Genomic DNA, 72,089 nt, shown 5'->3' with positions numbered 1-72,089 from the left:
TCATTATGGGCATGGATTGGTTGGCTTCTTGTTATGCCAATGTTGATTGTAGAATGAAAATGGTTCGCTTCCAGTTTCCGGGAGAACCAGTCTTAGAATGGAAAGGGACTACAGCGTCACCAAAAAGTAGGTTTATTTCCTATCTAAAGGCAAGGAAGATGATCGCGAAAGGATGTATTTATCATCTAGTGCGAGTCAAGATGTAGAAGCTGAGTCGTCGACTCTTCAGTCAGTTCCAGTGGTGAATGAATTTCCGGAAGAGCTCCCAGGCCTTCCTCCCGAGTGGGAGATTGATTTTGCTATTGATGTGTTGCCAGGCACTAAACCCATATCTATTCCTCCTTATAGGTTGGCTCCCGCAGAATTGAAAGAGTTGAAAGAGCAATTGAAAGACTTGCTTGATAATAGATTCATTAGGCCTAGTTCATCCCCGTGGGGAGCGCCCGTATTGTTTGTCCTAAAGAAGGATGACTCTTTCAGAATCTGCATTGATTATCGGCAATTGAATAAGGTGACGATTAAGAATAAATATCCTCTCCCGAGGATTGATGACTTGTTTGATCAATTGCAAGGTGCTAAATGGTTTTCGAAGATTGATTTTAGGTCCGGGTATCATCAAGTGAGAGTTAGGGAGAAAGATATCCCTAAGACAGCCTTCAGAACAAGATATGGTCATTTTGAGTTCCGAGTAATGTCGTTTGGGGGAACTAACGCGCCGGCGTTATTCATGGATTTGATGAATAATGTGTTCAGGCCCTTCCTGGATTTATTTGTTATAGTATTTATTGATGACATCTTGGTGTATTCTAGATCCGAGGCAGAACATGCGGATCATTTGCGTATTGTCCTTGGAGTTCATCGAACCCGAGAATTATTTGCAATGTTTTCCAAATGCGAGTTTTGGTTGAACTCGGTGGCATTTTTAGGGCACATTGTTGCAGCCGATTGTATTCGAGTGGATAGCCAAAAGATTGAGGCCGTGAAGACTTGGCCAAGGCCCACAACTCCTACAGAGGTTCGTAGCTTTCTGGGCTTAGCAGGTTATTGCAGGAGTTTCGTTGAAGGTTTTTCCTCTATTTCTGCACCACTCACAAAGTTGACATTGAAATCGGCAAAGTTTCAATGGACAGATGCTTACGAGCATAGTTTCCAAGAGTTAAAGGGGCGATTGACTTCTGCCCCAGTCTTGACACTTCCAGAGGGATTGGAGGGGTATGTCGTTTATTGTGATGCTTCAGGTGTTGGGCTAGGCTGTGTATTGATGCAGCACGATAAGGTGATTGCGTATGCTTCAAGGCAGTTATAGAAACATGAGCGGAATTATCCAACACATGATTTAGAATTGGCTGCGGTGGTCCATCATTAAAGATATGGAGACATTATTTATATGGTGTCCATGTGGATATTTATACAGATCATAAGAGTCTCCAGTATATTTTCAAGCAGAAAGAGTTGAATCTGCGGCAACGACGATGGTTGGAGTTGCTAAAAGATTATGATGTTGATATCTTGTATCACCCCGGAAAGGCCAACGTTGTGGCTAATGCTCTTAGCCGCAGATCCATGGGAAGTCTATGTGAAGTGCGACAAGAGAAGAGAGAAATGACCAGTGAGCTCCAACAGCTAGCTAGCCTAGGAGTCCGAGTGATGGACTCAGGTAGCCGGGGGACCACTATTCAGAATTCAGCAGTTTCGTCGCTAGTAAATGAAGTGAAAGCGCGACAATATGAGGATGCTATGCTAGTGCAGTTCAGAGATACACTCCCTTAGAAAGAGGAGTCATCATTTGATGTTTCAGGAGACGGAGTCCTTCGATGTCGAGGCAGATTATGTGTTCCCGATGTGGCAGGTCTACGCCACCAAATATTGAGAGAAGCTCATTGCTCCCGTTATTCTATCCACCCCGGAGCGACGAAAATGTATCATGATCTTAAGTCTATGTATTGGTGGAATGGAATGAAGAAAGATGTAGCAGAATTCGTAGCCCAATGCCCCAACTGTCAACAAGTGAAAATAGAGCACCAAAAGCCAGGCGGACTGTTGCAAGCTATAGAAATCCCAACTTGGAAGTGGGAAGTGATTAATATGGACTTCATTACAGGGTTACCCCGTTCTCGACGTAAACATGATTCTATATGGGTGATTGTGGATAGACTCACCAAGTCAGCCCATTTCCTACCGGTCAGGACGACCTATGTGGCATAAGACTATGCCAAGTTTTACCTTAAGGAGATAGTGAGACTCCATGGTATTCCAGTATCTATCATCTCCGATAGAGGGACTCAGTTTACAGCTAAATTTTGGGAGTCTTTCCAAGAGGGTTTAGGGACCTGAGTTAGCCTTAGCACGGCATTTCATCCACAGACTGATGGGCAAGCTGAACGCACCATCCAGACTCTCGAAGATATGTTACGGGCATGTATGATAGATTTTGGAGGAAGTTGGGATGATCATTTGCCACTCATTGAATTTGCTTACAATAATAGTTATCATTCTAGCATTCAAATGGCACCGTATGAGGCTTTATATGGGCGAAAATGTAGATCCCCAATTGGGTGGTTTGAAACTGGAGAAGCTAAATTGATAGGGCCAGACTTGGTCCAACAGGCCATAGAGAAAGTCAAGATCATACAAGATCGGTTGTTAGCGGCTCAAAGTCGTCAAAAGTCCTATGCGGATAACCGTCGAAGAGACTTAGAGTTCGAGGTGAAAGATTGGGTATTCTTGAAAGTGTCGCCAATGAAGGGCGTCATGAGGTTTGGCAAAAAGGGGAAGCTTAGTCCCCGGTATATTGGGCCATATGAAATTGTGCGCAAAATAGGCAAAGTGGCCTATGAGTTAGATCTACCTCCCGAGCTGGAGTCAGTCCATCCAGTATTTCACGTCTCGATGCTTCGGAAATGTATTGGAGATCCTACTAGGATCGTCCCAGTAAATGATGTGCAAGTGACAGAGAAATTGACCTATGAAGAGGTACCAATTTCCATGTTAGATAGGCAAGTACGGAGGCTTAGAAACAAAGAAGTAGCCTCAGTTAAGGTTTTGTGGAGAACTAACGATCGAGAGGAAATGACATGGGAAGCAGAAGAAAATATGCGATCCAAATACCCACATTTATTTCATCCTTTGGACGAGGGCCAAGATGAGACGTCAAAATCATAAGGTATGCATGATTTCCTTTTTATGCTTTTGGGTCGTGTGTGGCCAAATTTTAAATGCTATTGTGTTGTGGCCCTATGAAGCATAGATATTATGGGTTGTTGTGACAGGTTGGTAGTGCCATATTATAGGGGAAACTCTCGCAAAATTTCTATAGAATCCCCGAGTGCTTAACATTCGAGGACGAATGTTCTTAAGGGGGGGAAGAATGTTACACCTCGGAAAATCTTCCGTTGGTACGCAAGTGAATGAACTAGTGAAATACGAGTATCGGGTTAATGATGACTTAAAGGCATTTTGGGAAAGAGTTATAACGTCCCTTAGATTGGTATTGAAGTGTTGAACAAGTGTTAAGAAGGTTCCTCCAGGATCGGAGATCAAACGAAGTGATGAGAATAAGTTCAGTGAACTGATGAGTTTTACGGCTCATTATACGGACCGTAGAATGTTTTACGGACCGTATAATGGATCGTAAAACCATCACAGTAGAGTTTGGTTGCTAGTGGAATTTTTACGGTCAGTTATACGGACCGTATAAATTTATACGGACCGTATAACGATCCGTCAAATGGTCACAGTGAAGGGGGAGCAGGCAGACCCATTTCACGGTCTATTATACGGACCGTATAACCATTATACGGACCGTATAATGGAACCCGACAGATCAGTGGAATGTTATTAAATAAAGGACCAAGTTCATGAAATCATTTCAACATTTCATCCCTCTCTCTAAAATATCTCTCTACATTTATTATACAAGTTTTCAAGGATTATAAGCCATCAACAACATTAAATAAGTGAATCAAGAGTAAGAACCCATCAAGGATCATCTAAAGTCAAGAAATCCAAATGGAGAAAAACTAGGGTTTTGCTCAAAGTGGAATATTATCAACTAAAGCTTGTTCCTACAGCATATAAGGTAAGATTCATGATATTATATGTTGTTTAAGGTATTTGAGAGTTAAAATGCTTGGTCATTAGAAGAGAATAGCAAAATGGGTTATGAATGATGAATAGTGACGTTTTTGAGACATAGTTTGAATTGAATCATGATTGTTGTTGTGTTGTGATATGAATGTGTTATAAATGACGTTAAGATCATGAAATAGACATTGTATATGAATGGACGAAGTTGGGTGTTGTGACCATAAATAGGGATAAATGGAAGTGAATTAAGAATGTGGATGATGTAGATGACTAAAGGCTAATATTATGATGTTGTGAATGTATTGTTGACGTTTGGAAGTTGAATTACGATATGGAGGAATGTCGTATAAATAAAGGAAATGCTGTCCGATTTTCTCTAGTTTTATCCATGTGTGCTAATTGTCGATTCTAATGATGGTACGACTTTAATAAAGGTAGAAACGTGAGCATCCAAGGAGTACGTGCAAGTGTAGAATAGTTCGACGAAAAGGTATGTAAGGCTAACCCTTCTTTCATAACGCATGGTTCTTTGGCCAAAAGTCTAAATCCTCTATAAGTCTACGATTCCTTCAAATGATTGACCTTCTGAGCTAGTAAGCCTATGACCAAGATGCAACGATAACGATGAGGATAGAAATGATGCTAGAGATGCTTATGAGCTATTATATGTTCGTGTGCCTATGAAGGGCTATAATATGACCCCGAGCTTATGATGCCGGGTAAGAATATATGTATATGAATATGTATAAAGTATGTATATGATTACGTAACGCGCGCACACTTCTGCAGATGGTACGGATAACCCTGATGCCTTGGTAGGGCCAGGTATGTATGACCTTGAGCCATGGTTGACCAAGCATATATGAAACACCGAACCTTCATGGTCGGGCAAGCTATGTATATGTATGTATATATGTGAATATGTTATTTATATATGAGATGTAAATGATTATGAGAGTAATTAAGTACGGATGTGGATGTATGTATACGGGTACGCAATAGAAACAGAATGCCCTTATGGAAAGCAAGTAAGTGCCATGATGATGATATTGTTGTCTCCCCTCCTATGTTACTGCCTAAGTTGTCTATTATGTTTCTATATTGATGTTGATCATGATTTACATACTCAGTACATTCTTCGTACTGACGTCCTTTTGTTTGTGGACGCTGCGTCATGCCCGCAGGTGCACAGGGAGACAGACTGGACTCATAGTTGCTTATTCAGAGAGTGCATAGCAGAGCTCCATCTCATTCGAAGCCATAGCTTTTGGGTAGTTATTCTTTTGTGTACATAATTATGGGCATAGCGGGGTCCTGTCCCGCTCATGTGATATGCTATGCTCTTAGAGGCTCGTAGTCACGTGTATGTGGTTAGTTATGTCTGGCCTTGTCGGCCTATATTTTGTGTATCATTTTGTTGGCCTCGTCGGCCCATGTACATTGTTGTGGCATAGCTGCCTATGATGATTAAAGATTTTGTCATCCAATGGGAGTAGTATGATTGATGCTTAGAAATGTATGATTGATGATGTGGCTCATCTAGATGCGAGTGTGAGTGTAAGCTAAGGGGTGCCCGGGTGGGCTAGCACTGGGTGCTCGTTGCGGCCCCCTAGTCGGGTCGTGACACTGAACGTCCTTGACATCAGGAATAATGGCCAAAGCTAAACTACTTTGTTCTATATCAGCAACTTTCTTAGGATAATAGCCAACCAACTGCAAGTTACAATTAGAATTGTGTACCTCCTCATTAGAAATCTCCTCATGTAATTCTTTATGAGGAGAAGGTTTCTTCAGTTTAGATACTACATTATAATTATCCTTCAGAATTAAAGCTTGAGCAGAAACTTCATGATCCATGGAACCAGTCTTACTTAGAAAGCAACTAATAACCCTTTTATCATCATTCTCCAGACAAATCGAGTACTTTCCAATCTCACCTTGAACCTTCTGATTAGAAACTTCTGTCTCATAGAGATACTCAAATAGTAGTCTATCTAGCTATTTGTACCCTCCATATAATGTCACTTATCCCGTTCTTCGATACCCAGAGATCACTTATAGCGTCATCTTTCCCTTTTCTTCCCATCTCAAGTCATTCCTCTCTTTCCTATAATCAACTTATAGTAACCGTAAATGCATTTTCCCATAAACCCGCCATTTTTATTTTCAAGGATCTAAGTCTCATGCGCCACTACTACTCCTTATGCCTCATACTCTTGTACTCTTGTATTGCACTCAGAATTGATTTCAAAACCAATCATAATCATGTCGTATTTGTCGTTGATGATAGCCTTACTTTATCGCTTTATCATCGTACGGTAAACTCATAATTCATGGCCACATTTTTCCCTCCAACTTATTCCGTTATATACTTTACTCGTTTTGTCTTAATGTAGGATATTCCTAGGAGATGCATCTGTTACACCTCGGAACTTTGGGTTGCTGAGCGGTGAATGGACTAACGTAAGATAAGGTGTACATGATGTCCCTACAAGTAAGAAGGGATGCTTAATGATTCTACTTAAGATTCCAAAGACATTTGAGGCAAGGGAGGAAAGTTCGTCAAATGAAACTTCACTGCAATTCTGCGAAAGAGGGGTTCGACGGTCGTTCTTTGTACCGTCGGAGGGTTCGATGCTTTGTCGATTGCATCGTAGAATTGAGTTAGCGCGAAGACCATTCGACGGAGCAGATCGACGCTTCGTCGATCAGTTCGACGCTTCATCGATCAGTTCGACGGACCGTCCTTCTCACCGTAGAATGAAAGGAAACGAAAGTCTGCTGACTGGAAATTTCACAACTTCGACGGTCAGATCGACGCTCCGTCGATCTGATCAAAGCTCCGTCGATCTGATCAAAGCTTCGTCGATCGTACCGTATAATCCTCGTCAGGCAGCTTTTGATTTTTACAAAAAGAGACCCCAAGTCCTCATTTTTCATTTCACTCATTCTCCAACTTTCTCCAAACCTCTAGAACCTTCTCCATACCATTTCAACACATATCCAAGGGAAATCAAGGAGTAAACACCAAGAATTAGTAGAATCAAGTGCAAGAAACTCACTAGGGTTCACCTAAGGCAAGAAAATTTCATGGGAAGTGAACTAGGGTTTTGGTGAAAGAGAAATATTTCAAGGCTTATTCGTACACTATCTAAGGTGATTTTATGGTATTTACATGTTATTTAAGGTATTGAAAAGTTGAAACACTTGGATTGTAGAAGGAGGTAGAAAATTGGTCAAGAATGTGTAAATAGTGTCATTGTTGAGTAGTAGTTTGGGGTGAGTTATGAATATTGGTATGTTGTGGTTGTACGTATGTTGTGAATAAAATTTAGAACATGGAATAAGTATTATATACGAGAAAATGCAATAATGAACTATGACCATGATAATGGAGAAATTGGAGAAAAATTGTGAAATGTGGATAATATATATGGGTGATGATTGTTGTTTGCGATATTATGAATGTTGTTATTAATGTTTGGGAGTTGATATAGAACATGGGGAAAGTTGTATTAACAAAGTAAATGCTGCCCAATTTTCCCTAGAAATAGTAACACATTCTTATAGTCGATTAGCTAATGTTAATGCGAATTCTCTTGAAGGTAGAAACGTGGGCATCGAAGGAGAACAAGCAAATGATAGATTAGTTAAACGTAAAAGGTATGTGAGGCTAGTCCTTTATTTCTATGGCATGAATCCTATAGCATGACTTTTCCTTCCTCTTCATGATTCTCCTACATTCTGGAAAACGATGAGTCTATGTTCATGAATAGCTATATGAGATAAGAGATATGTTATGAGCCTAACAATAATGAAGATGATGATCTTGAGTCTAAAGATTCTAGATGTTCATGATATGATATTCCTATAAAGTTAATGATGTCGTTTATTGTATACACTCACCTTACTTACTATTTCTTTCAAGGTGAGGCAGAATGTTTATAAGTGTTCCATAATGGAGTCGAGGGTTCACGACCTTATGTCACCACGATAAAGTATAGCTATCTTTGAGTTTCTATGCATGCATTATGATGAGTACATGTTGATGATATTACACCGCGCCTATATGGCCGGGCAGCACCACTAAGGCGGGCGGCTTATAGATGATTACACCGTGTCTATATGGCACGGTCAGCACCACTACTGGGCGGCATGAGATGGTACCCCGGATGAGGGAGGCCTAGACGTAGGCTAATGATTATCACACCGTACCTATATGGACGGGCAGTTTATACATTTATGCATATATGATATGATGACGAATATGAAGTAAGTCAGTATGTGTTATTTTCTTTATAGGTGACAGTCATATACAGTTACTCCTTATTGATGCTTCCTTTATCTCATTGATGTATTTTCATTACTTATGCCTCTAATACTCAGTACAATCTTCGTACTGACGTCCATTTTCTTTGGACGCTGTGTTCATGCCCACAGGTAGATAGGGAAGTGATCTTGATCCAGACTCGTAGGAGCCAGTAGCTGATTTGAGAGCACCCCATTATTCTGGAGGTGCCTTTGATTATTCTTTTGTGTACATATGTATATTTTGGGCACAATCGGGTCATGTCCCGTCCTTATGTCTAGTACTCTAGTAGAGGCTCGTAGATACGCAGTGTGGGTTATATGGTCTCACGAGGTTATTACTATATATATATATATATATATATATATATATATATATATATATATATATATATATTATCATTTTTATTGCCGAAAGGCTTATGTATATAAAACTATTTATGTTCTCAAATGAAAATGATTTTCTTATGATTATGTGTATATGAATGAAAAAGAAGGCTTAATGAGTATGACGAGTAGTAGGACAAGTGGTGCTAGGTGGTTAGCCCCTGGTACCCATCACGGCCCCTAGCCGGGTCGTGACAGCATCTTCCTTTTCTCATAATACAACTACTTCTTAAGCACGCGTACTTCGTATATTTCCTTTTCTTTCTATACCCGTACTTATTCCTTTACATTCTTTCCTCCTCAATTTATCTTGTTACCTATCTTGTTATAATCAATCCTTTATTCCTCGCACAATGAATCTTATTCTTAACTCAGTACCGCTTTGTCCTTTAGAATATATTACCTCTATACAATCCATTCTTCGCTTCCAAAATTTATTCTGTTCAATTCTGATAATCCCCTCTCATCTTTATTATGCTAATCCTTCTCCTAAAATTCATTCTATTTCATTATTCATCTTTCCATAGTCTTGGTCTTTTACATCCATCCAAAGATATCACTCGTGATCTCGATTATACAAATCACCAACTGTTACTACTTTGCATATCACTGTTCTCTGATTTCTTTTTCAAGTTGACTTCCTTTTTTTTTTTTTTTTTTTTGCTTTCTATCATTTGTGTCATTGAGGAACCTCTATGCTGGACTTTCCCCTAACAAGGTCGTCTAAGCTTTCTCATCTACTGCCTCATGGCTCGCTAGTTGATTTCACACTTGCATTCACTCTTTATTCATATAGAACGTGTCACATCTTTAGTAGTTTCCTCGCTATAGTTTCTATTACTGCTCTTGTTACGTTCTCATTATACCCTGATCCTAATCAACTCTATAGAGTGCCACTTCTTGATCTCATTTGCAAGCCCGCTTATAAAATAGAATAAACCTCGTGAAGTAAGCATACTTAACCTGTTACTCTTTCAGATCAGCCCTATTACACATACCACATAAGTTATCTTACCAATGTATTCACATTCATTATAACCCTTCATATTCGTACCTCTGTCTCCGTGATGCTGTTACTTTATTTTGCTAATAGACTTTTCGTATTTTACTTGTACTTATCCATCCAATCAATACTTCAGTATCACACTCTATTGGAGTAACCCTTTCTCTTCTATGTCATGTTTTAGTACTACAGGTCTCCTTAATTTACTCTGGTATTTCTCTTTACCATATCAATGTCGATCTTATAATTACCGTTACTATTAATTCAACAACATTTAACTCATCTCCTTTAAATTCTAGGAAAATTTCGACAGGGTTTCCTCTATATTTCTTACTATCCAAAACCTACACGCAGCAAATACCAACAATGCTTCACCAGGCTAATATATACATATGACATACCTCAGCCACACAGGGCTCCCAATTTCAAATGAGAGTAAAAAGATGTCGAAACTCACCTAATATATCAAACCTCGAGGTGTACCTGATCCTTTAGTGATCTGCCTTGTTATCCATTCCTATTCACTTTCCCTTTCGTTCTTCAGCTTTACATCTCAATCACACCTCAATATTGCTACCTTACCCGACATACAGCTTTCGTACCGATGCCTACCTTTGTACTAATTCATTCAATTTGTTTAGTTCACAAACTTATAACTGAATTTATCATTAAGAGATACATTTAAGCAATTCCTCTGTTGTACTCTCACTGACTTACCTCATGACAACCAATCCATTATCATATAAATACATATTCTGATAACGTAGCCTCAATGAAGTGACTTACCTCTGTCACTTCCAATATCATCACTCACTTCCTTACGTCGATACTGTTCTTCTACTGAAATCAAGGGTTAGTAAAAGGAATCTCATTTCCTATGACTTAGCTCTATCGCACGATCATAGATATGAAAGAAGAGTAACCATCCTAAATGCCCTGTAGCATCTTGTTTATAGATGTGGCGCGCAACACACCCATAAACAAGACTCTACTGGACACGGCTCGTAGACACACCCTAGGACGGAACTGCTCTAATACAACTTTTGTCACGACCCAACCGGAGGGCCGCGACGGGCACCCGATGCTAACCCACCCGGGCACCTCGCATCAAACTTTCACATTTACATCTAGGTGAGCCACATAGCTAAATCATACTTACCCTCCATTATTCATACTAATTCCATTGGGCAACAATACATATATAGCATCATCAATAACAATGCCCATATAGGTGTACATAAGCCGACGAGGCTAGGAAAACGATATCCAAAATATCGGCTGACAAGGCCAAATACATCTAACCACATACACATGTCTACGAGCCTCTAAAGAGAGTATGTCATATCATATAGGCGGGGCAGGACCCCGCCATGCCCATAAATATGTACACAAAATAATAAATACCCAAAGCTGTAGCTCCAAATGAAATGAAGCTCCGCTATGTAGTCCCTGAGTAATAAAGCTACGGATCATGCCTGTCTCCCTGGCCACCTGCGGGCATGATACAGCCTCCACAAACAAAAGGACGACATTACGAAGAATGTACTGAGTATGTAAAGCATGATCAACATCATTATAGAAGCATAATAAGCAACATAAGAAATAGCATAAGATGGGAGGTAGTAGATCCAACGTCATAGACACTTACTTGCTTTTCTTAGGGACATTCCATTTCTATTGCGTGATTGTGTACATACATCCATATTCGTATCCGTACTCGTATCCATACTCATTTGCATTTCGTATCCGTAATCATATTCATATTCATATACATATCATTTACATAACATACCCGACCACGAAGGTTCGGTGTTTCGCGTACCCGACCATGGCTAGTCTCGGTGATTATACATACCTAGCCCTACCAAGGCTCAGGGTTACACATACCTGGCCCTACCAAGGCTCAGGGTTATCTGTACCCAATTACAGTGGTGCGCGCGCAATATATATTCTACCCGACCATATAAGGTCGAGGTTTCATAATAGTCATACATAGACACATATACCTAAAAGCTCATAAGCATCTTTAGCATCATTAGTATCGTCGTTCATTTCATCTATCCTTAGAGGATTATTCATCATAGGAGGAATTTAGTACAATCGTATCATATCGAGAATCATAAGCTTAGTACCTCTTAAAGATAGAATCACTTGGAGGACATCATAGGCTCATAGAAGATTAGATATTTGGCCAAGGAACCAAGCCTTATGAAAGAAGGGTTAGCCTTACATACCTTTTCATTCAACTATTTTATCGCTTGAACGTTCTCCTTCAATGCTCACGTTTCTACCTTCATTAGAGTATATACTAACATTAGAAAATCGATAGCTTTGCATACCAAACTAAAACTAGAGAAAATTGGGCAGCATTCCCTTCGTTTATACAACTTCCTCCATATCATATATCAACTCCTAAACATCTATAATAACATTTACAACATCATAACAACAGTCTTCATTCTCCTACATTATCCATATTCCTCAATTCACTTCAAGTCATCCATACCCATGGTCATGGCACACTATTACATTCACTCATATACAATGTCTATCCCATGTTCTTAATGTCATTCATAACATGATTATAATCATAACAAATCAAGAATCATGTCTTAACCCAAGCTACTACTCACAAACATCACTATTCTTACATTCAAGACCCATTTTCTATATTCTTCTAGAATCCGAGGCTTTCAATGTCTCAATACCTTAAACAACATGAAAATACCATAAAACGTACCTTAGATGGTGTAGGAATGAACCTTGAGTGGAAATACTTCACTTGAATCAAAACCCTAGTTTACCTCCAATGGAATCTTTTGTAGTCCTCTAACCCTTGGAAGCTTTCTAACACATAAACACTGGATTCTAGTCTTTGATCTTTGTGTTATCTTGGGCTTGAGTGGAATGTGCTTAGAGAAAGGGTTTTGAGTTCTCAATACTTGTAGAAGATGAAAAAAGAAGTAAAAGAACCCAAGGCATCTATTTATACAAAAACTAAAAATCAGCCCGTCGGGTACAATACAGACACTTATACGGTCCGTATAGTATTGTACGGCCCGTATAAGTGGCCGTGGTTCACCAACCAGAAAATCATCTCCCTGCTGGGAGTTATACGGACCGTATAAGTGGTCGTATAACTCCATTTCTCTTAAATGGATTCCGTCATTTCGTTCGATCTCCAATCCTTATGGAACCTTCTTGACACTTGTTTAGCACCTCATTAACAATCTAAGGGACGTTATAACTTTTCTCCAAAACATCGTTACGTCATCATTAATTCGGTACTCGTAAATCCTTTTCGATACATAACGTATTCTTTGCCTTTTCTCGGCAACTTTCTTCTCTTACCTTGAATGTCTTTGAAATCTCAATTAGGATCATCAAATGCTAGTTCTCACTTATTGAAACATCGCATAATTCGTGCCCTTCGTTAGTCTATTTACTGTGCATTAACGGAAAAAAATTCTGAGGTGTAACAAGAAGCCTCCTATTTCATGCACAATTGTTTTTAAAGGCACAAGATCGCACAATTGGGGTGCACCAATAGAGTTGTCTAAAAAGAAATCCTGGAGACATTGGGGAGCTTTGGAGTGTACGCACAAAGCCCAAATCTATTGCCACTATGCGCTCCTTCTGTGGTTTACAGAAAGTGTATCTGCCACCGAAGTCAGTCAGACTATACAACCAATGTGTTTGTAGCATTAGAAGGAAAGCTTATCCAATGGTTTTATCAAGGGAGAATTAGCCAACTGTGGGGGCCCCACTCTTTCCTAACTCATGACCAAAGAAGAAATCATCCAGAAAAGATATCGAAGGTTAGGTTCTGGAGGAGCGACTTCTCTAAGTTTGAGGAGTCATATGCCAGGATCCATTCCCTACTATGCAGTGTGAAGAAGGTAAGAGCAGTGCCGCAAACCTATCAGGGTTGCCCTGGATCTCCAAGAGAAAGGGTTTGCGTGTATCACCATGGCCGCCCTGGCCACGACATTGGAGAATGTGTGGATTTCAAGCATGAACTAGAACGCCTCGTGAATGAAGGCCATGTTTGGATTGTCTCGGGAAGACAAGGATAGAAGATGAAGATAAAGAAGACAACGAAGACCTGCATAGTATGGTTGGGTAGAAAAACATGAGTATCCCTTTACTGCTTTCAATAAGATAGTGCACCCCTTTCCCTTTTTATGTAAACGGAACCACACCGACCAGATATCCCATTAAGGATAGGTGGGAAGCCTACTTAAGGCCTGGTTAGGGTAGAAAAACTAATTTTCGGGTTGCATAGGAAAAACCCATTTCTGTGTATGCCTGAACTGCGGATGGACCTGATTTCCCTTTGGTGGGATATGTAGGCAGTCTATTTAAGACTCGATCGTTTTATAATAAAAATTTAAATCCCCCTTAGTACAGGATGGGTAGAAGCAAAATAACCAGACAAACCACTTACCAAAAAATCAATACTCTCAAAAATACAAAAAGACAAAAATGCCCTTGGAATGTGAATCAGTCAAGAGATGAAATAAAATATATGACTCTATGTGCTATAAACTGCAAACAACGTGATATCTTGTGTTTCTTGCTTAAATATAATGCTAACTTGGGAGCTTTTGAGTTGTTTTCTCTTATAGACAGGGGTCGATTCGCTGACACCGATCACTCTATCAATAGTCACTGCAGCGTCCTTAAACCATCATGAAGAAAACATGCCTGAAACTCCCCCACCGAACATAACTGCTTTAGTCGAAGGTACCCCAACAACTGGCCTAGCTGGAATGCCTTAGAAGAGGCTGTTAGCCTGCTGATGAGGAAATTGGCTAAAGCTAGAGAGGAAGCGGACCAAAACTAGGGCTACTTTTTAAAATCCACTACGCCGAAATACCACCAATGTGGGGAATTCCTCCCACCAAACCCCAACTTTTCAAACACTTGCTCACGCTACAAACGCAAATGCTCATCAAGCCCCTCGGGCAACAGGAGTTCCAGTGATCTATCCCATACAACCAAATGTCACTTTTCAAGACTATGTCACCCATATTGACTCTTCTCTAGAACTGGAGAACATGGAAATGTTCTTTGAAGCAAGAATAGACAAGATCGAGAAGGAAATGGGGAAGAAAATTACTGAACTTGAACTTGGCTCTAAAAAGAAAGAGGGGTTATGATACTCTGATTTGTGCATACATCCAGACCTGGGCCTGCAAGATGGCTTCAAAATTCCCAAGTTTGATCAATTCAATAGGTCGGGCAATTCCAGAGCCCACTTGGAGGCTTACTGCGACCAGTTGGTTGGAAATGGCAAACATGAAGCTTTGCTCATGAGGTTGTTTAGTCGAAGTCTGTCAGGAACAGCTATGGAATGGTTTATCTCTCAAGACATTAGCTTCTGGAAAACATGGGAAGAAATGGAAAGTTCGTCCAGGGAAAGATTCCGCTTCAATGTGAAAAATGTGCCTGGTCCCTTCTCATTGGAGAAAATTCGTCAGAAATCGACTGAAACCTACCGAGAATATGCTAGTTGCTGGAGAGACAAAGCGACGCATATGCAACCACCTATGACTGAAGCTGAGCTAGTAGCCACATTCATACGGTACCAACAAGCTGATTGCTTTGACAAAATAATAACTATGAAAGGGAGTTCCTTTGCAGATTTAGTCGCTGTTGGGGAAGATATCGAAGACGGCCTCAAGACCGGTAGGATTGTTAGTGTACTAAATAGAGCAGGTGCGTCTGGTGCCGTAGGTGGCAAAAAGAAAAGAGAAGATATATCCTATGTTTCTAGAAGTACTAGCCCAAAAAGCCGAGGAAAAGAGATTACCCAAAAAAATCCAGATAACTACCAATTACCTCCACCAACTAACTAACTAACTAACCAAGTTGGCCAAGCCATTGAATATTGCATAAACCTAAGGCACAAACTACAAGATATAATTGATAATCATGAGCTTATCCTAGAACCCACACCTCCGAATGTGGACACAAATCCCTCCTAAAGCATGGAGGGAATCAAATTCACATGGTAGAAAAAGGTGATGAATGGGAAGAGAGCCCTGCGATAAGTCGTCCAAATATTGAAGGTTAGAAAGCACCGTTGCCTCGTTGTCTTTACAAGAGTGAAAAGAAGCGTTAAGCCCTCTGACAAACAAAATATGAGAACTATTATAGCCAAAAGAGAGCCTTTCGTGCTCAAATATCCCTAAACAGTTGCTCGAATTCATAACAAGTCATTCATACTCAAAACATCAGGACCAGTTGAGCATGCACCCTTTGTGGTCAAAACGCCGCACCAGATGATGATCAATAAAGAAAAAGAGACAGCTGCTATGGTTTAGGGTATGACTAGGTCAGGAGGTGTTATGCCCCAGAAGAACCTGTGCTCGAAGCGCCATGTCACGAAAACCCTCAGAAAAGAACAATCACCGAAGGCGAAGCTGAAAACTTCTAGAGGCAAATGCCGGTCAAGGATTATTCGATTGTTGAGCATCTGCATAAGACTCCTGCCAGGATATCAGTGATGTCATAGCTACTCAGTTCGTCTCAACATCGCTTAGCTTTAATGAAAGTTTTGGATGAAGTTCAAGTCCCCGCCGGCACTACAAGGGAAACATTGGCTGAGATCGTGGGGTATGTCGTACGAGCGCATAGGCTATCATTTTCTGATGATGAATTACCAATGGAAGGGAAGTCCCATAATAAAGCCCTGCACATAACAGTCAAATGCCATGACAAGATTATTCCCAAGTACTAATTGATAGAGAATCTAGGTTGAATGTATGCCCTTTGACAACTCTGAAACAACTCGGGTATGATGTTGGCAAGATCCGTCAGAGTTAAACTAATGTGAAAGCTTATGATGGCGCAGCCAGTGACCCAATTGGAGAGATAGATCTGTACATACAAATGGGCCCCGCGGAGTTCCTAGTGGAGTTCGTCATCATGGACATCAAAACAAGCTATAACCTACTGTTAGGCCGACCATGGTTGCACGCTACCGGAGTTATAGCATCATTCTTAAACCAGTCTCTCAAATTCATATGGGATGATCAAGAAGTCATGATTCACGGTAAAGGAAGTGTCCACGGCTATCCGAACAACTCTATACCAGTCATAGAGAAGTCACCAGTTGGCGCTGATTTTCACATCATTGAACTAGCCATGATAGCTCGTAGGGGAGATGATGAAGATACCCCTATCCCACTGGTCTATAAAATGGTTTCTATAACTATGATAATGAGTGGGTTAGAGCCCGAGAAAGGTCTGGGAAAGAACTTACAAGGGATCAAAGAACCAGTGAGCATAAAAAACGAGAAGTATTGATTTAGGGTTAGATATGAGCCATGTGAGGCAGAAGAAGAAGAAGCAGAATACGGACCAAGAGGCCCCGTTGAAATGAGAAAGTCGTTCCCTCATCTATACCGGTCATTCACAGCAGGCCTATTGAGTTACAACAACGAAGATCCAGAAGTGGGTTTAAGGACATTGTTTTAGGAAGAAGAATGCGCAGCTATCATTGAAAAATGCTTTGAAGAATTAGAGATTCGCCATGCTGAACTAAGAGAAACAACAAGAGGATGGACTTCTACCCCATTGTTCACCCTGCGGTTGAAAGAATGCTCTTTTTCAAACAAACAAAAAAATGCGGTGAAAGTCGACTTTGTGGCCCGGCTTGTCACCTTTTCATGTTTTTATTTACGTGTTGTTTAATAACAGAAATGGCTCAATGTTCTATTCCGAGTCAGGACCACAGTTTTATCACTCTTTTTAAATTTTAATGAAAACGCCTCAAAGTTTATAATAAAGACAAAATCGTTTTACTATACCTATATATATATATATATGATTATATATAAATACGCAGTTAAAATTCCTTTTACATGATTAATAATCGTGTTATTTTGTTTTACTGTAATAGTACAAAGGCCACAAATAATGTCATGACATGTTAAGAAGCAAGTAAAAACGATGATCAACAAAATGATGACCAAGAAGAAGAGATAACTGCAGAAGGGTTTATAGATGTTGAAGAAGAATACGAGCACAGACCAACGCCAAACCTAGAGGAGACAGAGGCAGTTAATCTAGGAAATGAAGAGTTGGTTCGGGAAACTAGAATAAGTGTGCAATTGACAGAATCTGAGAAAGAAGGGTATCGGAGTTTGTTGAAAGAATATGAAGATGTTTGCGCTTTGTCATATGCCGATCTGCCAGGTTTGAGTACAAACATTGTTGCCCATAGGTTGCCAATCCTTGAAGGATTTGCTCCGGTAAAATAGAAAATTAGGCAGCCAAAGCCTGACGTCAGCATCCGAATTAAAGAAGAAGTAGAAAAACATATTCAGTCGGGAGTTGTTGAGGTGACACCATACCTGACCTGATTAGCAAACATAGTCCCAGTACAAAAGAATGATAGGAAAATAAGGATTTGTGTGGACTACCATGATCTCAACCGTGCTATCCTAAAGGATAATTTCCCACTACCAAACATTCACATACTAATTGATAATTGCGCCAAGCACGAGGTGCAATCTTTTGTAGATTGTTACGCAGGCTATCATTATATATTGATGGATGAAGAAGATGCTCAAAAGATGGCATTCATCATACCATAGGTAGTGTATCATTACCGGGTAATGCCTTTTGGGCTCATGAATGGCGGCACTACTTACATGAGGGCGATGACCGCCATCTTTCATGACATGATGCATAGAGAGATTGAGGTATATGTGGATGACGTCGTCATCAAATCCCGAGTGGGTGAGGACTATCTCAAACATTTAAGAAGATTCTTTGACAGATCCGCAAGTACGATTTGAAGTTGAATCTTGCAAAATGCGCATTTGGAGTGCCTGCTGGAAAACTACAAGGGTTCGTAGTCAGTCGTCATGGCATTGAGTTAGATCCCACTAAGATCAAAGCAATCCAAGACCTACCACCGCCAAGAACGAGGAAAGAGGTCATGAGTTTCTTAGGAAGGTTGAATTACATTGGACACTTCATCGCCCAGTCCACAGTGATCATAGAGTCAATCCTCAAACTCAACATGCTCCAACTAAACGGATAGAGGATTGTCAGAAAGCCTTTGACACGATTAAAGATACCTATCAAACCCACCCGTCTTGGTCCCACCAAGGCCGGAAAGCCCTTTGTTGTTGTATATGTCAGTATCAGAAAATGCTTTTGGGTGCATGTTGGCACAAAATGATGAAACAGGCAAGAAAGAGAGAGTTGTCAATTACATCAGCAAGAAGTTCACACCCTGCGAATCCAGATATTCCTTGGTGGAAAAGACGTGTTTCGCTCTAACCTGGGTATCTCCGAAGTTGAGACATTATATGGCTGCATACACAACCTATTTGATCTCAAGAATGGATCCATTAAGATACATCTTTTGTCAGCCTTTGCCCATAGGGAAGTTGGCCAAATGGAAAATGCTATTAAGTGAGTTTGACGTTCAATACGTCACACAGAAAGCAGTTAAATGGTAAGCACTGGCAGATTTAATGGCGGGAAGTCCAGTAGATGACAATACTGTACCCTTGTGGACTTACTTCCCAGATGAAGAAATAATGACAATTGAAGGCGAAGAAAGTGAAAACGAGTCAGGATGGAAAGTATAATTTGATGGAGGGATCAACTTAAAGGATTAGGAATCAAAGTCGTCTTGGTTTCAGACTCGGGCCAATATTATCCGGCGGCAGCCAAGTTGAGCTTAAGTTTCACCAATAACATGGTTGAGTACGAAACATGTATTTTGGGTCTACATTTAGCCCTAAACATGGATGTGAAAGATCTTTAGGTAATCGGCGACTAAGATTTGCTAATCCATCAGGTTCGAGGAGAGTGGGCTATCAAAAATGAAAAGATCATGCCATATGCTGGACTTGTGCAAAGATTGACAGATTGGTTCCAAGAAGTCAAGTTCAAACACATACCAAGAACCTAGAATGATTTTCCTGATGCATTGGCAACAATAGCATCCATGATTCAGCATCCCAACAGTAGATACATTGATCCTGTCAAAATTGAGATCAGAGATCAACCAGCCCACTGTGCTTTTGTAGAGGCAGAGACTGATGGAAAACCTTGGTACGTTGACATTAAAATGTTCTTCGAAATAAGAGATCCCGAAGGAATCACCTTAAATCAGAAGAGGACTATCAGGAAGTTAGCGAATAGTTTCTACCTCAGCAAGAATGTCCTGTACAAAAGAACTCCAGATTTAGGATTGCTCAGATGTGTTTACTCTATTGAAGCCACAAGATTGATTGAAGAAGTACATGCCGGAACCTGTGGGCCACACATGAATGGGTTCGTGCTAGCAAAGAAAATCTTGAGAACAGGTTATTATTGGATGACCATGGAGAATGACTGTAGCAAATTCATCCAGAAATGCCACAAGTGTCAAATTCATGGAGACTTGATAAAGGTCCCTCCGATAGAACTAAATTCTATGGCATCACCCTGGCTATTCGCCGCTTGGGTCATGGATCTCATAGGACCAATTGAGCCGGCTGCGTCAAACAAACACCATTTCATTTTGGTCGCCATAGACTACATCACTAAGTGGGTAGAAGCAGCATCTTATTCATCAGTAACAAAGAGATTTGTCATAGATTTTGTGCGCAACAACATCATATGTCGATATGGCATCCCAAAATCAATCATAATAGAAAATGGGGCTAATCTGAATAGCCACTTGATGAAAGACATGTGTGCGAAGTTCTAGATCACTCACCGGAATTCAACCGCATACCGGCCACAAATGAATGGGGCTATAGAAGCCGCCAACAAAAACATCAAAAAAATCCTCAATATGATGATTGATAACTACAAAGACTAGCATGATCAACTGCCTTATGTATTACTGGGATATCGCAGTACTGCCAGAACTTCAACTGGGGCCACTCCGTACCTATTGGTGTACGGCACCGAAGCAGTAATACCAGCCGAAGTAGAGACCCCTTCACTTCAAATAATACAAGAAGCTGAGTTGGACGATGCAGAATGGATCCGCAAGAGGTATGAGCAGCTTGCTTTGATAGGTGAAAAGCGAATGATTGTTGTTTGTCATGGTGAATTGTACCAACAAAGGATGGCGCGAGCTTTTAACAAGCATGTGAGAACTAGGGTTTCTCAAATTGGGCAATTGGTGCTCAAACGAATATTCCCGAATCAAGAAGAATACAAAGGAAAGTTCGCACCAAATTGGTAAGGCCCCTATATGGTGCGAAGTTACTATCCAAAGGAGCTGTGGTACTTGATGACATGGATGGTCAAGTGTGGCCAAGAGCAATAAATTCAGATGCCATCAAGAGATACTACTTGTGAAGAAGAAGACAACTACGAAGATTTAGAGTTTCCATAGTTTAGGTTTTCTTTAGTCGCATTCCCTTTGCTTGTAATTTTACATTTTTCTTAGAAAAAACCAATTCCAAATCATGTACGAACTACGCAAGGACCTGATTCCCTATATTTATAAGGGGATACGTAGGCGCTTTTCCAAGCTCGGTCGCTTTAACCAAAAAATCCCAAAATTATGTGTTTTGAACTACGCTAGGACCTCATTCCCATTTGGGATACGTATGCGCTCTTTCGAGTTCGGTCTCACAAAAATATTCTAATATGTTTACCTCGAACTACGTTTCGACCTGATTCCCAAAACGGAATACGTAGGCGCTCTCCCGAGCTCGGTCATTCCAAACAAAATTCTCAATAAACCTTAAGAAACCTCAGAAACGATTTAGCAAGAGAAAGATAAAGGTAGCCCCATAAGGAAACTAGGGCAGAATTTTTGAGAGGACCTCAAAATTTCTTCAAGTATATCAGTTCTAAGGAACGGGCTGATTAAAACTTCTACACTGGAGCAGAATTTTTAAGAAGGACATCAAAAATTCCTCAACCGCAGTGAAATCAAGAATTGACAAGTACACACTTACACTGGGCAAAATTTTTGAGAGGATCTCAAAAATTCCTTCGACATAGCGAAATTCGAGTTAGTATAAAGACGTATACAAATTAGGGCAAAATTTTCGAAAGGGATTTGAAAATTTCACAAGTCGAGATCAAGAAAAAGAAGAAGAAATGGAAGACCTTGATTGAGTAACTAATGTCATGACATTAAAAGGGCGAATATAAAATATTATTTTCGAGACATACATGCATATATTTTTTATAAAAACCATCGCCCAAAAACTTTTAGTTATGCTAGAGAAAAATAAAATATTTTAAAGAAAATGAGCATCCTTTCCTGCCGAGCTATGAACAGAAGAAGTCCATACGCAGGGAGAGCGGTCGACCATATAGGAAACTGACAATTTTTTCTGTGGATACAGGAACAAACAAGCACGGATTTTTTTACACTAACTCGTTTGCTAGAATGTTTAAAAAATTGTAATGACAGCGAGCCATGAAGAAGAAGCGTCAGGGAATAGTAATGCAAAAGAGTGTACGAAAAGGTAATGAAGCACTCCCCAAGTAAAGTTTGCTTTACGCTGATACGTTTGATCATTTTGTAGAGCACGAAGATTTTTATAAAAGAAAAACTTTAAAGACTACTGAAAGATATAATCACGGTACCAAAAGCTGGGTCTCCACTAAACAGTACTGTGTCAAGGTATTGAGACCCCGGCCTAGATGTCGCATGGCTTGCCTTGATACATTGGCTGAGTGGACGTCACGAAAATCTAAAAAATTAAAATGACGCATTGATATCGGTATCAAAATGCCGTATAAACAATTGAGCCTAGTTCTTTTGGAAGATGTGAACCCTGTCGACGAGCGGGTATTCTTCCCCATAGTCAAAAAAAGGTGTCAGTTTTGTCATCGCGGTAAGCTTCATTCTTCAAAATGACAATATGGATTAAGCGACTACGTGCCGAAGGGGATGAGCCATCATCCATATATATAGCCAAAAATAGGAAGCATAATTCCGAGGTTGATGTCCGCAATCGTTGAAATACGAATGTGATTCCTACATCAAGATTTGCGGTCACTATCACAGTCTATTTCAAGTTAACGTATGGTTCAGGGATTGGTAGTTAACTTGAATATTCTGACTAAATGTTGTAATTCTAAACACACAGGTTGGTAGTCATCATGAGAGGAATATGATACTGCACTCTGATATGCAGTCTACATTTGGGTATTTTAACCCCGCACTTGAAAACATGGTTTTCATTAGTAGCATCTTGCTTACGAAAATGACAACCGGTCTGGGGTGTAGGTTCGCAAAATGCGATATAGCCCAACCCAGATCCCAGCAGAAGTTATCATTGAACGATGAAAACATCTGAAAATTACGGAAAATAGCCGGTCAAAGTATCGTGATTATTATTCAGAGTATATCTTTTTTTTCCGAAAATACACAAAAAACACACATATAGGAGAAAAGAAAGAAGACAGACAAGCATTTGCAAAAGACAGACATAATGTCAACAAAACGGAAAAATGCCACTTAGGTATGACTACTGTAAAATCAAAATTTTCAAAAGACTAACACGCGGGACTCAGCATTTGGGAATGAGCTAGAAGCTACCAAAGATGGAAGCAAAAGCCGGACTCAAAACATACGGAGCATACGTGGAACTTTTCTTGGGCAACCGGTCAAAAATCGTGTTCGAGAGTCAAGCTTTCTACACCAGGGATTGGAGATCACTTCAAGCATTAACACTAATAAGTCCTTTCCAAAAATCACCTCCGGTTTGGATTTTCAACCCGAAATAGCCAAACTGGTTCCCACATAAAGGGATATTCCTTTTCGGGCCATCGAGTCGAACTACAATTGGCCTGATTCCCAAAGCCAGGGATACATAGGCTACTCAAATTTCTAGGATCGGCCATATTCCTATAATTATATCGGGACACCTCGCGATAATTTAAAGAAAAACTCTTTATTTCATAGTCCTCATAGAGTCAGAACTACAAACGGCTTGAATTCTTATTTAGGCTGAGATATGTAGGAAGCCTAGAAGCCAGGGTCCGGCCATACTTTTGAAATTTTGCGCAAAAGAGTGGTAATTGCTACTATTCGGTAAAAATTAGGATTGTCAAATTCGTAGCTCAAGGATAGCCTCGCCATCCTCGAACTCCAAAGGGGCAATTGTTGACACCTAATTTTCACCGCATAGGACACGTATTTTACTTATCAAATTTCCTGAGTCAAAGACGAAGCGAGGATGCACCTTCAAAATTAAAATTTCAAAATTCTGAGAAAATTGCAAAAAATTGACGTTTAATTATTATTCCGTAAAAATTGATAATTGCAAGGAAATTACGAGTTATTTACTTTCATAAATATAATTCAAAAAAGATAAAATACGTATCCCGCTCTGTCTAGTTCAGGAAACTTGGTAATTTAAACGACGTACGAGTTATGACTCATTTTGACCGCATTTGTTTTCACAATTTTAAATATTCTCCGAAACTATATCAATATTAGGCTTGTCTTAAAGCTAATATTTTAAATTTATGAGTTTTAATGTTACACCTCGGAAATTTCCCATTAACGTACAGTGAATAGACTAATGAAGGGTACAACGTATACGATGTTCTGATAAGTAAGAAATAACATTTGATGATTCTAAATGAGATTTCAAAAACATGTTAGGTAGGAGACGGAAGTTGTTAAGGAAAGCAAGGTATAGGTTGTGTGTCGGGCAAGATTTACAAGTATCGAATTAATAATGGCTTAATGATTTTTTGAAGAAGAGTGATAATGTCCCTTAGATTGTTAACGAGGTTTTAAACAAGTGTCAAGAAGGTTCCATACGCATTGGAGATCAAACGAACGACGGAGATTATTTTAGGGAGATGGGGTTATACGACCGACTTATACGGTCAGTATAAGGGTCCGTATAACACCCAGAAGCGATGATGTTTGCTTGGTGGTGAACCACGACCACTTATACGGGCCGTGCAATGTTATAGGACTGTATAAGTGTCCGTGGAAGTCCCGACGGGCTGAGTTAAGTTCAATTATATAAATGTGATCCCACTTTACTAATTTCATTTTCCCACACTTCTTCATCTCTCTCAAGGCTTCTAGAGGGTTCCACACACTTCTTCCATAAGAAATCAAGAGAGATTCAAGATAAACTTCATCAAACTAAGAGAGTTAAGTGTAAGAAACTCACTAAAGTTCATCCAAGACAAGGAATCTAAGTAGAAGTGAAGCTAGGGTTTTGGTGCAAGGGGAGTATCTCCGCTCAAGGATTATTCTTAAACTATCTAAGGTAAGTTTTATGATCATTCCATGTTGTTTAAAGTAATGAGAGGTTGAAAGGCTTGGATTGTAGAAGGATATAGAAAATGGGTTATGAATGTGAGGATAGTGACATTTGAGTGGTAGTTTGGAATAAGTCATGAACATTGATATGTTGTGATTATAATTATGTTATAAATGACATTTAGGACATGGAATAAGCATTATATGTGAGAAAACGTAATAGTGTACTATGACCATGATTATGGAGGAATTGAAGTGAAATTGTGAAATGTGGATAACGTAGATGAATGATGATTGTTGCTTATGATATTGTGAATGTTGTTATAGATGTTTGGGAGTTGATAGGTAATATGAGGGAAGTTGTATGAACAAAGGAAATGCTGCCCAATTTTCTCTAGCTTTAGTAAGCACGTTCTTATAATCGTTTAGCTAATGTTAATACGAACTCCCTTGAAGGTAAAGACGTGAGCATTGAAGGAGAACGATCAAGCGGTAGAATAGCTAAAGGAAAAGGTATGTACGACTAATCCTTTCCTCCTAAAGCATGACTCCTATGACATGAATATTCCTATTTTTCCGTGATCTTCCTGAATAACGGAAATTATGAGTCCATGACTATAAAGAGCTACATACGCATATGAAAAGGAAAAGAGATACGATACTGTCACGACCCGACTAGGGGCCGCGACGAGTACCCGGTGCTAGCCCACCCAGGCACCCTCTTAGCTTACTCTTATGCTTACATCTAGGTAAGCCACATAAATATGCATGCATTTCCATTCATTCGTCAACTAGTCCCATTTGGACAACAACACATTTATATCATCATAGGCATCTATGCCACATCAATGTACATGGGCCAACGTGGCTGACAAAATGATATACAAAACACAGGCCGACAAGGCCAAACACATCTACCTACACACACACATGTCTACGAGCCTTTAAGAGTATAACATATCACATTAGCGGGACAGGACCCCGCTATGCCCATAATTATATACACAAAAGAATGAGTATCCAAAAGATATGGCTCCGAAGGAAATGGAGCTCTCTATGTAATCTCTGAATAGGCAGCTATGGATCAATTCTTTCTCCCTGTGCACCTGCGGGCATGACGCATCATCCACAAACAAAGGACGTCAGTACGAAGAATGTACTGAGTATGTAAAGCATGAGCAACATCAATAAATAAGCATCATGAACAACATATGAAATAGCATAGGAGGGGAGACAATGATATCATAATCATTACACTTACTTGCCTTTCATAGGGGCTTCCCATTTTTCATACGTATTCGTACACCTACGTCATCATCCGTATTCCATAATAGTACTCGTACCATACTCGTGCTCATATTCGTATACATGTCCTTAGCCGTATTCTCCTACATAGTCTTATCACATTCATATTCATATTATATATTTAGTCATTTCATAGACATAGCATTTTACATAGCATACCCGACCTCATAGGATCGGTGTTTCATACATACTTGGCCAACCAAGGCTCAAGGTTACTCATACCTGGCCCTACCAAGGCTTCAGGGTTATCCGTACCATCTGCAGAGGTGTGCGCGTATTTCGTAAAAGTATACATACTTTATACATATTCATATACATATATTCTACCCGGCGTCATAAGCTCGGGGTTTCATTATAGCCTTTCATAGGCACATATAAGTATAATAGCCCGTAGGAACCTTTAGCATCATCATTAATATCATCATCGATACTATCGCCATCATTATCGTTACTTCTATATCATGGGCTTACTCGTCGTATGAGGTGCGTAGTACAATTGTAGCACATATCAAGGATCGTGAGCTTATGAGCTCAGAATATCAATCATTTGGAAACAACATACTCATATAGAGGAATTAGGGATTTGACCAAGAAACCATGCCTTATGAAAGAAGGATTAGCCTTACATACCTTTTCGTCAGACTATTTTACGCTTGCACGTCCCCTTACAATGTTATTGTTTCTACCTTCATTAATATCATAACAATGGCCATTAGTCATTCACATTATCCACATTATCTAGATTTCTCAACTTGCTTCTAATTCATCCATATTCAAGGTCCTAACACCCAACTTCGTACATCCGTCTAAAGTGTCTAGTTCATGATCTTTAATACCATTTATAACACATTCATATCACAACACAACAACATTTATGATTCAATTCAAACTATTCCTCAAAATGTCACCATTCATCATTCATGACCTAGTTGACCATATTTTCTACAATCCATGCATTTCAACTCTCCAATATCTTAAACATCATATAAATATCATGAATCTTACCTTAGAAGTTGTAGGAACAAGCTTTAGTTGATAATACTCCACTTTGAGCAAAACCCTAGTTTTTCTCCATTTGGATTGCTTGACTTGGATGACCTTTGATGATGTTCTTACTCTTGATTCACTTTGTTTTATGTTGTTGATGACTTATGATCCTTGAAAACTTGGATAATAAATGTAGAGAGATGTTTTAGAGAGAAGTGGTGTAATGTTTAAATTAAATAAAACAAGTGTTGGTCCCTTTATTTAATGACTTGCAAAATCTGAACTAAAGTGCACAATGGTCGTCCATGGGGGTTTACGGTCCGTATTCCAGGTTACGGACCATCCTTCATGGTCGTCTTTAACCATATTCAGAACCAGAAACTTAAGGCTGCAACATAGTGATTTACGACCATGGTTTACGGGCCGTAAATCACTTTACGGTCCGTCCTCCAGGTCGTATTTAGCCATTTCCTCAACTGGCAGAAAGTTGAAGTTTTGCATGCCAATTTACGACCTGCTAGTTTACGGACCGTATACCAATTTATGGTCCATCCTAGAACTTTACGACCACTGGGCAGTTGCAAATCTGCAACTTCCCATATTTCTTAGACTTCTCATTTTAATCACCCACGTCCATGCACATGCATTGCTCACCTTATATCTCATCTTAACTTAGCCAACTTTCTCATTTCACATCGGATACCTTTGCAATCTCGCCTAAGGTCATCAAATGTCATTTCTTGCTCATGGACATCATGCACTCATATTCATCAAAAGTTCATTCACTTTCGTACCAATGGAAAAATTTCCGAGGTGTAATAGATACGAGCATGATAATGATGATGATGAATTTAAGTATAAAGAATCCTAGTGTAACATACGATGTCCATGAGGTTAATGATCCTAAATATGGTTCCACTGATGCTTTTCTTGTGTACACTCACCTTAAAATGTTAGTCCCTTCAAGGTGAGACATAATGATTATGATCACTCTATAATGTAATCAGGGGTTCACGACCTTATATCACCCCGACATAGCCATAGTTGCCTTCGAGTTCTAATGTATGTTTGATGATAAATGTATAATGACGCTAAGCTTATGATATGCCTATGCAATGTATGAAAATGTTAAGTTTACGATGGATATGTGACGATGCGATTCCACTGTACCTAAATGGCCGAGCATGTCACCGCGAAGGCGGGCTGCATATGATTCCACCATGCCTAAATAGCCGGGCATGTCACCGCTAAGGCCGGCTGCTATGTTACATCGAGCCTAGAGGGCCGGGCATGACACCACTAGTGGGTGGCATATGATGGTTACCCGGACGCCGGTTAACGATGATGATATATATGATACGATGATGTATGCGCTATGATGATACATGTACTATGATTATATATGATATATGTATGAAATGTATCTTCCCTTAAAAGTTACGCAGGTTATATCTTCATCTTATGTCTTATGATTTCTCTATTATGTTAATTTCATTCATACCTTACATACTCAGTACAATGTTTGTACTGACGTCCGTTTTCTTTGGACGCTGTGTTCATGCCCACAGGTAGGCAAGTAGGTGATCCAGACTCATAGGAGCTATCAGCTGACTCGAGGGCACTCCATTGTCCTGGAAGTGCCATTGACTTGTTCTTTTTGTGTATGCTCAAGTATTTTGGGCACAACAGGATCTTGTCCCGTCCATATGTCTAGTACTCTAGTAGAGGTTCGTAAATGCGTATGTGTGGGTAGTATGGTCTCACGATGTCCTTATTGTATGTACATTAATTTGATATCCGAAGGGCTTATGTATATAAAGGTAATTATGTTTCGAAGTGAAAAATGCTTTTTCCTATGACTTGAGTATAAGATTAATGAATGAACACATGATGAGTACGATGGCTAATGGTATGAGCGGTGCTCGGTGGTTAGCCCCGGGTACCCGTTATGGCCCCTAGTCGGGTCGTGAAAAAAGTGGTAATTCAGAGCAGTTCAGTCCTAGGAAGTGTCTACGAGTCGTGTCTGGTTTATGATGTGTTTTACGCCACACTAATAAACAGGAGGCTAGGGGCATTTAGGAAGAACTACCATTCTTTTTCTTATGAGATCGTGCGATAGAGCTGTGTTATAAGATTATCTCCTTTTTAATAGTGTGTTATGATTTCAGAAATGCCGCCAAAGGGAAAAGCTACAGCCGCCTAGAAGGGCAAGACTACGATGAAAAGGTGGGTAGAAAGAGAGCTAACAATGAATGTAGAAGAGGGTGAATCACATAATGAGGCTCCATCTAATGCCTCTTCTACTCCGCCTATTATAGAAGAACAAGAAGGGGCTTCAGCTCCAGCTCCTATGCCTCCAATTCCTCCACCGGCTACTTCGGGTCAACAAGTGACTGAGGTTATTCATCTATTGACGCAGTTAGTTGCCGCCTAGGTGCAGCGGCAGGGTTGGGGTTCAAGTGACAGGGCCGTTAGTACTAGAGCCCGTGATTTCATGAGTTTGAATCCTCCGGAGTTTTTCGGGTCAAAGCCGAACGAAGACCCGCAAAGTTTTATTGATGAAATATTGAGAACATTGAAGATTATTCATGCCTCCAAAACTGAATCTGTGGAGTTGGCATCTTATAAACTCTGAGATGTGGCGGTATTATGGTACAATAATTGGATATCATCAAGAAAAGAGAACGCACCTCCTCCCGTTTGGCAAGAATTTGTAGATGCCTTAATTCGCCACTATTTTCCACCCGAGGTCCGCCGAGCTAGAGCGGATAGGTTCTTAAATCTAAAACAAGAAAATATGAGTGCCCGGGAGTATAGCCTTCAGTTTAATTCATTGGTTAGATATGCCCTGACTATGGTGGTCGACATGGGGGATAGAGTGCACAGATTCATGAGTGGATTAGGGCCACATTTGTTCAAGGACTGCTTGATGGCTTCGTTGCAAGATGGGATGGATATTTCCTATATTCAAGCCCATGCCCAGAATTTAGAAGGACAAAAACATCCACAAAGGGGTGATCGTGATATTGATAGAGGGCAAAGCAAGAGGGCCAGATCTATGGGGGCAGGTAGTGATTATAGAGGGGGATCAAGGCAGACATATTCTAGGCACTCAGGCCAGTCAGCGACTAGTGCGCCTCCACGATTTGCAGGTAGGAGATTTGATCGCTCCTTTCCTTTAGGACAGGGTAAGAGTTCGAGAGCTTTAGGTTTTCAGTTTGGGGGTGATCATAGTCAGAGGAGACCACCAGTGCCACGATGTAGTCAGATGCTTGCTATGTTTGTGGACAGACTGGCCACTTGATGCGTGATTGTCCCTCGAGGTATGGTAGAGGTGGGGTTCCGCCCACAAGATCAGCAGTTGGTTCCTCTTCAGTGCGCCTAGTAGGGCAGACTCCCCAGACTCCAGCAGGTCGAGGTAGAGGCAGAGGGGGAGCATCTACTTCAGGTGCCACTCAGCCCCGTATGTATGCTTTAGTCGGGCGACAAGATCTTGAGTCCTCCTCGCATTGATATATCCGGGTTCTACCTATCTTATATTACTCCATATGTTGCTGGTCATATTGGGGTGAAACCCGAGCCAATTAAACCTTTTGAGGTATCTACTCCGGTTGGTGATCCCGTGATAGCTAGACAAGTGTACAAAAATTGTGTAATTGTGATATGCGACCACCAGACTAAAGCTGATTTAGTTGAGCTGGAAATGTTAGATTTTGATGTGATTATGGGTATGGATTGGTTGGCCTTATGTTATGCTAATGTTGATTGCCGAATGAAAGTAGTTCAATTTCAATTTCCGGGAGAGCTCGTGCTTGAATGGAAGGGTAATACAGCACCTCCAAGAGATAGGTTTATTTCCTACCTTAAGGCAAGAAAGATGATAGCTAAGGGTTATATTTATCCCTTAGTCCGAGTTCAGGATACTAAAGCAAAGTCGCCAACTCTCCAATCCGTTCCGGTAGTGAATGAATTTCCGGATGTATTTCCAGAAGAACTTCCAGGCCTTCCCTCAGAAAGAGAGATTGATGTCACGACCTGACTAGGGGCTCTGACAGGTACCCGGGGCTAACCACTGAGCACCGCTCGTACTATTACCCATCGTACACATCAAGCGTTCAATCATTATTCTTATACTCAAATCATAGGAAAACAATTTTTCACTTGAAACATATTTACCTTATATACATAAGCCCTCCGGCTATCAAAATAATACATATACATACGTGGATAAACCGTGAGACCATACTACCCACACATACGTATCTACGAGCCTCTACTAGAGTACTATACATACAGACGGGACAGGACCCCATCATGCCCAAAACATATATATATATATATATATATATATATATATATATACACACACACAAAAGGATAAATCAATGGCACCTCCGGAATAATGGGGTGCTCTCAAAGTCTGCTGGTAGCTCCTACGAGTCTGGATCACCTCCCTGCCTACCTGTGGGCATTAACACAACGTCCAAATAAAACGGACGTCAGTACGAACATTGTACTGAGTATGTAAGGCATGAATGAAATGAACGTAATAGAGAAATCATAAGACATAAGATGAAGATACAACCTGTGTTACTTTTAATGGTGGATACATTTCATACGTATATAATCGTAGTACATGTATTATCATAGCGCCTACATCATCGTATCATATATATATCATCATCGTTAACCCGCGTCCGGGTAACCATTATATGCCGCCCACTAGTGGTGATCGTGTCCGGCCTTCTAGGCGCGGTGGAATCATAAGCAGCCCGCCTTCGCGGTGACATGTCCGGCCATTTAGGCACGGTGGAATCACAAGCAGCCCGCCTTTGCGGTGACATGTCCGGCCATTTAGGCACGGTGGAATTGTAGCATCGTGAGCACATCATAGACTTAACATTACTGTACATCTCATAGGCACATCATGACCTTATCATAACTTAGCATCGTTATACATTTATCATCAAAACATACATTAGAACTTGAAGGTAACTATGGCGATGTCGGGGTGACAGAAGGTCGTGAACCCCCGATTACATTATGGGGTGATCATAATCATTATGTCTCACCTTGAGGGGACTAACATTTTAAGGTGAGTGTACACAAGGAAAAGCATCAATGGAAACGTTCTTAGGATCATAAACCTCATGGACATCGTATATTACTCGAGGATTCTCTATACTTAAACTCATCATTATTATTATCATGCTCGTATCGTATCTCTTTTCTTTATCATGTGCGTGTGTAGCTCTTTAGAGTCATGGACTCATAATCTCCGTTATTCAGGAAGATTATAGAAAAATAGGAAGATTCATGCCATAAGAGTCATGCCTTAGAAGGAAAGGATTATCCTTACATACCTCTTTCGTTTAGCTATTCTATCGTTTGATCATTCTCCTTCGATGTTCGCGTTTCTACCTTCAAGAAAGTTCGTATTAACATTAGATAATCGATTATAAGAATATGCTTACTATGGCTAGAGAAAATTAGGTAGCATTTCCTTTGCTTATTAAACTTTCCTCATATTACATATCAACTCTCAAACCTCCATAACAACAATAACAATATTATAAGCAACAATCGTCATTCATCTACATTATCCACATTTCCCAATTTCACTTCAATTCCTCCGTAATCATGGTCATAGTAAACTATTACGTTCACTCATATACAATGTTTATCCCATGTTCTTAATATCATTTATAATGTGATCATAATCATAACATATCAAGAATCATGACTCAATCCAAGCTGCTACTCAAAAATGACACTATTCCTACATTCACGACCCATTTTCTATCTCCATCTACAATCTAAGTCTGTCAACCTCTAAATACCTTAAATAACATGGAAAGACCATAAAATTTACCTTAGATGGCGTTGGGATAAGCCTTGGGTGGAAATACTTCACTTGAGCCAAAACTCTAGTTCACCTCCAATGAAATTTCTTGACTTGGATGATCTCTAATGAGGTTCTTACACTTGGTTTTCTTAGTTTGATGAAGTTAATGATAAATTTCTACTGAGTTCTTATGGATGAAGAGTGGAGAGAGTTCTAGAGAGTTCTTGAAGTGTTGGGTTAAAATGAAATGAAATAATGAACTTGGTCTCCTTTTTAATAACTTAAAAATATGATCCGTCGGGAAAATATACGGACACTTATACGGTCCGTATAAAATTATACGGTCGTATAAGTGACCGTGAAATCGCCGCTTCAACGTCTCACTTTTGTGACCATTATATGGCACATTATTGTCACGACCCAAACCCCGTGGGCCGCGACTCGTACCCTAACTGGATACCCATACGTACCTATCTGATCGAATTCGAATCATACAGATTTTTTTTTTTCGTTTCAAAACAGAAGTACGGAAATAGGCCGATGCAAATACGGCACGCGCGCAACCATACGTATATATACATATATACCTGAACATACAGACATTTACAAGTAAGCCGATAAGGCTAACATACAAACGAAACCCGTAACCCACACATCTATCTACAGGCCTCTACAGACATACAGAATCATATGACGGGACAGGGCCCCGCCGTACCCAGAATATACATACATACGGAGTACACAGAAGACAGAAAATATATACCAAAAGATATGCTCCGAGTCAAAGGAGCTCTTAGAATGGCAGAGTCAGAACCTACGCTGGCGGCGTGTCACCTGGCGCGTCTGTACCTGCGGGCATGTAGCGCAGCCCCCGAAGAACGGGGGTCAGTACGGAAAATGTACCGAGTATGTAAAGCAGAAACGTAACAGATATAAATATAGTCCGAACTAGAGTCACAGAAATATAACGGGCAAAATCCTAAGTCAAACTAACGGACAGAGTTATGATCCAGACAGACATACAGAATCGTGTTACACACAAATGAACAGAATTATAGTTCGGACAGACAGACGGAATCATAATACGGACAGACGAGCAGAATCTGAATCCATACGGACATACAGAAGCAGAAGCCATACGGACATACAGAAATAGTTGTAACACAGACGGACAGACAGTAGTATGACGGACAGAATTATGCATGCAGAGTAGCACAGAGTCATACAAAATCATACAAAGGCGTGTGCTTTATAAATACAGATGGCACACGCATATATTCATACAGATCCCGGCCCTGTCTGGGGGCGCGGTAACAGAACCCGGCCCTCTTAGTACGGGACGCGGTGGACAGACAGAATCAAATCAGATCATATGCCATCCTGGCCGCCATCCCCATACACAGATCATACAGACATACAGATCCCGACCCGTACGCCGAGGGACGCGGTGAACAATGCAGAGAATTATGCACGATAACAGAACCTGGCCCGGGTCGCAGTGAAAGAATGCATTGAGACAGACACGAATCGATAAATGAGAAACCACCTACCTACAGACTCAACATACAGACTCGATCAAATTGAAGGGTGCCAAACGGCGAGCCAAAATCAGAATATCCAGATAGTATGCATAGTACGCGCCTATATCCTAGTTGGGAAGGCACGACAGATTATTATCAGAATGGGATTCTCAACTGTTCAGAAATCATATTGTATAAATTACACAAAAATAGCCATAATATACATAAAACAATAGTTCAGAAGTTTTTGGAGAACATCGGACCAAAACAGATGTATTTTAAAATCGTACCGGGAGTATCGGGCCTTGTGGGCCCACCTCGGACCCACCCGAGACTACATACGTAAATTATTGATAATTGACCTTATGAGGTCACCCATACTCATTCGGAAGTGTTCCGACTTCGTTTGGGGAAGTTTTGTACAAAATCTCACTTTAAGGGCAATTTGTAAGAAAATAGGTTAAATTGAATTGAAGGAATTGGAGCGGTTTTCCGTCTCGAATTCCGGGGAACGGAGTCGGACCTAAGGCTCGCGGCCGAGCCTACCACATCCAGAACATGCCTAGGAACGTAGAGAAGTGCTTCACATACCTCGATGGCGCCTTATGCTCTCTTGGCGTCAATCCAAATTTCGCCCAAAATCTGGAAATGGTCAAGTTTATCATTTGGTTAGTTCCATTCTTTCAATATTCTAACTTTACACATAATTGCCTACCGAAATTTCGGCAGCATTTCCTCTGTATATACGACATCCCCGAGACTTAGCTCGGCTCAATTTAGCAACACAACAACCCAGAGGAGACATCCAAACAACAACAAACATCAATAAACACTAAATCATACCCTATGGCATTATTAGCCACCTTTCGACACGACGAATTATCTTTCGTTTCAAACTTACATTTCCAACCAAAACTTATTATTTTCATAGCCATTATCCATCAAAATCATTACGACATACATCGGAGGCATCCATAACATGTTCACATAATATTCACAAGATATTCATAAAATTCACAAACATTCAACTTTCCATCAAGTCACTACTTTTCCAATCCCTTCCTAACTTTCAACATGCAAACTCATCAACACATTTTTATATTCCAAGTTCATTGTCATAAGCATAATTTGCCTCTTAACACTTTCATTTTCACTTATACACAAGTCATAACAAAGTTCAATAATTTCCTTTAACAACTTAATAACCAATCTTCCATAACAACATAATTAACATGCTAACAAGATTCAATTCACCTTCCAACACCAACACACACCACACGGCCACATGCTATATTTTCCAAATTTCACTAGTTCATTCCACTTTCATTTCTAATAAAATTTCCACCACACTACAACTAACTTACACAAGAATTCAAACCATTAAAATCATGCAATAACCCTATATGCATTCGGCCACACCTCCAAAAATTCCAACACACCAAATTTCCATATTTTTCATTCATTCACACACACTACAACATACATACATCATTTTTAACACAACAAAATCATGAAATCCTTACCTTTCTTCAAGTTCTTCACTTGGGGTTGAAGTTGTTTCCTTGTCAAGATGCTTACATCAACTTGTAGAGAATCTTGTGCTTAGCAATAATCTCTCAAGAGTTGAACTCTTTAGACCAAAGGATTGGCTCCAAAAAATTTTTCTTTATTTTCTTTCTTTCTTTCTCCAAAACCCGAAATGGCTTCTTTCCCCTTTTTTTTGCTTCTCTTTGATTTCTTTCTTGAATATTCTTAAGGATAGGGATGCTATATATTAGCACATGGGAATTAATTAATTCCATGGGCTTTGGATCAATGTACATGGCCGGTTGGGCCTTCCCACTTGGGCCTAATTTTCTCCCTTTTTTTTTTTGAGCCCACTTGGCTAATTTTGTAATTTTATGGGTCAAGTTTCCAAAATTCCAATTTTTGCCCTTGGCCACCTTTCGTAATTCCACACCATTATATTCATAACTTACACATTCATACCAAGTAGTGTCCAATTGTGGCCTAATTCATTACAAGTCAATTTACCTTGAATTTTTCGAACAAGCGAAAATGTCGGATGTAACATCCTCCCCCCCTTTAGAAACATTCGTCCTCGAATGTTAAATTGACCTTACGGGGCGTCATACTACTTCGGGAGGGTTCTCTTTACAATCGTCCTTTACCGACTTTCCGACATGGCTTCTCTGCCAACATTAGGGGGTAATTTTTCACATCACTGATTTAAATGCCTTCATAATTTATTTTCTCATACTCTACATAATCATCGAACCATAAGTTATATTCTTGTAACAGACGAACGCTTTCCAGCCGTCATAGTCCATATCATTTCTTGTTACACTCCTGAGATTTCTACCACATCAATATAATCCCACTTCATACCAGACACTTCTTACCAACAGATTCAGGACTGGAACCGGACGCGTAGAAGCATATCGGACGGATTCGTAATCGGAAGCAGACATGCCAAACTATGGCGGATAGATTCATAATCAAAAGAAGAGATACGGAAGTATGTCAGACAGATCTGAGATTAGAGTCAGATGTACAGAAAGGTATCGGGCGGATTTCGAAGTCGGAATCAGGCTTACAGAAATGTATCATACAGAGTCACACTTAGAATCAGACATGCGGAGATGTATCAGACAGATGCGTGATCAAAATTAAACGTACAGAGGCACACCAGACGGATTTATATCCAGAGTCAGACATGCAGAGGTGTGTCAGACAGATTCGTAATCGGAGTTAATCGTACAGAGATATGTCAGACAGAAACGTATTCGGAGTCAATCATACAAATCGCATTGGGTGTCGCTTATCGACTTTTTCAAAGATTCTGCTTACTCGCTCTACTTATCTCTCTCCTTCCCTACTATCCATACTCTTTTTCCTTTTACAACTATCGTCATACCATACTAACTTACGATGTAATTGGGCGTTTTCTATCCCCTGACAACATTCGGGTCGTCGCTGACTGTTATCCAGATTCGCTAAGTTTTCCGAGTGGTATCGCACCTTTCCTTTTTGCCCATTTAACCCGCGTCGGTCTGTGTGGTATCTGTAAAGGCGCTAATTACTCCATACATTCTCTTTTCCTTTAGATTACCCCAAGTTTTCATTTATATCGGTCATACCTACACTTGAGCAAAACTTTGCATTACTTCCCAGGGGGTCACCCATCCCAGAATTGCTATGGCCTGAGCACGCTTAACTCCGAAACTTTCATGCATTTCGACACGTTAGGGCTAATATAATTTCGTCGATTGCCCCTCACGACCTTTGTCACGTAATTTTAGAGTAAATCGGGGTCTTCGCAGATTTTCTGAAAATTTTTTGGTAGCGGGTCCCACCCCCGGCTAAGTCATACCATTACCATATTGCTTTTCTAAATCTCGGTATCCACCAAATTAACATTTATCTTACTATTTCCAATACCCAGAAGTATAAGATCACGTAATTCAGCAAAATACAAACTTATCCATACATACATTTCTCAAAAAGGATTGGCTGGCGTACCTGGGCGTGCACTCGAAGACGCTCCTGGGTCCTGCCGGCCGGTTAAAGCAAACACGCGGTTCGAAGGACCGCTGTAACCAGAAGCTGCACCACGTCCTCTGCCACGACCCGCTGGCGCTGGTGCGGGTGCTGGTGCTGGTGCTCCTCGCCCCGCAGGGCGCATGGCCGCTGAAGGAGAAGATGAGCCTGCAACGGACCCAGCAGGCCGGGCTGAACCCGAACTGCCCTTAAGTGGGCACTCTCTGACTCGATGGTCTGGGCTCCCACAAAAATAACAAGCGCCCGTAGCGCGGTAACACTCCCCCGGGTGGGGCCTCCCACAATAAGAACACGGGGGTATGGGTGGCCTCGACTGACCGGGACCTCTGGAGCTCTGTCCTGCGAACTGTGGGGGCGTACTGTAGGCTGGCTGGGACGAATACCTATTTCTCTGCCGCTGGGAAGGCTCGCTCTGAAATCCCTCTGAATACCCAGCCGATCTGGCTCTCTTAGGCTGGCCCCTGTCGTAACCCCTATCAGGCCGACGTTCCCTACGTCGGTCCTCCATGCCCTGGGCGTGTGCCTGTACCCGGGCTACATGCATCCCTGGCTGAGCAGCCACAGCCAAACAACCATCAATCAGATAAGAGTCCAGTCCCATCACATACCTGTGCACCCTGTCGCCCATCTCAGCTACTATGGTGGGTGCATACCTAGCCAATGAATCGAACTCTAGGCTGTACTCGCGAACACTTCTACCATTCTGTCTCAAGTTCAAGAACCGATCGACCCTAGCTCTTCGTAGCTCTGGTGGTAGAAAATGGTCAAGAAAGGCCTTAGTAAATTCAGCCCATACCGCTGGGGGAGCATCGTCACCCCTGGAGAGCTGCCAAGACTCGTACCAATTTGCTGCCACCTCATATAATCGATACGAAGCCAACTCCACAGACTCAGTCGGCGAAGCCTTAATCAGTCGTAGTGTGCTCTCCATCTTTCTAATGAACTCCTGGGGATCCTCCTCAGGTTTTGCCCCGGAGAATTCTGGAGGATTACATGTCAGAAACTCACGAGCCCTGGAGCTCTCGTACCTATCCGCACGACCACCCCCAAATCCATGCCTGCGAACCTGCTCCGCCATCAATGTGGTCAATAATTGAACCGCATCTCGCATGGCCCTACCCTCCGCCCCTGCCTGTGGAGCTGGAGGCTCGGGCACTGGAACCTCAGGGGCTTGCGGTGGAGCCGTCTCCCGATTAGCAGCTCCTGCTGCTCTGATATCCTCCGGCAAGGGGGGTGTAACAGATCCAGACGACGGGGGCACATCCTCAAGTGCAGGGTGCACACTGGCCCTGGTAACCCTCGGGGCCTGGCTGGTCTCTCCTGCCTCAATCCTGGCCTTGCCCTTCTGGGCAGCTGTTGCCTTCTTCGGAGGCATCACTGAAACATAGCAGATCGTTAGGAGAGGTTCATCCTACTAATACAGTTCTATCGCACGATCTAAAGATCCAAAGAAGGGTAACATCCTAAATGCCCTGTAGCTTCCCGTTTATAGATGTGGTGCACAACACATCGATAAACAAGACTCTACTAGACACGGCCTGTAGACATTCCGAGGACTAACCGCTCTGATACCACTTTTGTCACGACCCAAACCCCGTGGGCCGCGACTCGTACCCTAACTGGATACCCATACGTACCTATCTGATCGAATTCGAATCATACAGATTTTTTTTTTTCGTTTCAAAACAGAAGTACGGAAATAGGCCGATGCAAATACGGCACGCGCGCAACCATACGTATATATACATATATACCTGAACATACAGACATTTACAAGTAAGCCGATAAGGCTAACATACAAACGAAACCCGTAACCCACACATCTATCTACAAGCCTCTACAGACATACAGAATCATATGACGGGACAGGGCCCCGCCGTACCCAGAATATACATACATACGGAGTACACAGAAGACAGAAAATATATACCAAAAGATATGCTCCGAGTCAAAGGAGCTCTTAGAATGGCAGAGTCAGAACCTACGCTGGCGGCGTGTCACCTGGCGCGTCTGTACCTGCGGGCATGTAGCGCAGCCCCCGAAGAACGGGGGTCAGTACGGAAAATGTACCGAGTATGTAAAGCAGAAACGTAACAGATATAAATATAGTCCGAACTAGAGTCACAGAAATATAACGGGCAAAATCCTAAGTCAAACTAACGGACAGAGTTATGATCCAGACAGACATACAGAATCGTGTTACACACAAATGAACAGAATTATAGTTCGGACAGACAGACGGAATCATAATACGGACAGACGAGCAGAATCTGAATCCATACGGACATACAGAAGCAGAAGCCATACGGACATACAGAAATAGTTGTAACACAGACGGACAGACAGTAGTATGACGGACAGAATTATGCATGCAGAGTAGCACAGAGTCATACAAAATCATACAAAGGCGTGTGCTTTATAAATACAGATGGCACACGCATATATTCATACAGATCCCGGCCCTGTCTGGGGGCGCGGTAACAGAACCCGGCCCTCTTAGTACGGGACGCGGTGGACAGACAGAATCAAATCAGATCATATGCCATCCTGGCCGCCATCCCCATACACAGATCATACAGACATACAGATCCCGACCCGTACGCCGAGGGACGCGGTGAACAATGCAGAGAATTATGCACGATAACAGAACCTGGCCCGGGTCGCAGTGAAAGAATGCATTGAGACAGACACGAATCGATAAATGAGAAACCACCTACCTACAGACTCAACATACAGACTCGATCAAATTGAAGGGTGCCAAACGGCGAGCCAAAATCAGAATATCCAGATAGTATGCATAGTACGCGCCTATATCCTAGTTGGGAAGGCACGACAGATTATTATCAGAATGGGATTCTCAACTGTTCAGAAATCATATTGTATAAATTACACAAAAATAGCCATAATATACATAAAACAATAGTTCAGAAGTTTTTGGAGAACATCGGACCAAAACAGATGTATTTTAAAATCGTACCGGGAGTATCGGGCCTTGTGGGCCCACCTCGGACCCACCCGAGACTACATACGTAAATTATTGATAATTGACCTTATGAGGTCACCCATACTCATTCGGAAGTGTTCCGACTTCGTTTGGGGAAGTTTTGTACAAAATCTCACTTTAAGGGCAATTTGTAAGAAAATAGGTTAAATTGAATTGAAGGAATTGGAGCGGTTTTCCGTCTCGAATTCCGGGGAACGGAGTCGGACCTAAGGCTCGCGGCCGAGCCTACCACATCCAGAACATGCCTAGGAACGTAGAGAAGTGCTTCACATACCTCGATGGCGCCTTATGCTCTCTTGGCGTCAATCCAAATTTCGCCCAAAATCTGGAAATGGTCAAGTTTATCATTTGGTTAGTTCCATTCTTTCAATATTCTAACTTTACACATAATTGCCTACCGAAATTTCGGCAGCATTTCCTCTGTATATACGACATCCCCGAGACTTAGCTCGGCTCAATTTAGCAACACAACAACCCAGAGGAGACATCCAAACAACAACAAACATCAATAAACACTAAATCATACCCTATGGCATTATTAGCCACCTTTCGACACGACGAATTATCTTTCGTTTCAAACTTACATTTCCAACCAAAACTTATTATTTTCATAGCCATTATCCATCAAAATCATTACGACATACATCGGAGGCATCCATAACATGTTCACATAATATTCACAAGATATTCATAAAATTCACAAACATTCAACTTTCCATCAAGTCACTACTTTTCCAATCCCTTCCTAACTTTCAACATGCAAACTCATCAACACATTTTTATATTCCAAGTTCATTGTCATAAGCATAATTTGCCTCTTAACACTTTCATTTTCACTTATACACAAGTCATAACAAAGTTCAATAATTTCCTTTAACAACTTAATAACCAATCTTCCATAACAACATAATTAACATGCTAACAAGATTCAATTCACCTTCCAACACCAACACACACCACACGGCCACATGCTATATTTTCCAAATTTCACTAGTTCATTCCACTTTCATTTCTAATAAAATTTCCACCACACTACAACTAACTTACACAAGAATTCAAACCATTAAAATCATGCAATAACCCTATATGCATTCGGCCACACCTCCAAAAATTCCAACACACCAAATTTCCATATTTTTCATTCATTCACACACACTACAACATACATACATCATTTTTAACACAACAAAATCATGAAATCCTTACCTTTCTTCAAGTTCTTCACTTGGGGTTGAAGTTGTTTCCTTGTCAAGATGCTTACATCAACTTGTAGAGAATCTTGTGCTTAGCAATAATCTCTCAAGAGTTGAACTCTTTAGACCAAAGGATTGGCTCCAAAAAATTTTTCTTTATTTTCTTTCTTTCTTTCTCCAAAACCCGAAATGGCTTCTTTCCCCTTTTTTTTGCTTCTCTTTGATTTCTTTCTTGAATATTCTTAAGGATAGGGATGCTATATATTAGCACATGGGAATTAATTAATTCCATGGGCTTTGGATCAATGTACATGGCCGGTTGGGCCTTCCCACTTGGGCCTAATTTTCTCCCTTTTTTTTTTTGAGCCCACTTGGCTAATTTTGTAATTTTATGGGTCAAGTTTCCAAAATTCCAATTTTTGCCCTTGGCCACCTTTCGTAATTCCACACCATTATATTCATAACTTACACATTCATACCAAGTAGTGTCCAATTGTGGCCTAATTCATTACAAGTCAATTTACCTTGAATTTTTCGAACAAGCGAAAATGTCGGATGTAACAATTATACGGTCCGTATAAGTGACCGTATAATCCCATCAGTGAGGGACCTTCACTATGACGATTCTGCGGACCATTATACGGACCGTATAACATTATACAGACCGTATAATCGGTCGTGTAACCCATCTTTTCTCTGATCTTGTTCTCGTCACTTCGTTTGATCTCCAATCCTTGTGGAACCTTTTTGATACTTGTTAACACCTCATTAATGACCTAAGGGATGTTATAATTCTTCTCCAAGATACTATTAAATCATCACTAACTTATTACTCGTCAATCCTTTCCGATACACATCGTATGCCTTGCCCTCTCTTGGCAAACTTTCTCATCATACTCTAAATGTCTTTGCAGATCTCAATTAGGGTCATCAAGTGTCATTTCTCACTTATTGCAATATCGTATACTTCGTGCCTTTCGTTAGTCTATTCACTGTGCATCAACGGGGAATTTTCCGGGGTGTAACATTCCTCCCCCCCCCCCCCCCCCCCTTTTTGAACATTCATCCTCAAATGTTAAGCACTCGGGATTTCTATGAAACTTTTGCCACATTTTCCCCTATAATATGGCACTACCATCCTGTCACAACAGCCCACAATAACATTGCCTCATAGGGCCACAACACAATAGCAATATAACTTGACCACACACGACCCATATGCATAAAAAGAAAACATACATACCTCATAATCTCGATGTTTCATCGTGGATCTCTTCTGGGGGCTAAAATAAATGCAGGTATTTGGATTTCATACACTCTTCTGCTTCCCAAGTCATTTATTCTAGGTTGTTATTTCGCCATAATACTTTAACGGAGGCTACTTCCTTATTTCGAAGTCTCTGTACCTGCCTGTCTAATATGGCAATGGGCACTTCTTCATAGACTAGCTTTTCTGTCACTTGAACATCATCTACTGGAACAATCCTCATAGGATCTCTAACACACTTGCGGAGCATTGAGACATGAAAAACTGGATGGACCGATTCAAGTTTTAGAGGCAAGTCCAATTCATAAGCTACTTGACCCACCTTGCAGATAATCTTATAGGGTCCAATGTATCAAGGACTTAACTTTCCTTTCTTAACAAATCTCATCACTCCTTTCATTGGTGACACCTTTAAGAATACCCAATCATCAACTTAAAATTCTAAGTCTCGCCGGCGGTTGTCCGCATAAGATTTTTGGCGATTTTGGGCTGTCAATAATCGATCTCGGATCACCTTGACTTTTTCTACTGCTTGTTGAATTAACTCAGGGCCTATTAGCTGTACTTCTCCTATTTCAAACCATCCAATTAGGGATCTACACTTCCTTCCATGTGGAGCTTCATAAAGAGCCATTTGAATACTGGAATGGTAGCTATTGTTGTATGCCAACTCGATTAGAGGTAGTGGTCATCCCAACTACCACCAAAATCTAGAACACATGCTCTTAGCATATCCTCCAAGGTCTGAATGGTACGTTCGGCTTGCCCATCAGTCTGCAGATGAAATGTTGTGCTAAGCTTTACATGAGTACCTAGACCTTCTTGGAAAGATTTCTAGAACTTGGCTGTAAATTGCGCTCCTCTATCTGTGATAATGGATATCGAATACCATGGAGTCGCACAATCTCCTTGAGATACAACCTTGCATAATCTTCTGCTGAGTATGTGATTCTAACAGGAAGAAAATGAGCTGCTTTTGTCAATCTATCCACAATCACCCATATAGAATCATACTTGCTTCGGGAACGAGGTAATCCCACAATAAAATCCATATTGATCACTTCCCATTTTCAAGTAGGAATTTCTATTGCCTGCAAAAATCCTCCTGGCTTTTGATGCTCGATATTCACTTGCTGGCAATTTGGACATTGAGCTACAAATTTTGCTATGTCTTTCTTCATTCCATCCCACCAATATATTAACTTGAGATCTCGTTGCACTTGGGTGAAAAGAATACCGAGAATAATGAGCTTCTTCGAGGATTCGATGACGTAATTCTGCAACATTCAGAACACATAGCCTACCTCGGTATCTAAGAATTCCATCCATAGAAGTTTCAAATGGAGACTTCTCTTTTTCATGAAATGTGTCTCTATAATGGCTCAACTGAGGATCTTCATATTGAATCAAAACTGTGGGAATATTAATACCAATTCCTGCACTACCTGAATCAATTAAACGTACTCCAAGATTATCTAGTTGGTGGAGCTCATGAATTACTTCACATAGGCTGCCCATTGATCGGCGGCTAAGCGCATTAGCTACTACATTTGCCTTTCCGGGGTGGTATAAAATACTCATATCATAATCTTTCAATAATTCTAACCACCGCCTCTACCGCAGATTTAACTCCTTCTATTTGAAAATGTATCGAAGACTCTTGTGATCTGTATAAATATCGACATGTACACCATACAAGTTGTGTCTCCACATATTTAATGCATGAATAACTGCAGCCAATTTGAGATCATGAGTTGGGTAGGTCTTTTCATGTTTCCGCAGCTGTCTCAAAGCATAAGTAATGACTTTACCGTGCTGTATTAACACACATCCTAACCCAATACCGGAACCATCACAATATACAACATAACCATCTGGCCCTTCTGGGAGTGTTAAGACTGGAGCTGAAGTCAACCTATCTTTCAATTCCTGAAAGCTACGCTCACACCCCTCATTCCACTGAAATTTAGCTGGCTTCTGGGTTAGCTTCGTCAATGGGGCTGAAATAGAGGAAAATCCCTCCACAAACCTTCTATAATAACCTGCCAATCCTAGAAAACTACAGACTTCTGTAGGCGTCGTAGGCCTTGGCCAAGTCTTCACAGCTTCAATTTTTTGAGTATCAACTCTAATGCCATCACCTGAAATAACATGACCCAAAAATGTCACAGAATTCAGCCAAAACTCACACTTTGAAAATTTTGCATACAATTCTCGAGTTCGAAGAATTCCTAGAACAATACGTAAATGGTCTGCATGATCTGATTCTGTGTGAGAGTATACCAGAATATCGTCAATCAATACTATTATGAATAAATCCACGAGAGGCCTAAATACATTATTCATCAAATTCATGAACACTGCCGGAGCATTAGTTAACCCAAATGACATCACCCGGAATTCATAATGGTCGTATCTCATTCTAAAAGTTGTTTTGGGAATATTTTCTTTTTTAACTCTCATTTGGTGATAACCTGATCTCAAGACTATTTTGGAAAACCACTTGGCACCCTGTAGTTGATCAAATAAATCATCAATTCTCGGAAGAGGATATTTGTTCTTTATTGTCACCTTATTCAACTGCCTATAATCGATGCACATTTGTAAGGAGCAATCTTTCTTTCTAACAAATAGGACATGTGCTCCCCACGGTGATGAACTGGGTCTAATAAACCCCTTCTCAAGCAAATATTTCAACTGTACCTTTAACTCTTTCAATTCCGCCGGAGCCATTCGGTAAGGAGGAATAGAAATAGGCTTGGTATCCGGCAACACATCAATAGAGAAATCAATCTCTCTTTCCGAAGGAAGGCCTGGAAGTTCATCTTGAAATATATCCGGAAATTCATTCACTACCGGAACTGATGGGAATGTTGGCGACTTTGCTTCGGTGTCATGAACTCGGACTAAGTGATAAATATAGCCTTTTGTTATCATCTTTCTTGCCTTAAGGTAGGAAATAAACCTACCTCTTGGAGATGCTGTATTACCCGTCCATTCAAGCACGGGCTCTCCCGAAAATTGAAATCGAACTACTTTCATTCGACAATCAACATTAGCATAACATGAGGCCAACCAAGCCATACCCATAATCACATCGAAATCTATCATTTCCAGCTCAACTAAATCAGCTTTAGTCTGGCGGTCGCATATCACAATTACACAATTTTTGTACACTTGTCTAGCTATCACGGGATCACAAACTGGAGTAGATACCTCAAAAGGTTTAATTGGATCGGGTTTCACCCCAATATGACCAGTAACATACGGAGTAATATAAGATAGGGTAGAACCCGAATCTATCAATGCATACACATCATGGGAAAATACGGATAATGTACCTGTAACCACCTCCGGGTAGGACTCAAAATCCTGTCGTCCGGCTAAAGCATGCATACGGGGCTGAGTGGCACTTGAAGTAGATGCTCCCCCTCTACCTCTACCTCGACCTGCTGGGATTTGGGGCGTCTACCCTACCGGGCGCACTGAAGAGGAACCAGATGCTGATCCTGTGGGCTGAACCCACCTTTACCATACCTCGACGGACAATCACGCATCTAGTGCCCAGTCTGTCTATAAACATAGCAAGCATCTGTGCCCTGGCGATATGGCCCCGAATGTAATTTACCACACTGACTACATCACGGTACTGATGGTCTCCTCTGGCTTTAATCTCCCCCAAACTGGAACCTGAGGCCCTCGAACTCTGACCCTGTCCTGAACGAATGTAGCGGGCAAATCTCCTACCTGCAAATCGTGGATGTGCACTAGTCGCCAACTGGCCTGAGTATCTAGGATATGTCTGCCTCGATCCCCCTCTATAATCACTACGTGCCCCCATAGATCTGGCCCTCTCACTTTGCCCTCTATCAATATCACTATCACCCCTTTGTGGATGTTGTTGTCCTTCTAAATTCTGGGAATGGGCTTGAATGCGTGAAATATCCATTCCGTTTTGCAACGAAGTCGTCAAACAATCCTTAAATAAATGTGGCCCTAAGCCACTCACCAACCTGTGCACCCTATCTCCCATGTCGGCCACCATAGTTGGGGCATATCTAGCCAATGAATTGAACTGAAGGCTATACTCCCGAGCACTCATATTTCCTTGTTTCAAATTTAAAAATCTATCTGCTCTAGCTCGGAGGACCTCGGGTTGCAAATAGTGGCGGATGAAGGCATCTACAAATTCTTGCCAAACGGGAGGAGGCGCGTTCTCTTTTCTTGATGACATCCAATTATTGTACCATAGGAACGCCACATCCCGGAGTCTATACGATGCCAACTCCACAGATTCAATTTCGGAGGCATGAATAATCTTCAATGTTCTCAACATTTCATATATAAAACTTTGCGGGTCTTCATCCGGCTTTGACTCGAAGAACTCCGGAGGATTCACAATCATGAAATCATGGGCTCTAGTACTAATGGACCTGTCACTTGAACCCGAACCCTGCCGCTGTGCCTGGGCGGCAACTAACTACGTCAATATATGAATAGCCTCGGTCACCTGTTGACCCGAAGTAGCCGGTGGAGGAACTAGAGGCATAGGAGCTGGAGCTGAGCTCCCTCTTGTTCTTCTAAATTGGGCGGAGTGGACGAAGTATTAGATAGGGCCTCATTATGTGATTCACCCTCTTCTACATTCATTGGTGGCTCTCTCTCTACCCGCCTTTTCATCGTAATCTTGCCCTTCTGGGTGACTGTAACTTTCCCTTTGGCGGCATTTCTGAAATCACTGCACACTATTAGGGAGGATATAATCTTATAACACAGCTCTATCGCACGATCTCTTAAGAAGAAAGATGGTCATTTTTCCTAAATGCCCTGTAGCCTCCTGTTTATTAGTGTGGTGCGCAACATACCATAAACAAGACTCTACTAGACACGGCTCGTAGACACTTCCTAGGACTGAACTGCTCTGATACCACTTTTGTCACGACCTGACTAAGGGCCACGACAAGTACCTGGGGCTAACCACCGAGCACCACTCGTACCATTACCAATCATACACATCAAGCGTTCAATCATTAATCTTATACTCAAATCATAGGAAAACAATTTTTCACTTGAAACATATTTACCTTATATACATTAGCCCTCTGGCTATCAAAATAATACATATACATACGAGGAGAAATCGTGAGACCATACTACCCACACATACGTATCTACGAGCCTCTACTAGAGTACTAGACATATAGATGGGACAAGACCCCGTCATGCCCAAAACGTATATTTAATTATATATAGATACAGAAAAGGATAAATCAATGGCACCTCCGAAATAATGAGGTGCTATCAAAGTCTGATGGTAGCTCCTACGAGTCTGGATCACCTCCCTGCCTACCTGTGGGCATTAACACATCGTCCAAAGAAAACGGACGTCAGTACGAACATTGTACTACGTATGTAAGGCATGAATGAAATGAACGTAATAGAGAAATCATAAGACATAAGATGAAGATACAACCTGCGAAACTTTTAAGGATGGATACATTTCATACATATATCATATATAATCGTAGTACATGTATTATCATAGCGCCTACATCATCGTATCATATATATATCACCATCGTTAACCCGCGTCCAGGTAACCAACATATGTCGCCCACTAGTGGTGATTGTGTCCGGCCTTCTAGGCGCGGTGGAATCATAAGCAGCCCGCCTTTGTGGTGACAAGTCCGGCTATTTAGGCACGGTGGAATCACAAGCAGCCCGCCTTTGCAGTGACATGTGCGGCGATTTAGGCACGGTGGAATTGTAGCATCGTGAGCACATAATAGACTTAACATTACTGTACATCTCATAGGCACATCACAATCTTATCATAACTGAGCATCGTTATACATTTATCATCAAAACATACAGTAGAACTTGAAGGTAACTATGGCGATGTCGGGGTGACATAAGGTCGTGAACCCTCGATTACATTATGGAGTGATCATAATCATTATGTCTCACCTTGAGGGGACTAACATTTTAAGGTGAGTGTACACAACGAAAAGCATCAATGGAACCGTTCTGAGGATCATAAACTCATGGACATCGTATATTACTCGAGGATTCTTTATACAGAAACTCATCATTATCATTATCATGCTCGTATCGTATCTCTTTTCTTTATGATGTGCGTATGTAGCTCTTTATTTTCCATTATTCAGGAAGATTATGGAAAAATAGGAAGATTCATGCCATAGGAGTCATGCCTTGGAAGGAAAGGATTAGCCTTACATACCACTTTCGTTTAGCTATTCTATCATTTGATCGTTCTCCTTCGATGCTCGCGTTTCTACCTTCAAGAAAGTTCGTATTAACATTAGCTTATCGATAATCCCATCAGTGAGGGACCTTCACTGTGACGATTCTGCAAACCACTATACAGACCGTATAACATTATACGGACCGTATAATCGGCTGTGTAACCTGTCTTTTCTCTGATCTTGTTCTCATCACTTCGTTTGATCTCCAATCCTTGTGGAACCTTCTTGATACTTGTTTAACACCTCATTAACAATCTAAGGGATGCTATAATTCTTCTCCAAGACACTATTAAATCATCACTAACTTATTACTCGTTAATCCTTTCCGATACACATCGTATGCCTTGCCCTCTCTTGGCAAACTTTCTCCTCTTATTCCGAATTTCTTTGTAAATCTCAATTAGGGTCATCAAATGTCATTTCTCACTTATTGCAATATCGTATACTTCGTGCCTTTCGTTAGTCTATTCACTGTGCATCAACCGGGAATTTTCCGGGGTGTAACAATTGATTTGTATATTGATGTGTTGCCGGACACCAAGCCTATTTCTATTCCTCCTTACCGAATGGCTCCGGCAATATATAAAGAGTTAAAGGCACAGTTGAAGGATTTGCTTGAGAAGGGGTTTATTAGACCCAGTTCATCACCGTGGGGAGCACCAGTCCTATTCGTGAGAATGAAAGATGGTTCCTTATGGATGTGTATCGATTATAGGCAGTTAAATAAGGTGAATATAAAGAACAAATATCCTCTCCCAAGGATTGATGATTTATTTGATCAATTACAAGGTGCCAAGTGGTTTACCAAAATAGACTTGAGTTCAGGTTATCACCAAGTGAAATTAAAAGAAGACGATATTCCTAAGAAAGCTTTCAGAACGAGATATGGCCATTATAAATTCCGGGTGATGTCATTTGGGTTAACTAATGCTCCGACAGTGTTCATGAATTTGATGAATAACGTATTCAGGCCTCTCTTGGATTTATTCGTAATAGTATTCATTAACGATATTCTGGTATACTCAGGCACAGAATCAGAACATGCAGATCGTTTACGTATTGTTCTAGAAATTCTTCGAACCCGAGAATTGTATGCAAAATTTTCAAAGTGCGAGTTTTGGCTGAATTCGGTGACATTTTTGGGTCATGTTATTTCAAATGATGGCATTCGAGTTGATACTCAGAAAATTGAAGCTGTGAAGACTTGGCCAAGGCCTACGACGCCTACAGAAGTTCGTAGTTTTCTGGGATTGGCAGGTTACTATAGAAGGTTCGTAGAAGGATTTTCCTTTATTTCAGCCCCATTGACGAAGCTAACCCAAAATTCAGCTAAATTCCAGTGGAGTGATGCTTGTGAATGCAGCTTCCAAGAGTTGAAGGACAGATTAACCTCAGTCCTTGTCTTGACACTCCCAGAAGGGCCAGATGGTTATGTTTTATATTGTGATTCTTCCGGTGTTGGGTTAGGATGTGTGTTAATACAGCACGGTAAAGTCATCACTTATGCTTCGAGACAGCTGCGGAAACATGAAAAGAACTACCCAACTCATGATCTCGAATTGGCTGCAATTATTCATGCATAAAGATGTGGAGACAATACTTGTATGGTGTATCTTCAATACATTTTCAAACAGAAGGAGTTAAATCTGCGGTAGAGGCGGTGGTTAGAATAATTGAATGATTATGATGTGAGTATTTTGTACCACCCCGGAAAGGAAAATGTAGTAGGTGATGCGCTTAGCCGCAGATCAATGGGCAGCCTATGTGAAGTTCCTCCGGAGAAGAAAGAATTAATTCATGAGCTCCACCAACTAGCTAATCTTCGAGTACGTCTAGTTGATTCAGGTAGTGCAGGAATTGGTATTAATAATATCACAGTTTCGTCCTTGAATATGGAAGTGAAAGAGCATCAATATGAAGATCCTCAGTCGAGTCATTATAGAGACACACTTCATGAAAAAGAGAAGTCTCCATTTGAAACTTTTATAGATGGAATTCTTAGATACCGAGGCAGGCTATGTGTTCCAAATGTTGCAGAATTACGTCGCCGAATTCTAAAAGAAGCACATTATTCTCGGTATTCTATTCATCTAGGAACGACAAAGATGTACCATGATCTCAAGTTAATATATTGGTGGGATGGAATGAAGAAAGACATAGCAGAATTTGTAGCCCAATGTCCAAATTGCCAGCAAGTGAAAATTGAACATCAAAAGCCAGGAGGGCTATTGCAGGCAATGGAAATCCCTACTTGGAAATGGGAAGTGATCAATATGGATTTTATTGTGGGATTACCTCGTTCCAGAAGCAAGTATGATTCTATATTGGTGATTGTGGATAGATTGACGAAAGCAGCTCATTTTCTTCCTGTTGGAACTACATACTCAGCAGAAGATTATGCAAGGTTGTATCTCAAGGTGATAGTGCGACTCCATGGTATTCCGATATCCATTATCACAGATAGAGGAGCGCAATTTACAACCACGTTCTGGAAATCTTTCCAAGAAGGTCTAGGTAGTCAAGTAAAGCTTAGCATGGCATTTCATCCGCAGACTGATGGGTAAGCTGAACGTATTATTCATACCTTGGAGGATATGCTAAGAGCATGTATTCTAGAGTTTGGTGGTAGTTAGGATGACCACTTACCTCTAATCGAGTTTGCATACAACAATAACTACCATTCCAGTATCCAAATGGCTCCGTATGAAGCTCTATATGGAAGGAAGTGTATATCCCCAATTGGATGGTTTGAAATAGGAGAAGTACAGCTAATAGGCCCTGAGTTAATTCAACAAGCAGTAGAAAAAGTCAAGGTGATCCGAGATCGATTATTGATAGCCCAAAGTCGCCAAAAATCTTATGCGGACAATCGTCGGCGAGACTTAGAATTTCAAGTTGATGATTGGGTATTCTTAAAGGTGTCACCAATGAAAGGAGTGATGATATTTGGTAAGAAAGGAAAGTTAAGTCCTCGATACATTGGACCCTATAAGATTATCCACAAGGTGGGTCAAGTAGCTTACAAATTGGACTTGCCTCTAGAACTTGAATTAGTCTATCCAGTTTTCCATGTCTCAATGCTCCGCAAGTGTGTTGGAGATCCTACGAGGATTGTTCTAGTAGATGATGTTAAAGTGACTAGAAAATCTAGTCTATGAAGAAGTGTCCATTGCCATATTAGACAGACAGGTACGGAGACTTCGAAATAAGGAAGTAGCCTCAGTTAAAGTCTTATGGCGAAATAATAACCAAGAAGAAATGACTTGGGAAGCAGAAGAGAGTATGAAATACAAATACCCACACTTATTTCAGCCCCCAAAAGAGATCTACGATGAAACATCGAGATTTTCAGGTACGTATGTTTTCTTTTTTATGCATATGGGTCGTGTGTGGCCAACTTATATTGCTATTGTGATGTGGCCCTGTGAGGCAATGTTATTGTAGGTTGTTGTGATAGGATGGTAGTTCCATATTACAGGGAAAACTCTGGCGAAATTTTCGTAGAATTCTCGAGTGCTTAACATTCGAGGACGAATGTTCCAAAAGGGGGGAAGAATGTGACACCCCAAAAATTTCCCGTTAATGTACAGTGAATAGACTAATGAAGGGCACGACGTATACTATGTTTTGATAAGTAAGAAATAACATTTGATGATTCTAAATGAGATTTCAAAAACATGTGAGGTAGGAGACGGAAGTTGTTAAGGAAAGCAAGGTATAGGTTGTGTGTCGGGCAAGATTTACGAGTATCGAATTAATGATGTTTTAGAGAAGAGTTATAATGTCCCTTAAATTGTTAACGAGGTGTTAAACAAGTGTCAAGAAGGTTCCATAAGGATTGGAGGTCAAACGAATGACAAAGATCATTTAGGGAGATGGGGTTATACGACCGACTTATACGGTCCGTATAAGGGTCGGTATAACACCCAACAAAGATAATGTTTGCCTGTGGTGAACCACGACCACTTATACGGGTCGTGCAATGTTATATGGACCGTATAAGTGTCCGTGGAAGTCTCGACGGGCTGAGTTAAGTTCAATTATATAAATGTGATCCCACTTCACTAATTTCATTTTCCCACACTTCTTCATCTCTCTCAAGGCTTCTAGAGGGTTCCACACACTTCTTCCATAAGAACTCAAGGGAGATTCAAGATCAACTTCATCAAACTAAGAGAGTTAAGTGTAAGAAACTCACTAGAGTTCATCCAAGACAAGGAATCTAAGTAGAAGTGAAGCTATGGTTTTGGTGCAAGAGGGGTATCTCCGCTCAAGGCTTATTCTTACACTATCTAAGGTAAGTTTTATGATCATTCCATGTTGTTTAAAGTAATGAGAGGTTGAAACACTTGGATTGTAGAAGGATATAGAAAAAGGGTCATGAATGTGAGGATAGTGACATTTTGAGTGGTAGTTTGGAATAAGTCATGAATACTTTTAACCTAAATCCAATTATAACTCAGGTTGTTGCTCGGGTCCTTGTGGGTTTGCCATCTTGTGCACAAAAGACCCCAAAAGCAAGGACCTAGGGTAAAAAGCCGTTTGAATTTGGGTACAATTTTGGGGTTTCCATCCATTTCAGTACTGTGTTACCGTCAATTTATTTTTTGTTTGTCCTATATAATGACTAGGCGTACTATTCGGTTATTCCCCAGGGTTTTGGATTAGGGTGTAGTACGAATTGGCTGGATTTTTATTTGTTTGTATGATGTGTACAATATTTGAGTGGGTAATAGTACTAACTGTACAATTTTGCAAAAATACCCTTATCCTATGTCCTAAATCTTGAAATCTTTTGAATATGAGGGGGAAATTCTGTTTTAAGGTATCTTCCCTACCATTTTTACCCCTAGCTAGCTAAATTTGCCTATAAATAGTAAGTTTTTTGTTCATTGCAAGGAGAATTCTTGGATACCCTAGAAAATACTAAGTATACTAGCCTATATATCACTATATTCCTACTATACACCATGGATATACTATAATATACAATATACCATATACAATACTATAAAGAATACTAATATACATTACACTATAGCCTATACTACTAAAAATACAAGTTATTTTATAGAAAGTTGAAGAAAAGGTTTAAGGTCTTTCTTGGTGTTGAAGCTTTGGATCCCAATCTCCCTTTTGATCTTTAGGTTTCCCCTAAGAAAGGTAATTTCTAATCTCCTTCCAACATTGCTTTGTTTTCAAGTTGTTCTATGTTGTTGTCTAATTGTTGCTATTAAAATGTGAATATTTTGATGTTTGTACTGTCTCTGCTATGTTAATGTAGTGTTTTCTATAAGTTTAGTGGTGTTAAATGGAGAGTGATAGCTAAACTAATCTAAAAAAAGAAAAGAAAGTGAGCTCTTTAGCTTAAACCTACTGTTACATTGAGTCATTTGGGAAATTTTGAATTGTTTTGTATGTCATTGTGTCTTAAGCGTGTGTTGCATTTGTTGATGTTATGAGGACCTGTGTATATAGAAATGGCTTTTCAAAAATAAAAAGAATGTTTTGCTTATGGTTCAGAAGTTACTTTTGTACTGCTTTCCTTTAAAATTATCAAAGTTTGATCCTTTTGTGTTTACAAGGCCTGTTTTTTTTTTTTTTTGGTGCTGTCTCCAGATATGATTTAAACTACTCTAAAAATGGTTGAAAGTCTATTTTTAACTTTTCTAAGGCTCCTTCTAATAGTTAGAAATGGATTAGTGGCACTCTAATGACTGATAGTTGACTAATGGAGTTCTAAATAGTTCTAAAAGGAAAAGTATGGCTATACAGGGTGTTAAATGCTTGTGTCACTGGTTTTTTTTACTCTAAATAACTAGCTAAGTATGTCTTGTGCTTAGACATTGTCCCACTGCTGTTCCTAATTTTTTGAAAAGGGTAAGAGTTGATTCTGAGATTGTATTTGATGTTTCTGAAAGATAATGAAGTCTAAAATTGGAATAAAGTGTTGTTAATGCCAATTTTCCTCCTTACTACTTTGGCTAAAAGACTTTCTAGGTAGTTCTAGTGCAGAAGTAAAGCATGGTAAGGTTTAGGGGCTCTCTAATGGTTCATAGTGTGCTTAGGGTAAAAAACAAAATGAGTTTGAAATAAGTAGAAGGGGCCTTAGTTGATCACTGTTCCTCATTGTTTGGGTTGAAAGTTTTGAAGTGGTATTTTGTGGTCTTATGATTGTCTGATTGCTATTTCTAAAAACCTTGTGTTTTTTTGTTTCTAAATGATTGCATTGAAGCCTACTTCTATGTGTCTTTGATTACTACAAAGTTGACTTATCTGTGTCATGTCCTTAGTATCATGCCTAAGTTGTTTAGGACGAAAATGTGGTATTGATCATTTAGTTTATAATCTGAAACTGTAAAGAATGGACTACTAGTTCCTTAATTGAAAACATAGTCTAGAAATGAAGTTTTACTGGATCTATGGCCACCAGTTGACTCTCCAATGCTGCTTGATTCCAAAATAGCTTTAACATGCCTAAAACTTGCATGAACTCACCTCTATTCCCCTTTGTCTAGCCTTGTCCTCTATTTGTTTTACCTATCAGAGTCACTATCCATGTTTGAGTGCTAAAATATATGTAGTGTTTGGTCCTTAGCCTAGATTTCTTGTATATTTAAGTTCAATATAACCCTGAGCGTGTAACCATGTTACTTAATTCCCTTAAAACCAATTTATATTATCCTTTACCTGCACCTAATATGCTGCTAGCTTGATATGTGTTCTTTTTTCTCCCTTCAGCCTAGCTATTTCTATTTGTTTAAGTTGACCACCTACATTTATGTCTATTTCCTTTATCCCAGTCGCTTAAATATTGGTTTAAATCTTGATCAACTATTTAAGTGTGATGGCTGCCTGAGTCTTAAAACCTGAAAAAACTATTTCTAAAAATTACTTACACTCACTGGTTCTAGCTGATCATCCAGATCCACTTTTGGGCTTAAGTGTGATCCTTGGAAACTTGCATAGTATATATGATTCTGTGACTTTAAATACACCATATGATTGCACTACTTCTAACTAGACTTGATGGAAACTAGCTTTGAAAACAAACACCTACATTTTGTGACATTCTTTCCTGAAACCGACTACTAAGAAATTGGATTTGTGACTTAAATTAGGCTATAGAACATGTTGTTTGTCTATCTACGTGATCACATGCACATTGCATTTCAACTTGACCTATGATACGCCATATTTGTCGTGATGTTAACTTGAAATTGGCATCCTAAAACTTGACCAATTTGACTCCTTAAACCTGCTAAATGTGACTTTGACACTAGACACTGTTGTTGGAAACTGTTTGTTGTGAAAACCTTGATAAAATGAACGTAATGCAGTGTCACCTTGGAATTTAGAACCATTTGTACCCATTCCAAGAACTGCCTTAGTGAATGAAGAGCTAGGCATTTGTTTCATGCAGATTACTTGCTGTGTATTTGGTGTTTTTCTCTATTTAACTTATCATGTATCGCATCAGTTTTCAAGTTCTTACACCTTCATTATGTTGTTTTGTTGTAGTTGCTTCTATGTATGTTATACTCTCTGCATTGTACTGTCTTACTATTTGAAAACCCAATGTTCTTTCATCTGACTGTGCCATTCTTTTGTTAAGTTCTGAATATGTGTGTATGTTTGTCTGTGTTCTTGAGGGGTTTGAGAGTAAAAATTTGAGATATAAAAGCATGCTACATGTGAGATTACTAATGTACAAGATAGGTATGCCCCTTCTTGGTGGTTTTGCCCTCTTGATCCTTGGATATAGGGAGGTATACTTTTTATAGTGAAGTTTATACTTAGTTAAAACATAGTAAAAATTAGGGTATACTAGTGGTATATCTGGGGTATACCACAGTTTTCAGGGGGTATATTGTGTATATGAGGTTCCTACACTTAGAATTTTGAAGAAAAAAGGTAGATGGACCATTAGTTTGGCCTGGCACTTTGTTGGGCTATTTTAGTAGATTATTATTGCTAATTATATCTCTATTTGGGCTTCCATACATTCTGATTAACATCATTTATTATTGGGCTTGGCCAAGAACGTTGTAATTCATATTTCGTTTTTGTAATACGTTATTTAGTTTAATTTTTGTATCTAATTTTAAGTGTTGGATGTGTACTAATGCTGAGCATAGCCTTTGTATCTTATACCTCTCAAAACACATTGGTGGGTTTCCACGAGGCCCACCAATGTGTATAGATAATTGCAAGTAAATTACGAGTTAATTACTTTCATAAAAATAATTCAAAAAAGATAAAATACGTATCCCACTCTCTCTAGTTTGGGAAACATGGTAATTTAAACGACGTACGAGTTACGGCTCATTTTGACCTCATTTTTTTCACATTTTTAAATATTCTCCGAAACTATATCAACATTAGGCTTGTCTTGAAGCTAATATTTTAAATTTATGAGTTTTAAACTTTAATCAGCCTAAATAACTATTTTTTAAAGTTATACGCATATTTTAATACTTAGTTTTATTTTTTAACTTAAAACATTAGGGGCCGTTTTTAACTTTTGAAAAAACATGAGGGGGAGGGATATATAAGGCGGAGGGACCAAAGTTATCCTTTGAAAACTTCAGCTCCACCTCATCATATTTGGAAAACTAAAGAATTCATCGTCTTCTTTCACCATCAATGGCGACTTGGGTTTAGGGTTTCATCGCGATTCTAACTCGGTCACTTCCATGGCCATTTTTGGTGTGATTTCATGGGGGTTTTGTCCCCATCGTTCCCCCTACTGCTTATCAGGTTTAATTTAACCTAATTCGTTATTTTAACCTAAATTCAATTATGACTCGTATTGTTGCTCGGGTCCTTGTGGGTTTGCCATCTTGTGCACCAAAGACCCCAAAAGCAGGGACCTAGGGTAAAAACCTATTTGAATTTAGGTACAATTTTGGGGTTTCCATCAATTTTTAGTACTGTGTTACCGTCAATTTTTTTTTTCTCATATATAATGACTAGGCGTACTATTCAGTTATTCTCCGAAAATTTTGGGATTTTGAATTTGGGTGTAGTACGAATTGGCTGGATTTTTGTTTGTTTGTATGACGTGTACAATATTTGAGTGGATATTAGTATTAATTGTACAATTTTGCAAAAAATCACTTATCCTATATCCTTAATTTTGAAATCTTTTGAATATGTGAGGGAAATTCTGTTCTGAGGTATCTTCCCTACCATTTTTACCCCTAGCTCATTGAATTTGCCAATAAATAGTAAGTTTTTGCTCATTGTAAGGAGAATTTTTGGATACCCTAGAAAATACTAAGTATACTATCCTATATATCACTATATTCCTACTATACACCATTGATATACTATAATATATAATATACAATACTATAAAGAATCATTACTCTATAGCCTATACTACTAAAAATACAAGTTATTTTCTGGAAAGTTGAAGAAAAGGTTTAAGGTCTTGTTTGGTGTTGAAGCTTTGGATCCCAATCTACCTTTTGATCTTTAGGTTTCCCCTAAGAAAGGTAATTTCTAATCTCCACCCTACATTGCTTTTTTTCTCAAGTTGTTCCATGTTATTGTCTAATTGTGGTTGTTAAAATGTGAATATTTTGATGTTTGTACTGTCTCTGCTAAGTTAATGTAGTGGTTTCTATCAGTTTAGTGGTGTTAAATGGAGAATGATGGCTAAACTAATCTAAAAAAGGAAAAGAAAGATAGCTCTTTAGCTTAAACCGACTGTTACATTGAGTCATTTTGGAAATTTTGAATTGTTTCGTAAGTCATTGTGTTCTAAGTGTGTGTTGGATATGTTGATGTTATGAGGACCTGTGTATACATAAATGGCTTTTATAAAATAAAAAAGAACGTTTTTCTTATGGTTCAGAAGTTACTCTTGTACTGCTTTCCTTTAAAATTATCAAAGTTTGATCCTTTTGTGTTTACAAGGCTTGTTTGGTATTTGTTTTGGTGCTGTCTCCGGATATGATTTAAATTAGTCTAAAAAAGGTTAAAGGTCTATTTTGAACTTGTCTAAGGCTCCTTCTAATAGTTAGAGATGGATTAGTGGCACTCTAATGACTGATAGTTGACTAATGGAGTTCGAAATAGTTCTAAAAGGCAAAGTATGGCTATACAGGGTGTTAAATGCTTGTGTCACTGGTTGTTTTTACTCTAAATAACTAGCTAAGTGTGCCTTGTGCGTAGACATTGTCCCACTACTGTTCCTATTTTTTTGAAAAGGGTAAGAGTTTATTCTAAGATTCTATTTGATGTTTCTGAAAGACAATGAAGTCTAAAAAGGGATTAAAGTGTTGTTAATGCCAATTTTCCTCTTTACTACTTTGGCTAAAAGACTTTCTAGGTAGTTCTGGTGTAGAGGAAAAGGATGGTAAGGTTTAGGGGATCTCTAATGGTTCATAGTGTGCTTAGGGTAAAAAAAAATGAATTTGAAATAAGTAGAAAGGGTCTTGGTTGATCACTGGTCCTCATTGTTTGTGTTGAAAGTTTTGAAGTGATATTTTGTGGTCTTATGATTGTCTGATTGCTATTTCTAAATACCTTGTGTTTCTGTGTTTCTAAATGATTGCATTGAAGCCTACTTCTATGTGTCTTTGATCACTACAAAGTTGACTTATCTGTGTCATGTCCTTAGTATCATGCTTAAGTTGTTTAGGATGAAAATGTGGTATTGATCATTTAGTTTATAATCCTAAACTGTAAAGAATGGACTACTGGTTCCTTAATTGAAAACTTAGTCTAGAAATGAAGTTTTGTTGGATTTATGGCCACCAGTTGACTCTCCAATGCTGCTTGATTCCAAAATAGCTTTGACATGCCTAAAACTTGCATGAACTCACCTCTATTCCCCTTTGTCTAGCCTGTTCTCTATCTGTTTTACCTATCAGAGTCACTATCCATGTTTGAGTGCTAAAATATAAGTAGTGTTGGGTGGTTAGCCTAGATTTTTTGTATATTTAAGTTCAATATAACCCTGAGCCTGTGACCAAGTTACTTAATTCCCTTAAAACCAATTTATACTATCCTTTACCTGCACTTTATATGCTGCTGGCTTGATATATGTTCTTTTTTCTCCCTTCAGCCTAGCTATTTCTATTTGTTTATGTTGACCACCTACATTTATGTCTATTTCCTTTAACCCAGTCGCTTAAATATTGGTTGATATCTTGATCATCTATTTAAGTGTGATGGCTGCCTGAGTCTTAAAACCTGAAAAAACTATTTCTGAAAATTACTTACACTCACTGGTTCCAGCTGATCATCCAGATCCACTTTTGGGCTTAACTGTGATCCTTGCAAACTTGCATAGTATCTATGATTCTGTGACTTTAAATACACAATATGATTGCACTACTTCTAAATAGACTTGATGCAAACTAGCTTTGAAAACAAACACCTACATTCTGTGACATTCTTTCCTCAAACCGACTGCTAAGAAAGTGGATTTCTGACTTAAATTAGGTTATAGAACATGTTTTTGTCTATCTATGTGATCAAATGCACAATGCATCCTGACTGTTTAAATTAGATTACTCTTGTGTCATCTATAGATACTTAAGATTGTCTGCATCCTGACTCTTCTTATGTTGTTCCTACCTGCTTGAACTATAGGCTTTGTGTTTTGCATCCTATTGTCTTTAATATGGTAAGCTCCCCTTCATGACTTCTTTTGCTCTTTCTTTGAGTTTAATTCCTTGTGTGAATGTGGTATCCTCATCCTCATCATGAAATAGTTAAAGTGTTTAGTGGAATTTCTCTGTGTGTGTTGTTGTGCTAAACATTAATGCTTAAAAACCTGTTGAAACCTGTTGATGTAGTTTATCTGTCTGATAGTGGATTAGTTAGTTTAAATCTAAGGTCTGGCCTTTATAGGAGATAGGTAGCACTATTTATAAAATTAGGGATAGAGGTTCAGTAAATTAGTTGAAACCTGAGCTCTACAACATGTGTTAAGGCTGGATATATAGAAAATATACATTAGGTCCTCAAAAGAGGAAGGTACAGACTTGACACAAATTTGATATACAAACCATAAGTATATGTCTTTAGTACACTATGTGAGAATATGCTAAATATACATAGGGTATACACCTTAGTGAAGTTAAGAGAGGATCTCATTAAGCCCTTTAACTCTCCAACTGGATCTTTGTTTGAAAATAAATGGGCTTAGCCCAATTTAATAAGTAGGAACTGAAGGGGTTCGGGTGCTTTCCTTTTATGTTTGATATTGGGCCATTAAATCCCAGTGGCATATATACGTATGCCTCTGCTGTTTTTTTATATAAATTGTGTATGTATAGATTGTATATATTTAAATACACGATAAGTTCAGTAAATTAAAAACTAACTGGGTCCCTCTTATTTTTCCTCCTCCACTGCATGGCCATTCGGGCCAAGTCCAGCCAACCTGTGGGGCCTTGGCCCAATAGGCAAATTCTTTCTAAAAGTACCTAGTCCGATGAAGACGACAATGGAAGCTAATATTATTAAATGCATAGAAGGCCCAGCCATGAGCGAAAATGGCCAACTAGGGGCTTGGTACGCCCCTAGCCTTCCCTTTCTTCTTATTTATTTATTTATGCCTTTTTTTATGTGTAATGTTGTAGTATTTTGTATTTGTAAAAACTTGTAAAACTCAGATATATATTGGAACTTATGGCTTGAATTAGCCGACTTAGGACAACGGTACTTATGCCGTTTAGTGGACTTTAGGTCCCCAAAACGAATTTTCAAAACCCGCTTAGTATAAATAAATTCTCAAAGTCTAAAAATGGAAAATTGTTTTCTTTAATACAAGTTTAACACGGACAAATAGGAAAGCAAGATTTCAAGAATTTTGACATTTCTTCAAGTGAGATCAGATTAAATTTTTGAAACCCAAGAGCATGTCCTTTTGAAAACAAATTATGTTTTAAACCCAAATAAATAAATATTTTTGGCCGAGCCCAACAAATGAGAAATCAAGATGTATGGTTAACATTTTCCTGAAAATAATGAATATTATCAGAGCCCAGTTTTAATCAAATTTTTTAGAAAAGAAGTACAACTATGAAAAGAAATTTCAGCCAACCCCAAAATAAAAAATACACCTTTTTGAGAGGTTTGGATTTTTAAGGCTAAAGTTCGTCTTATACACATAAATATCAAGGAAAAATCGTGTCATAAAAATGAGTTCCTAAGAATTCATAAATACAAGGGTTTAGAGTAAGGCGTTCTAAATTTGTTAAACGGACTAACCTGAACCAAGTATGAGACTAAGCATGAACTAAATTATAAATCAAAACGATTTTTGATACACTATCCTTATATATAAAAGGAAATTATTTGTATCCGGATATTATAAATCCGAACCTAATTACCCTATATATAAAGGGGATATATTCAACTCTTTTCATAATGATATGCAAATAATAGATTTTATAAATGCGGGAATAAACACTAAATAAATAGTTCATGCAAATACTCATACATTGGAATTCGAAGGTCAACCGTATAGTACGGATCCTTAATACTAGGGTGTCGAACACCTTCCCTAGGGGATCATCAGAACCCTTACCTAGAACTTTGGATTACGAAGGCCTTTTCACTATATCTGAATAAATCCTTCACCACTGGTTTTCCTAATTTCCTAAAAATTAGGTGGCGATTCTTTTAAAACAATGTCCGAAAGAGCACCAATAAGTTCGAAGTAGCTTTCTGAGCGCTAACATCGGCCGGGAAATGCTAACCGTAACAAAACCTATTTCAGAATACAACAAGGTCATAACCAAAATCAAAAAGGTGCATAAAAAGTCTTTTAGAGGGTAAGGATAAGGTCAAAATAAGTCACACTATGCTCACAGGGTTCATGCCATTCTCGGGTCTTCTTTTAAAACAAACACTCAAAAAGGTAGTTTTATTTTTATAAAGTAGGACCAAACTGAACCACGTATAAATACATGTTGGCATACACTGGCCATTATCACATACATAGACATACTCATAATCAGATTGAATCATAACTCATTTTAATAGGTGCAAAATAGTGAAACTGGCACACATGTATAACTCAAGCCCCCAGACCATTACTGAGGTGTTATAAACCATAGAAGATTTTAATTTGTCAAAAGAACAAAGCAGTAAATGTCATATACTTAACAGGTGCACATACTAGCACATTTAAGTTTAAACAAATCATGACATAATAACAAACTTTCTTGGATTCAAAACACAAGAACATATAAGATGATATTATTTAGTCCTAACACATGAAAACTAAACTATCATTTTAATTGGTAAGACAGAGAACTTAACATGCTTATTCAAACCAAATAATGTAATCCAAGAAAAAGGACATTAATCACACACACATTAATAGATTGGGACAAAATAAATGAACATAGTCAATAATTATTCATAAATTCACATGATCACATGGATGTTACTAAACTGAAACGAGGCTGGGCTAGGACATACTCATGTAAGTACTAGGAAACTAAGCAAAAGCATGAATACAAGCAATACTAACTTTTGAGGACCAAACTAGCTGAACATATACAAGCTATTAGACTGAAAAATACCAATAAACTATAGCAAGCCAACACATATGAATGCTATGGAAACTGAAAGGACCAACTAACTTCAGATACAGACTAATCACATGACTAACCAAAACAAGATAACAAACTAACAATACACTAATCACCTAATTAACAGCAGGACTATAAACTAACCACTTATACTAATCACATAATTAACTAAAGCAGAATAATAAACTAACAAATATACACTAATTACATAATCAACTACAAACAGCATTATAAGCTAACAAATACACTAATCACATAATTAACTAAAGCAAAACATTAAACACACAACTAATAGAATATTCAAACAGCACCAACTGAAATGCATAAAGATGCTAAAATTGAAAAAAAATTGAAAAAAAATGAAAGAAGGTTACCTCTTCTTGGTGCAACCTTGACCGAGAATGGAATTGGAATCTTGAATCTTCCACTCCAACACTCAGCCACACACCCAGAAAATAAAGAATAAATTTTAAACTTAAACTAACCAAAAAAAGTAAAGGTCTCAAGCAAATGCTAAAACCCTAGGTATTTTCAATTTTTGTGAATATGGAAGTGATATTCGGTGTAAAAGTGTCAAACAATGTGATTTGTGGGTTCTATTTATAGACCCCAATTCCTCGAAACCCTAGCTTCAATTCGATGTCGGAGTTTTGGAATTCTCAGAATTGCATCTCTCAATACAACATCCAATGTCAGGAACTGAGTGAACAAATAAAATAAGGGTTAGATTTGATCCCAAAATGGTCAATTCGTGTGGTTATTCAAGAACCAACAAATCGTGAATTCAAAATCACGACACAACAAAACTCATTAAGAAAAATCAATCTCTTGACCGTTGAAATAGCAGAAAAGCAAAGAAAGAGAGGACTAATACCTTGTTTGGTTGGAATCAGGTGAAGAGAGGGTGCTAGCTTAAATGCTTTACCCCAAGCGGCTATACCAAGCCTGAAAGAGGTGCAGTACCTCTGTATCTTTGCCATTATCGACAAGATGACGCAACAGAGACGAAATAAGGTGGGGGCAGCGCTAGGGTTTTCTCTCATCTTAGTAGAGAACCCTTAAGGGTTCGTTTGGCTTTGGAGACAAAAATAGGAACTGAAGGGGAGTCTTATTAGACTGGGCCTGACTGAATTAAAAGAAATACGGTGGGTAGTTATGTATATACAAACTCATATATACGGTATACATATATACATATCTATATCTGTGTATATGTGTGTATATATGACAAGACTCAAATGCTCAATTTAACAAATGGCCACAACTAAGAAAATTAATGAATTAAATTCTTTAATTAATGACCAAATACGACTTAATTAACCGCTTAGTCAAACTAATTGATATGGTTAACATGCAAAAGGAAATAAATTTCTCTGTACAGACTCTTTTTATCAATAAATTCACAACTAGGATCATGCTAGTTGTTTTGATTAAAAAAAAAGGAAATAAATTGCAAATATGGTCTCAATTGGCTTTAAACCACGAAATTGGTCATTTCAATTATGGTCACATTTAGCCTAATCAATCAATTAAAGACCAATTTTGCAATGATAACCTTAATTAACATAAACCATGAAATTGGCTATTTTAATTAAGGCCAGGATTAAACTAATCAAGCAATTAAAGGCTAATTTTACAATAATAACCTCAATTGACCTAAGCCATGGGAATTGGCTATTTCTATTAAAGCCAGAATTAACCAACAAATTAACTCTTTAAATTATGGCCCCAATTAACCATATAGTGAGCAGCTTATGAAATTAAACACTTTATTAATTATGATTAACTCTAAAAATTGTACAAATGCAAATGAATATGCAAAATTAAGAATTGAGGGTAAGATGCTTAATTAATTTAATTAACCAAATTTCTAGAATTAAATGGAGTAAAATGCTTGCTAATTGATTTTTCTGATAATTTAAGATAATTTTAACAATTAATTTTTTTAAATTATCTTTGGGTTAACTTTAAAAAATGCTCCACAATAGTTATGAAAATTGTGTAATTTCTAAATGATTATAATACTATTGAAATTATTTTGGCAAATCTAATGGTAAGATATTATCAAAAAAAAATTATAAAATTATTTTAACATATAGAAAATACATATTTCACTCCGTTTGGTATCCAAGAACTCTCGGTATTTCAAAATAAATTATGGGAAGTCAACAATTAGGTGTCAATAGGTATGTCTAGCGGTGCTCGGCAAGTAAGGCTCGAGTGCCTATCATGGCCCTCCGGATTGGGTCATGACAGAGCCTTCACCTACCCGTCAAATCTACATGCACAAAAGAGACTCCGAAGTCTAGACCTGGCAACTCCAGACGAATGGAGCTTACCAATTCGCTGATGTTTGGTCCTGTCTACCGGGGAGGTTTATCCGGTTGTCTGTCAGAATTCGCAGCCATGAATACAGCACCCCCAGCAAAAGGGACGTCAGTAAGAAATAATGTACCGAGTATGTAAGGTAATAGAATAACTTAAAACTAAAACTGAACTTAAAGGCATAATAATTAGGAGGCCAAGGAATGCCCTGGAACATACTCACCTGATCCAACTCATCTCAATGCAATACAATAATATCATAGCTAGCCGACCACATATAGGGCTCAGTGTATCTCACACTGACCAAGTGGTCAGGCAACTGTAAAATCTCACTGACTGTAAGGCCAGGAAAATATAATGTCTCACTGAACAAGTGGCTAGGCAATAATAATGTCTTACTAACCAAGTGGCCAAATCCCCTAATTCTTAGGTTAGGTTCCAAAACCCCTCAATTTTCCTCTTTAATTCAAACATTCTAGGCATGGGTTATGAATCTAAATCATGAGAATAATAAAACATCAAGTTTAGAAGACTTGCCCAAAGGTTTCTCCTTGAAATCTCCTCAATCTCCTTCAAAATCGCTCTCAAGACTTAAGAGTTTAGAATGAAATGTCTAAGGATGAAGACACTAATAAGACATTTTGTCCAGCGATTTCTCGCTCTTGCGCACTCACTTTCACACTTGCGGACTCGTTTCAGCTGCAGAAACCTCATCGAGGCGTAACTTATACAATATCTCACATTCCCGCAGAAGTAGAACTTCCCTCGCAGCCGCGGCGTCGCTCCTGAGGAAAAGTCTTCACAGAAGCGGAACCGGGACAGGTTTCCCCAAACTCGCTCCTGCGGTCCCCCTCTCGCTGGGGCGATTCTGCAGGGGCAGAAATCCTTTCGTTGCAGCGAATATAATAGAACCAGCAAAAAATCTGGTTTCGACTCTCACAACCAGAAATCTTGAGAATCTCCTAGAACCTTCCCGATACAAAACGAATATGAGACTCTCCTGGAACCTTCTCGAGACTCTCGTTGACCAAGTCAACCCCGAATGGCGAGACCAACCTTCCAACCAAAGACCAAAATGCCCCCGAGTCCCTCGGGAACTGATCCAAATACACAACCAGCTTATATTTTACGTTCTGGAGCTAATGGAACTGACGAAATTTCCAAAATGACACAAATACCCCAAATGATGTCTAAAGCAAACCTAAAACTTAAAGATTGTTCAACTTAGCAAATTTTTCCAACTTAAGATATTTTGACCGCCTCAGTAATTATGCCAACCATACCCGCTACACAACAATACAAAACAAGCAAAGAGGTGGTCTACAAGGGCAAAATAGGTAAAAACAAGAAGACTACCAAAACGATCTAACGGCTCGTTACATCACCCACCACTAAAACACATGTTCATCATTGAACATAAAAAGAAAATAAAAGAGAAAGGGGGTTCCTACGGCATCAAAAAGCCAAGGATATCTCCCTCTCAGATCCAACTCGGTCTCCCAAGTCGCCTCCTCCACCGAACGACCTCCCCATTGAACCTTCACAAAAGAAATTTCCTTGGATATCAACTTGCGAATCTATCGGTCCAAGATAGCAATCGGCTCCTCCTCATAAGATAAGTTCTGATAAAGCATTACCGAATCCCATCTAATCACATGAGAACCTTCTAAATAGTATTATTTAGCATTGAAATATGAAATATGGGGTGAACGCTGATAAACCAGGAGGCCAAACCAACTCATAGGCTAACTCCTCAATACGCTGAACAACCCCAAATAGACCAATGAACCTAAGGACCAACTTGCCCTTCTTTCTAAACCTCATCACACCCTTCATGGGTGAAACCTTCAGCAAAACTCGCTCACAAAGCATGACACCGAAGTTACGAACCTTCTGACCTGCACAAGTCTTCTGTCTAGTCTAAGTTGTAAGAAGCCCCTCCTGAATCAACTTGACCTTATCAAAAGAATCCCGCAACAAGTCTGTACCCCGTGGTCTCACCTCAACCAACTAGATAACGACATCTCCTACAATATAATGCCTTAAAGGGTGCCATCTCAATGCTTGAATGGTAACTGTTGTTGTAAACAAACTCTGCTAAAGGTACAAACTGATCCCACTGACTACCAAAATTTATCACAAAAGCCCGCAACATATCCTCAAGGGCCCGAATCGTACACCGGACTATCCATTAGTCTCAGGGTGATATGTTGTACCAAGCTCCACTCGAGCACCCAACTCCTTTTGCCTAGATTGTCATAAATGAGATGTTAATTGAGTGCCTCGATCCGCCAAACCGTCCTTTCACTTAGCCCAATAATCTGATCCTCACTCATTTGATCCGGCCTTACTTAAAATACCTGATTTTGGTCATAACCATCACTCTAATGCAATTTGGGGGATTCCATAATTATCATCATAGTTTCCACAATCTTCTAACTGAAACCGTCATTCGTTGTCAACTGTACCTACCAAGTACTCTATTTCCGTTTATCTTTCTTCCACACCTTCCAAAATCATCTTTAGTACCATGAATCTATAGAAATCATGCTACCATACAGCACGAGTCTAAATCAACACTTTGTTTGTCTGGAAAAGGATTTGTGCTTGTTCTGAGCAAATTACAAGCATTTCCATCCAAAACTAACCTTATCCAAGGCCGATTGTGCAAATCTGAAATCTAATATTTTCGTTTTGATGAGTTAAAACCACTGAATCAACACTCACTCTCTGAATCTTCTTATCCTTCAAGTAACATACTGTGCACATCATCCTCAGGATTATCTTTCCGTGCCAATGCTGTAAAAGTCAACGGATCACTCTAAAAATTTCACCTATCCATTTGTACCTCCTCTACCTCTCTAAGTATCTGTGTATATCGATAAAATTTTCTTGTAAGTTGTCATCACCAAATATTATCAAATTCCCTTGTAATCTCCGCAATGCTCGGCATGCTTGCAATATCTCTATTTTGAACTAAAAACCATCTAATCGTTAGACATGGGTTACTCAATTAGCCATAGATTTTCTTGTAACATATCTACAAGCCACCTGACACTAAATGAACAGACATGGTCCGATTGAAAGGTACCCTGAATGTCACCCATAGTTAGCCGAAATGTTTCCAAATCTTTATAAATGAACAGTGAGACTCCCATAAGTCTGTGGTGATCCATTCCAATTCGTTGTTCCTGAATCCTCAACCTCGCGCTTTCATTTCCAACCTCAAAATCTGAAATTTGCCCAAGTAGTCAATTAAATACCAACAAGCTATACCTTATGACTTTAATTCTTCATATCCGTCAACTCGCACTAATCACCCAAATATAATAAACTTCAAAGAATCTAATTACATCGATGTCTCCTCTTTGAATTTCCACTAACTTGTTCATCATTTCAACTACTACAAAGTAAGGCCTATGGCCCCATGCGTCATCCTTCACAACCCTAAAATCTCTGAGTAAACTACTCATTACGCCTTTAGCAAATGCAAAAGTATCAATCCTACAATCCATGTGTCTTACCACGTACAATAACCTCAAGTCATTCGTATTTGAAACACCCAACCGTACTACCTAACCATCTACAATTCGACATAGTGTACTACCACTGACATAATCTTACCTCTGAATTATGACTCGAACTTTCCATCATAAAGACTTCCCTTTATTAATCAACTCTTACTTGTCCATTCAAGTATGCCGTGGAAATACCCATCTTGGTAATACACAAGTTACCTTCTCATCAATATTCAATCACAAGATCCCGCTAGCAGCTGGCAGACACTAAGACAAATCACCCACAGACTTCCTCAATCAGACTTATCATTCCCACACCCAACCTGAATGGGATAACATGATTCCACCATAACGCGTACATGATTTAAGTAGTCACGCTGATACAAATCCAAGTCTTATTAATCCTAATCCTTCGACGCTGATAGTAAGATGCCTTTTATCTTGATTCTCCAGTTTCTATATCTCATTCAGAACCACGTTTATCATCATCAATCGAAAATTACATAACCCTATTGTCGGGTGGATCGAAATATCATAAATCATACAAAATAGTTAAACCAATCATAGAGAGAGTAGTATGCCGTGATCTAGAGCGTCTGAAGTCGTGATGGCACTAGCCCAACCGTGCTAGTAAGCCAACACAAGATATTAATAAATCCTTATTAAGCGAAAAACTGAATGCAGAAATATATCATACAAGCAAATTTCAAGTCTTAAACAATTTTAGATAAAATACTTAAAAGTTACTACACTTAACCGCAAAATCTGATGTCACTCGCATGCAAGGACTACTAAGAGTAGAAATAGTCTGAAATACATCAATGGAAACAGTCTAGAATGAAGAAAGACAGAAAATAAGTAAATAAAGAGAATCCGGAGTTGTCCAGAATCATGGTGCTCACCCTAATCTCTCAGCAAGCCCTCCTAACAGGCAGCCTAGAAATCACGCGCTCCACTAATGCTGGGGACTGAGTTTGCACACAAAAAGGTGAAGCAAGTGTAGCGTGAGTGTAATAATCAACGGGTACTCAGCAGCATCATCGACTGACCCAGTCCAGAACGGAGACGAGGGTTGGTTTATAATACCACAACCACACTATTCTGCCATTACTCTGAAATACAGGATAATAATATTTTGAACAGTTACACACACATAGCTAGTAGATATCAAGATAAAACAAGTCAAAATGAATATTCACAAAAAAACTGTCACGACCCAGTTCGGCGTCACGCGGGCACCTACCCTTTCCACCTCGATAGGTGAACCCCAATCAAAATAACACGCTAACCAAGTAAAGACAATTCCTTCTTAATCCAATATATAAATAATTAATAGCGGAATTCACATAATTGAATTAACCCAAAATTTCAGAAGTGATTACAACAATTATATAATTACAAGACTCTTTTCGATTCCCACAACTTGGTCCAGACTACTGCAAGAGTGTCTAAGGTAAATCCAGAATACAATAATAACTCTACGACCCAACCTCCACCCCGGAATGGAATGGGTGGAGGCCTTCAAGATAGGCACCGTGCATCTTCCGAATCTTGCTAACAATCAATCACCTGAAACACTCTACACCCCAAAGGGGATGTACCAAGGGTAGTATCAGTACAATAAACACGTACTGAGTAAGCATCATAAGACGGCAATAGTTAGAAGCACATATCAGTAAAAGATTTCACAAATAAGCATGATAAATAACTATATCAACACCATACATTTA

General features: G+C 39.5%; 1 long non-coding RNA gene across 2 annotated transcripts; it reads right to left on the bottom strand.

The window, feature by feature from the left end:
- Positions 1-39,936: 39,936 nt before the first annotated feature.
- On the bottom strand, positions 39,937-65,632 carry LOC132602254 (uncharacterized). 2 transcript variants are annotated; one of them, XR_009567692.1, is made up of 3 exons: positions 65,391-65,632; positions 64,891-65,215; positions 39,937-40,238 (listed from the first exon to the last, which is right to left on the bottom strand). It is a non-coding gene; the product is annotated as an uncharacterized LOC132602254 (long non-coding RNA). The 2 variants fall into 2 exon arrangements; XR_009567691.1 differs by lacking the exon at positions 39,937-40,238 and adding an exon at positions 63,347-63,687.
- Positions 65,633-72,089: the final 6,457 nt, after the last annotated feature.

This window comes from Lycium barbarum, chromosome 7 (assembly GCF_019175385.1).
Source record: "Lycium barbarum isolate Lr01 chromosome 7, ASM1917538v2, whole genome shotgun sequence".
NCBI classification, from domain to species: Eukaryota; Viridiplantae; Streptophyta; class Magnoliopsida; order Solanales; family Solanaceae; genus Lycium; species Lycium barbarum.
This window is presented reverse-complemented; position numbering and strand designations above follow the sequence as displayed.